At 42.5% G+C, this 72,089-nt stretch overlaps 1 protein-coding gene across 2 annotated transcripts; it reads left to right on the plus strand.

The window, feature by feature from the left end:
- The first annotated feature begins 7,553 nt into the window (after positions 1–7,553).
- On the plus strand, positions 7,554–32,195 carry HTR1B (5-hydroxytryptamine receptor 1B). 2 transcript variants are annotated; one of them, XM_068408686.1, is made up of 2 exons: positions 7,554–8,756; positions 32,135–32,195. In XM_068408686.1, the coding sequence occupies exon 1, from the start codon at positions 7,554–7,556 to the stop codon at positions 8,691–8,693; it is 1,140 nt and encodes a 379-aa protein (XP_068264787.1). In that variant the 3' UTR covers positions 8,694–8,756; positions 32,135–32,195. The 2 variants fall into 2 exon arrangements, with proteins under 2 accessions (XP_068264787.1, XP_068264778.1); XM_068408677.1 differs by lacking the exon at positions 32,135–32,195 and adding an exon at positions 9,779–10,294.
- The last annotated feature ends 39,894 nt before the right edge of the window (positions 32,196–72,089 follow it).

Raw genomic sequence — 72,089 nt, forward strand, 5'->3', positions numbered from 1 at the left:
AGCGCTAGCAGAATCACACAGGTGGGAGAACATCAGCAAACAAAATACTACCAGGAAGAATAATGGGTAGCAGTCATAGCTTAATCAACAGCCTGACTCTTGTCAAGTGTGTTTTGTAGGCATCACAGGAAAGGAGGATTTTTAGGTAAGATAATGAGGATATCTGTGCCTGTTACAGGAAGCTTCTCTCGAGCCTGGGAAGGCATGAAGATGTCTGACTGAAATCAAATAAGGCTCTGGGAGGGGCCAGCATCAGAGGCTAGTGGGAGACAATAGTTGACCTGAATACGTGATGAGAAGAGGATACCAACTACCAGAGGCTTTGAAAGTCATGTAAAGAAAATTTGCTTGTTAGTGAGATATTAGTGGAGGAGTGAGATAAGGGAAGAGATGCACAAAGAATGGATGAAGAGAGAAGGGGTTCATGGCCACGACAGCAGGCTATGGAAATGTGTGGATATGTAGCATTTGGGTACATTGGTGCAGCTTCCAAGGCTAGAAAAAAGTAAATTAAACATGATAGAAAACAGGCCAGTAGTTTTAGCTACTAAGCCTCCCTAGCTTCACTCTTAAGCAGAGGCAGCTTGGGCAGTGAGATAATTTCACCTGAGGTTTTTCCAGCATCTTACATGGGGCTTAGGATTTTGGAGTATAGAAATCCCCCATGATTTAGTGCTCTGTTTTAAACATGAGAGAGGCTGTGAGTCTTGGAGATATATGCAAAGATGGTGTCCCACCCCCTTCCCAGTGACAGGAGTGTAAGCAGGGTGAGGGAACAGAAGGTTGGGCTCCCGTGCAGAGGTGTGCCCAGCTGCAGAAGCAAGAAGTGGAGAAGGCAGCTTGGAAGTGAGGGGGAGAAAGTTCATGACTAGGATGAAAAGTCATGAACTAAGGGGATGTGGGGACAGACCTGGGCCAAGTCCAGGGAATGCTCAAGAGTGATGAGAAAGCCAGGGAAAACCCAGAGAGAGTTGCAGGTTGCTCCTTTTTTTTAAAAAAAAAAAAAATAGATGCATATTTTTCTTGTTCTTAGTAAGAACAACACTGCTTGGGTTTAGAAGCCTTGGCTTGCTCTTAAAAAGGTAAACTGTACATTCAATGTGCCTTTGCAGACCTCCTGGAGTGTAAAGACAGAACTACGAGGAGAGCAAGGATTGAGGAAGGGGAGTAATGATTTTCCCAAGGCAGGAAAGGGAAACCCATGAAATTCACAATTGAAATATAAAAGCTACAAAATAAAATGGTCTGATTCTGCTTCTATAAATACAGACATGACCTTGCAAATGAGGACAAGACCACATCTCAATTTTTTAAAGGCTACACCCAGAAGCGAGGTATTTTTAAGATAAGCTCAAAACCTCTGCCTGGGCAAGCTCTACCTGAGACCTGAATCCTTTAAGACTGACTTCTTCTTATAATGAAAAATAAATTGTACTTTTCTAAATAGACATCACATCTATGTTTTACAGTTAAGTATTCCCTTCCCCAATAAACACACATATACACTAGACATAAAGAAATACAGTTTTATAGGCTTTAATAGACCTGTCAATTAAACAATCTTTGGATAATGAAAAGATTGGAAAATACTAACAGGCCACATCTTTCATGGCATTGGCTACAGCTTCCTTAAATCATTGGGTCGATGCTGATCTGACTCTGTAGTTTTACTTGGTTACTTTTTTCAAAGTCAGATGAGATACAGTTCTGCTTCCAGCCAGTGGGACGTACCACTGGCTCGTATTTGGCAGAAGCTTGAAGTGACACAATTTTATTTATTTACCTCTTCTAAGCCTTTTGCTTCTCAGAGTCGTTGTTTTCTTCATCAAAGAGCGAGCTACACATAGAGAAGTGGTAATATTGATGGCCTTTGCTGGCTGGATTATTCTTTGGTAGAGTGGATTTCACACTTTGCAGCATCTAGACCAACAGTTTCATAACAGCCTCACTCCAAGACTAGGTTATATTGGATTTAATTATTTTACAGAAACTCTCTTTTGTCATCCGAATGAGATCTTCAGCTGTGTTCTACCTTGCAAAGTGCTGTTGAGAGTAACTGCACATATCCCGAATCCCTCAAAGGGCCCCCTGACCTTGCAAAGCTCAGGCTTTTGGACGATGCCGTAGCCATTTGCTACTGCTTTAGTCTTGCTGCCCCACTCTGCTGATGACAGCAGGCCTACAAGATCTTTGTGGTCTTCAAAATTTCTTCCTTTCCTGAATGTCAGCATGTTGCTAAGTGTCTCTCTCTAAGCCTCTTCCTAAGCAGAACAGACAACTAAATTTTGCAATTAAGTCTCATACTGCAGAGGAAACTGTCGACTAGTAAACACTGACATCCTAAAAGGGCTCAAATTAATGTATAATGCGTTTTGTTAAATTAGCAGCCCAAATCTGCATGCCAGCAAAAGCTCCTAGCTCCTAGTTCCCTCCGGGAACAAAGACGACTAGAGCATTCTTATAAATAGTGGCAGTGGGCTTAGCACACATTACCTTCTTTCCTAGATAAATATTAATTAGCCATGCAGAAGAACCAGATCCTTAGTAGGAAGAAATCTTTGTAGCTCCCCTTAAATCAATGTCGACATGCTGATTTCACAAGGAAAAAATTTGATTCTTTATTTTCAGCAATTTTACTTCTTTGCTGTGATCCGCTGCATTGCACAAGTTTCCACCAAGCTTTCTGCATTAGTAGCTTGTTGCTTTAAAATGCGTGCAGGCTTTTTTTTTTAAACACAGAATTCAATGTTTCATTTCTGAAAACCTGGTATTTGGGACCCATTTGAAATCAACTCTGGGTCCTGAAATGAAACCCTTACAGATTTCAACCTCTCAGGCAGAAAGATCTGAATGTACTGAAGTAGGCCAAAGCTTTAAACCTGATATAGGTCTATATCTGAAAGTGGAGGAGTTACCTTCTGCCATGTCTGAGTACAGAACATGAGACTTTTTTCATTTGAATCCCTACAGTCTAAACGCAGGGTCCTTTGCCTTCATGCTGAACAGGTGCTCTTCTTTTTTTTTTTTTCTTACATGACAGGCAGGAGTTAAAGGTTATACCATCAACTTTCAGTCATGGTAGAGAGATGTACCTTTATGTCATACTGTCACAGCTATTTCCCACGGTTCATTCCCCAGTGGATCTGCATGTATTTCATTGCAGACAGATCCCAGTGGATTAAAATCCCTTCAGGTGTACAACTGGAGGCAGCCTGAACTGTAGTGATGATTGTTCAGCCAGATCCTCTGGCAGCAAAACAGGCATTCGCACTGATTTGACTTTGAATTAGAGGCTCCAATAGCCTCAGATGGAAACCACAATAATAAGGAGGCAACATCCGTTTTCACACAAGCAGTTGTTTCTTCTGCTTTGTAATGAAGCAGAAGAATAACGGGCAGCATGGAAGGAGAGAAGATGGGGCAGGATTGAAGTGGTCTCCTGTGGAGCATCTCCAGGAACATCATTAAAGAGCAAACCCCTTGCAGATGAATGAGGAACAGTCACCAACCTCAGCTGCTGCCTCCATGAACTGAAATGTGTCAGGATAGGTGCAGTGTCTGCAGATGAAATGGAAGAGACAGTATAAGGAAAGACTGGAGTTTCTTTTTGCTTGACCTCAGTTGCCTACTTAAAGAGTAGTTGAATATGAATACTCTTCAGAAGGTATTTGAGTGCATTTTTCAGCAACTGTACCTGACCAGTATGAAGAATAAGGAGATAACTTGATCTGGCTTTATTCCCTTGGGTCAAGAAACTCTGTGTATACGTGTGCCTGTTAAGGCCATGTGCTTGTTTCTTTTTCTGGGTCCTTAGAGTCAAAATCAATACCAGGCCCAGCTGCTCCTTATAATTAAATTCCAGTAATTCAAGCTGGGTGTTTTTACTCTGACTAGTGACTTAAAAGTGTTGGCATTTAAATGGCCTCAGCTATATTTCAAAGTTAACATTGAGAAACTTCACACATTTATTAGCGTTATTTGTCTGTTGGCAAACTCAACAAAATACACTGAGTTGATTTACATAGTGAAGGTTATCTTTGCTAACAGAAGGACTCAGAATTTCATTACTTAAGATATGAGGATGAATCTCATCACAGTGCAGGAAGCTACAGATGGCATTGCACACAACCTGCCACCTGAGTCAAGGGCAGAGGTGAAGTTTATATAGCGCACTGAGCCCTGTGTTCAAATGTACGTAAAAGATCCAAAAGCCAAAACCCACACATTATCTGCGGCCAGGATAGACATGACTGTAGGATGAGGACTTTTCCTTTCCAGTACTTAGGTTTGGTTTTATGTGTCTGTCTTCTCTGTCTAATTTATTTATAAGTCATTGATGGCATTTATGCCATACATGGGCAGTCTGTGATGCAATACACTAGTAATAGGCTCAGTTTTCATTGGAGTTCCTGTATTTGGGTATTTTAGTACATGAAAAGCTGGATATAAGAAGTAGTAACAGTCTTATGACAGCACAAAGAAATTAATTTTATGCCTGCCTCTGCACAGAAGCCAAAAGCTTCAGGAAATAGGATCTCTTCTCATAAGCATCCTTTCAGATCCAGTTAGGAGAGGGGAAGGTAAACAATGACATGCAAGCACAGCAGTGAGATATGATCATTCATGTGATAATACATATGATTCACAATATGTTTCTGACTGGTACTTCAAGACTCCAGTACTTGTCTGCGTTACATGACATAGCTGATGGTAGCGGCTAGGGCTAGAACATTACCCTTGGAGGCTCTATAATTTCATCACAAAAGCCTTACCACAAGCGGAAAGCTGTTTCAAAGCTGAATGAAGTGACTAGGTTTTGCTCTTGTTATTATTGGGGTTTTCTTTAAATTAAATCAGTCTCAGATACATAGCCCTATTTGGGAAGAATGTTGAGCTACGGAGGCTCAAGGGCAGCTGCCAACTTAAGCACAACTAAATTCAGCCAGAATTGTTGAGCAGAAGTGGAAGCATAGCACACTATATTAGAAACAAGGATTATAAAATCTCTGCCTATCAAAGAGACCAGAAGAATGTAGATAGCTCTATATTATTATTTTAAATGTAGTAAAGCTTAGAGGCTCCAACCAATTACCAGGCTCCGCTGAGCACAAGGAGGCACAACAAAATAAAAACATGGAAAGAGACCAAACCCTATCCCAAGCCCTTTTGGGAAAACAGAAAGACTTATTGACATTTTATCTTCCTATCAGTTCTGTGAATGTAGGCAAACCTTGACCACCATGCTTTGATTAATCCAAGGCAACCCTCTTGCTACCTCACTTCTTGAGAGAACCTAACTAAAGAGCTGATCTGGGACTGATTTTACAAACTCTCAAGCACCGTCACTGTGGGGGCTTAGCGCATCCCAAGATCAGGGCACCTTCCACAGTACTGAAATAGGGAGGAAAAGCGTTGTCCTTTCCTAGGCTATCCTAGGTTGTTCTAGGCTCTGGCTTTCCCACACTGCTTTTTAGCCCTGGTTCTACCTCAGTTCAATGCTTCTCTTCCTAGAGTTTCCTCACCCCTCTGGGCCACGATGGATCCTCTCCAGCCTCCTCTTGTTGTCCTTGCTTAACCTGCATCCTCTCAAGTGTGCCACCTCTCAACGGGGTGCTGAGGTTTTTCACTCTGCCCATAAACTCAATGTCCCAGGCAGTACAATGCAGTGCCTATCCCTACGTGATGCTGAGCATGGCCCAGGAAGGACAGGGACACAGGGGAACAGTTTGCCTTCCCACCACCGAGGAACACAGCCAGGAGGAGACATCTGAGAGGGGAGCGCTGAGAATTTGCAGGGAGCTTAGGCAGGTATCAGCATGTGTAGGTGTGCACAAACATACCTGCAGCCTTAAACCCTTGCCTCCTCTTTACTGAGTTTGTCGTGGCATCTGTGGGACATTTACTCGAGGGCTGGAGCACAGACATTTCACTAAGCTTGGAATTACCCTCACCCAGCAAAAAGCAAGCTTGCACATCCCTTTGCGTGCAAAACTTCCCTGCGGTTGCAGAGAACAAATGCCGGCAGGAGCTGCGGGACCTGGGCAAATGTGTGCTCCCGGTGCACCTCTTGCCCCCCCAGCACTGAAGGATCCTGCAGGGCACGTCAGGGCTGTTCAATCACGGATGTGCATTTCCAAGCACACCAGAAGAAAAAAGAAAGAAAAAGACATAAAAGGAAAAAAAAAGGGTAAGAAAGCCTGAGCCCAGGAGGCGCTGGATTGCTAAAAGCTTAAGTGTAAAGCAGGCGATGTGCCCCGGTGGGACGTGCAGCCCCCGCAGCTGTGGGACCCGCCGCGCTGCGCTGCAGAGCCCCTTGCCCGCCGAGCAGGGCGGGCGGACCCGAGCTGCCCGCCCGCTCCGGCTGCGCCCCTGCCCTTCCCCGCACGCTGAGCTCCGGCACCGAGCGGCACCTGCAACGCCGGCGTCGGAGAGGGCGGCGGGGCAGCCACCCCCGCACGGCCGGAGGGCTCCGTGGGGAGCCAGGCATCGCCCAGCCCCGCGGCGCGGCGGGCACGGTGGAAGGAGGGATGGGTCCAGACGAAGGGCCAGGAGGGATCCGCATCCCCCAGCGCCGTGGCACCGCCCGTCGGGCTGCGGAGGGGTGACTGCTCTCCAGCTGCGCTGCGGCGGGGCTGGGGCGAGCCCACGCTCCCCCCGACGGCTGCGGGGGCAGGGGCGGGGGGACGGCGGTAGGGCGGTGCGCGGGGCCAGGGCGAGCCGAGCCACCCCCGTCGGACGGCGGGGGGTGCGGGAGGGAGGGCGGAGGGAAGGAGGCGGCTCCTCCTCCGCGGGCAGGCGGGCAGCCCGCCCGGGAGCGGCACCGGTTGCTTGGTGCCGGCGGAGCCGCGCCGCGCCGCGTCGCCCGCTATATAAGGGGCGGCGGCTGCTCGCGGTTCCTTCACACCGGCCGCTGCTCGCGGCTGCCGGCGCTGGGCCGAGGCCGGGCCCCGACAGCATGGCCCGCGGCGGGGCGCCATGGGAGGTGGTCTCTCCCCCTGCCTCCCGCGGACCCTCCTCTTCCTCATCTTCCTCCTGCTCCTCCCGCACCCGCGGTGGCAAACTTGCTGCGGCGGGCCGCGTGTGAAGGCAGGGTCCGGCGGGGCGGCTCCGCTGCCCTCGCAGCCCCCGCGGTCGCGCCGTCGCGCCCGTAGGCCCGGGGGCAAGGCAGCCGCCCGTGGGCATGCGGCGCCGCCGCTGCCGCTGCGCCCGTCGAGACGCGGTGCGGAGCCGCGGGCGGCGGGGCTGCGCCTAGGGGCGGCCGGGGCGGGAGCCCCATGCCCGGGGCTCGCCGTGCTCCGCGGGGAGGCGGCGGGGCAATGAGCTGGCGGGGCGAGAGGGCACGGCTGGCCCCCAGTTTGCCCTGCTCCCTCGCCCGCGGGGAGTGAGGCTCCGCGGAGCCCGCTCGGTGCTCCCGGAAGGGCGGGCGGGAGGGAGGTGGTGCCGGCGCGGGGATGCTGCAGCCCTCCCCCGGCGCCGACGGGCTCCTGCCGGGGTAGCGGCCCCGCCGCGCCGCGCCGAGCCCCGCCGTCTTCAGGGGCGGCGGCCGCGGAGGGATGGAGCCGGCCGGCCCCTGCCAGGTGCCGCTGCTCCCCGCCAACGACTCTTACCACGGCCGAAACTGCACCGCCGAGGAAGTGATCTACCAAGATTCCACCCCCCTCTCCTGGAAGATCGTGCTCGCCGTCGTCCTGGCGCTCGTCACCCTGGCCACGGTGCTCTCTAACGCCTTTGTCATCGCCACGGTCTACCAGACAAGGAAACTCCACACGCCGGCTAACTATCTCATCGCCTCGCTGGCCGTCACCGACCTCCTCGTCTCCATCCTCGTCATGCCCATCAGCACCATGTACACTGTGACCGGCAAGTGGACGCTGGGCCAGATCGTCTGCGATATCTGGCTGTCCTCGGACATCACCTGTTGCACGGCGTCCATCCTGCACCTCTGTGTCATCGCTCTGGACCGCTACTGGGCAATCACCGACGCCGTCGAGTACTCCACGAAACGGACTCCCAAGCGGGCAGCGGGCATGATCGCTCTGGTGTGGGTCTTCTCCATCTGCATCTCCATGCCCCCTTTGTTTTGGCGGCAGGCGAAGGCCGAGGAAGCCTCTCACTGTGTGGTGAACACGGACCACGTCCTTTACACCGTGTACTCCACGGTGGGAGCCTTCTACTTCCCCACTCTGCTGCTGATAGCCCTCTACGGGAGGATCTACGTGGAAGCCAGATCGCGGATTTTGAAGCAGACGCCAAAGAAAGCAGGTAAAAGACTAACGCGGGCTCAGTTAATCACAGATTCCCCGGGGTCGTCCTCCTCCGTCACGTCCATAAACTCCAAGGCCCCGGAGGGATCCAGCGAAACGGGCTCTCCAGTGTACATGAACCAGGTGAAGGTGAAGGTTTCGGATGCCCTGCTGGAAAAAAAGAAGCTTACGGCCGCTAGAGAGCGGAAAGCTACAAAGACTTTAGGGATTATTTTAGGAGCCTTCATCGTCTGTTGGCTGCCGTTTTTCATCATCAGCCTGGTGTTGCCGATTTGCAAGGACGCTTGCTGGTTCCACATGGCCATCTTTGACTTTTTCACGTGGCTTGGATATCTCAACTCCCTCATCAACCCCATCATCTATACTATGTCTAACGAAGACTTCAAACAAGCTTTCCACAAACTCATACGTTTCCGATGCACAAGCTGAAAATTTTGAAGGCGATGTGTTCTCCGGGGCTGCCCCCATGCACGCCCCAGCCCGACGCCACAGGTAGGTGCGCTCCCCGCGCCCCCGCCACGGCGAGCGGCGATGCTCGGGGCGGGAAGGCCGGGGCTAGGGGGGACATCGGGAACGGGGGGAGGAGATACGGCCCCACAAATAGCTTTTCCATCCCGTCTCGGGAAGGACCGGCTGGTTTTCAGCCCGCTCGGAGGAGTGGGGGCGAGCCCCGCGGGCGGGAGGCGGGAGCGCCGTGCAAGGCTCCGTGCCGAGCCGTGCCATGCCGAGACGAGCCGTGGGTCGGGACGGCACGGCGCTGCCCTGGCTGGTGTTCAGCCCCTTTGCAAGCGGCGGCGCACGGCGGCGGTGCTGCGCGCTCCTGACATTTCCCTGTGTGTGTGTGTGTGTGTGTGTGTGTCACCCCCCGGCCCCCCCCCCAGCTCGCAGGGAGTGACTCACGGCAATCTACTCTTTATTTCACCGATTAAACCAATCTGCCGCCATTTCGTATGCTAATGCCTGTGTTGAGATCAATTAGTGCTAAACGGCATTTGCTTGCCAACCCGGCTGTCGAGCTCCCCGGGGAGCGGCAGGGCTGGGCAACCCCCCCCCCCCCCGCCCCCTTCTCCCCCCGGTTCCCTGGTGCCGCCTCCCGGCCCCCGCCTGCAGCTGGAGGCATCTCTAGGCAGCCGGGGATGCAACCCCGCTGGCAGGGAGTCGGATACAGTCCCGGTGCCAGCGTCGGGCTGTGTTTTTTGGAAAGCAAGGAAGATAGGACAGGCCCCAGAGTAAGGCTGCTTGTAAAGTTCAGCCTACTTTCTGGCCTCCTTACGGCTCCGGCTGCTCCTGCTGGGAGTGGAGCCGGCTGGGAGTAGGAAGGAAACCTGCCTTTTAGCCCCTGTGAAAGGCTCGACACCTTTATGGTTCTCTTCACACGCGGGAAACCTGTGCCTTGCTGTGCCTCTGACCAAAGTGGCTGCCAGCTGAAGTCAGCGCCACGTTCTGCAGAATACACACTTGCCTTTATTGTGATGCTTTAATAATTCTGCCAATCTTTTGCTTTTTGTCTGCAGAATCAAGTTGCTATTGTAAAGACCCACTGCTTGAAACTTCCCCAAGCCCAGTTGCCAGACTCATGATGCTGCAAAAACGTCAATACATACTGCCACCAAACTGCTCAGCTCTGCGTTTCAGTGTAATGACTCTGGCAGAGATGCTGTTCCAATAGTCACGCAGATCAGTTGCAAAAAAAAAAAAAAAAAAAAAAGGAGGGTAGCCTCGAATCAAGGTCTATAATTCATCTGGACTGAAGAAAAAGTTTGAGAGTAAACTCCATTTATTTTGCAGGCTTAACTTCTTAATTTGTTCTCCGGCCGGTTGTAAGGGTGTGCACAAGAGCACAGTTGTCTCTGTCTGTGTTGGTAGCATAGTTGTACTTCTGCACACCTGTAATTTCTTTCTTTCAGTGGAAAGAGTTGCTCCCTTCACTTGTGAGGCCAAGAGGACAAAAAAAGCAGCATTTAAAATAGGAGCATCGCAGTAAATTCTGTAAATGACTCCTTCAGCTGAACATGTGTGAGAAGTGACAGTGTGCAAAAGTTGTATTTGTATTTCAAAACAATAGCAAATGCAAATGCTGTAGAAACAAGAGTTGTAGACCTGTTCAACTGCACTGCATGTCCATAGTCTGTCCTCATAGTTGCCTTTATAAAGTAAATACTTCTTGCTTCTACTCTATAACTCAAGAGCAGAAAACAAGAAGTCCAACGACCTTTTCCATAAACCAGATAGGAATAGAAGTAGCAGTTTGATGTTGTAACCATGTTTTCCATTTTGTGTCAGTTGCACACCCTTACCGCATGAACCACTGTGAAATTTAGAGTTCTCTAAGTAATTACATTATTTAGTGTATTTTGTAAAGAAGTGAAGCAGTTTGCTCTTTCAGAAGAGCTATATCACCTGCAAAATAAATACCCATGAATCATGAATTAACTGATGTTAGTGAAATTACTCTCCTCCCTACTTACCCCCTATTTTTTCTTTTATTTTCCTGATCAGACCTTAAGACAGGTCTACACATACTCAGCAGTCAAAGTTAAGAGTTTCAGGATATGGTCCACCTGCTGTGATAGAACTGCATTGATTGTTCCTTCTATGTGTAAATGAAAATGAGCATAAACAATAAAATGCTTTACTGTGTTCTCAAGTATTCTTTGGTAGCAATTGTGCGACTGAAAGGAGCATTTATTGGTTTACCTGGTTTCTCAATATTGACTTTTTAGGTAATGCTGATTTGATGAGTCACTCAAGAAATCAATTGATGAAGGCTGAAATTGTAAGCTTCTATCAGTGGTCAGATTTTTAACAGGCAGCTTTGCTTTCCTCCTAACTAATACTGTTAGGTATAATTCTTACTGTTTTCATATAATCCCAGATTAAAATTTTAGGTGTTTTTTTTACAAATATTTTTCTTCCATTAAAAGCAAACAAAACTTATTTTAGCACTTGGTGGATACTGTAATCAGTGTTCTTTTAAAACTGTATGTATGTATTCTAGATGGGGGCTGTTAAAAATCTTACATGATTTATCTACCTGTTGTTCTTCAGAGAGTCATTCAGGTAATAAGGATTTATTTACCTAATTGAAGAGTAAAGAAAGAACCTGACTCTGTGCCTTTGAAACTCCCATTAACTGTAAAGAGGAAGATGTGGTCATGGGCAGGAAAGGAGTATACAAGATACAAATGAAAGTGGAAAAATAAACATTTTCAGTAATTTGAAGAAATCCAGAAGACTTGCCTCAGAATTGCATACCTCTAAAAAAGAGAACTACTATACTATGCTTCTAGAAAGTACCCTTTTAAATTATTAAAGACAAATGTGATTAGAGGAATGTTCTAAAACACTAGCTTTTTTGATTGAAGTGCTTCTATTACTTTTAAATTTAATTTTTTTGCATACATGGGGTGAAAAAAAGCAAGCAGAATAGCATCAAACAATTCTTAACCTATTCTCATTTGTCATTTTCCAATCTTGTAGAACGAATTTTGTTTACCCCAACTTCTCAGTGAAATCACTAGGCTTCTTACATGTCTAAAAAATGGAAAATGAGACTGTAAAATTAATATTTTCAGCATTTCCACAGAGAGTTGAGTCTTCTGTCAGTTTTACGAAGTTACGTGACTTGGAGAGCACGAGGTTCAGCAGTTGGACTTTCCCGGTTCTCACACTGCTGGAGTATACCTCCATCTTCAGCAACTGGCAGCAAATACTCCTGGCTCCCTGTTGTGATGTGAGGGTTTTGCTGAGAAGCAGTGAAGCTAATTCATCAAGAAATTATCCTTCCAAGTTTATGCTGAGGTTCTGAACTTTATGCACGAGCAAGCATTTCAGATAACCACAGTCGCTGTTGGGAAGACAGTCAATGTGAAAGCTGTGCTTTTGGGGCCAAAGGAGAAGCAGCTGACTGGAGCCCTGCTGAGATACCTGCTAGTTAAAGGTCTTGCACTAGCTGAGCAGCCTCATCCAGTTCAGAAAACCGTTCCCGGGTTGAGTGAGGACACGCATCTGTTTGCAGTGAAAGAGAAGAAATGCAGGGCAAACATCACTCAGTGCTGGGAAATACAAATACGTAAAACATTCCAAGATTGATGTAGTGTGTTTTAGGACAGGAAGGGTGGCCTGTGTGAGCTATTTCCTTCTTTATGACTGGTGGAGAGTGTCCTGGATGAACCTAGCTTTTAAAAGATGTTAGGGTTCAGGGATGCAGCAGTAAAATTTTGACTCTGGAGAGGTCTGAGGATGTTGCTCTCCTGCCTCTCCACTCCCTTGCTGTGCCTGGTCACTTGCGCTCTGCCTCTGGAAGGATGCAGCATCTGAAATTTTCATTAGGAGAGGCTGTCCTTTCTATACACCCCATGTCTGTACTCCTGTGGAAGGGGCTCAGAGGACCCTGCCTCTTAGCATTATTTTGTCCTGGGAACCTCTTCAGGACCCTGCAGGTAAACTCCAAAGGTGTTTAAGCCCATGCTGATTCAGTCTTTCATTACAAAAGCAGCATGCCTTTCTCTTATCTATTTATCTATCATCTGTTGCATTGGGTTCAAACATTGTCAAATGATGTTGTTGAGACAAATCTCTGCTGGGCACTGAGGTTTGAAGTTGATCACACATTTGCAAACCTCATGCTTCCCACGTTTCATGGTAAGGGATATGCCCTTGCTTATATGTTCAAGAAAAGCTGCAGTTGTAGGAGCAGCTGTTTGCAGCCCCATAGCTGCACTATTTTCCTAGTATTCCTCATTTTTTCTTAAGAGGCATTTCTTAGTCTTCCAATTAATAAAACACAGATGCAGAATATAGAAATTAAGAGGGGAAATCCCTTGCAATGAACCTTCATACAGCTGCCTACAAAGTTCCATCTCTTCTGCATGCATAAGGAAAAGAAACTGCCTTGACTAATATGCCAAGGGTCCATGGGACAAAAGGGATTTCAACTGATTCTCTGGACATTTACACCATATTCACTACCACAGCATTTGAGGAAGCTGGCCTGGCCTTCAGCCTCCAGGAGAGCCACGTAGAGTAGAGATGACAGTCAATACTGCATTTGGAGCAGCCGATTTCCAACCTCCTCTGTCCCTGCCTGCAAAAAAACCAATCTGCCTTCAATTAGCAGAGCACTCCCATGGCTTTCTGATTCACAGCTGGTGCTCCCATGCTGTCTTGGTCAAGGACTGGATATTGTCAGAAGTAAGCACTTTTACCTGAAAATCCAGGTCAGTCTAAAGCTATTATTTTAGGGAATAAAGTGAAAAAAAACAAGTAGTAGTAACACTGGAGAATCTGGGGATTCAACCCAGAGTAATGAAGGAACTGGCAAATGAACTTGCCAAACCACTCTGTAATATGTAACGTCAGTCCTGGTTAACTGGAGAAGTTCCAGCTGACTGGAAATTAGCAAATGTAACGCCCATCTACAAGAAGGGTCGGAAGGATGATCCAGGGAACTATAGGCCTGTCAGCCTGACCTCGGTGCCAGGCAAGGTGATGGAACAGATCATCCTGAGTGCCATTACATGGCACATGCAGGACAATCGGGGCATCGGGGCCAGCCAACATGGATTCATGAAAGGCAGGTCCTGCTTGACCAACGCGATCTCCTTCTATGACAAAGTGATCCGCTTAGTAGATGAGGGCAGGGCAATGGATGTAGTCTATCTAGACTTCAGTAAGGCATTCGACACTGTCTCCCACAGCATCCTCCTAGACAAACTGGCTGCCCAGCGCTACAGGCTGGGGGAAGAGTGGTTAAAAAGCGGCCCGGCGGAAAGAGACCTGGGGGTGCTGATCGACAGCCAGCTAAACATGAGCCAGTAGTGTGCCCAGGTGGCCAAGAAGGCCAATGGCATCCTGACCTCTATTAGGAATAGTGTAGCGAGCCGGTCTAGGGAAGTGATCGTCCCTCTGTACTCGGCACTGGTGAGGCCGCACCTTGAATACTGTGTCCAGTTCTGGGCCCCGCACTTCAAGAAAGATGTTGAGGTGTTGGAGTGAGTCCAGAGGAGGGCGAGCAAGCTGGTGGAGGGTCTGGAGGGTCTGACCTATGAGGAACGGCTGAAGGAGCTGGGGTTGTTTAGTCTGGAGAAGAGGAGGCTCAGAGGTGACCTTATTGCAGTCTACAACTACGTGAAGGGAGGTTGTAGCGGAGTGGGAGTCGGCCTCTTCTCCCAGGCAACTAGCGATAGGACAAGAGGACACAGCCTCAAGCTTCGCCAGGGGAGGTTCAGGTTGGACATTAGGAAGCATTTCTTCTCAGAAAGGGTCATTAGACATTGGAAGGGGCTGCCCAGGGAGGTGGTGGAGTCACCATATCTGGATGTGTTTAAGAAAAGAATGGACATGGCACTTAGTGCCATAGTCTAGTTGACATGGTGGTGTCAGGGCAATGGTTGGACTCGATGATCCCAGAGGTCTCTTCCAACCTGATTGATACTGTGATTCTGTGATTCTGTGATTTGCAGCAGCAAATAAGGCTGAGCAGTGTGGCTGAGAGCAAGTCTGTATTCTCCCACAGCATCCTCGCAGCTAAACTGAGGAAGTGTGGTCTGGATGATCGGGTAGTGAGGTGGATTGTGAACTGGCTGAAGGAAAGAAGCCAGAGAGTGGTGGTGAATGGGACAGAGTCCAGTTGGAGGCCTGTGTCTAGCGGAGTCCCTCAAGGGTCGGTACTGGGACCAGTTCTATTCAATATATTCATTAATGACTTGGATGAGGGAATAGAGTGCACTGTCAGCAAGTTCGCTGATGACACAAAACTGGGAGGAGTGGCTGACACAACAGAAGGCTGCGCAGCCATTCAGAGAGACCTGGACAGGCTAGAGAGTTGGGCGGGGAGAAATTTAATGAAATATAACAAGGGCAAGTGTAGAGTCCTGCATCGGGGCAAGAACAACCCCATGTACCAGTACAAGTTGGGGGCAGACCTGTTGGAGACCAGCGTAGGGGAAAGGGACCTGGGGGTCCTAGTGGGCAACAGGATGACCATGAGCCAGCAGTGTGCCCTTGTGGCCAAGAAGGCCAATGGCATCCTGGGTTGTATTAGAAGGGGTGTGGTTAGCAGGTCAAGAGAGGTTCTCCTCCCCCTCTACTCTGCCCTGGTGAGGCCGCATCTGGAATATTGTGTCCAGTTCTGGGCCCCTCAGTTCAAGAAGGACAGGGAACTGCTAGAGAGAGTCCAGCGCAGAGCCACGAAGATGATTAAGGGAGTGGAACATCTCCCTTATGAGGAGAGGCTGAGGGAGCTGGGTCTCTTTAGCTTAGAGAAGAGGAGACTGAGGGGTGACCTCATTAATGTTTATAACTATGTAAAGGGCAAGTGTCATGAGGATGAAGCCAGGCTCTTCTCAGTGACATCCCTTGACAGGACAAGGGGCAATGGGTGCAAGCTGGAACACAGGAGGTTCCACATAAATATGAGGAAAAACTTCTTTACGGTGAGGGTGACCGAACACTGGAACAGGCTGCCCAGAGAGGTTGTGGAGTCTCCTTCTCTGGAGACATTCAAAACCCTCCTGGACGCGTTCCTGTGTGATAAGGTCTAGGGAATCCTGCTCCGGCAGGGGGATTGGACTAGATGATCTTTCGAGGTCCCTTCCAATCCCTAACATTCTGTGATTCTGTGATTCAAATGGTGATATCCCATTCAAATTGACATGTAGCAGAGATTGAAGAAAAGGTTTCTCCACCAAAGAGAGCCTGTAGCAAAGAAAGAGGACAAGGAAGTTGTCCAAAATCTCCAAGCCTTGACCTGGGTGTAAGGAAAAAAAACCAAGGCTACTACTCCTGGGACTTGGGACCCCAGCAGGCAGGTGAGCAAACAGCTTCAGGGAGAAGAATCATACCCAGAGACATGTAGAAAAATTACAGGTGCGTGTTTATTCAATAAAGTAGATTGTAACTTCGTTTTGTGTGTTAGCAACCTTTTTGTCTTTAGGGACACCACACATATTTGAAATATATCCTTAAAAACCTCTCTACATCAGGCCAGAAAGGTTTGTAGTTCATATTAAGAGTTTTTTTACATATTCCAATATTTAGTATCTAAACCGAAACACAGACGCAGTTTAAGTGAACTCACCTACAGCAATGAGTCTGGCTGATAAAAATAATGAGCATGAAATATTTAAGCTTAGAATGATCATATAGAAAAGCAAGCAGAAAATGAAGCTTTTTAGTCAATCACATATTAAGCTTGAAAGATGTAATATAACAGGCAACTCAGTTGGTGAGGCGAAGAGGAGATCCACAGGATATCAAAGTTACGATATAGAGATCAAAATCTCTTACTGAGTCATTTTCAAGAGCTGGAGAAAGAAAATCTTTGCTGTTCTTCTCAGAGATCACATGCCTTGCAGTCATCGTTATAAAGGAGCAAGACTTTTTTTATTGTCTTTATACAAATAATACTTTGAAGGCTACAAAAACAGACAGAGTTCGTGGCTGCAGGGCTTTCACTGAGTAGTCATATGTTCTGTCTTTTGGGCTGAATGGTCATAGAAAAATAGGAAAGATGGGAACAGGGAATGATTATGTAAAGTAACCCCTTTTCGGCATTTCTTTCCTTATACAGAATCGATGCAAAAACTAGAATAACAGGAAAAAACAAGATCTGGAAATTTTCAGCATTAATGAGGTTACATTAGATTTCAGGAACATGTTTAGGGTAGAATGGGGCAAAAATAACAAATACATTTCCAGAATTCAGAGAACTGGAAATTAAATTAATTATTTCTTTCTGTCCAGATACCTCAGGGGTCCCACCATCCTAATATTAGTTTTGTAATATAATTTCTAAAAATCTTGATATTCCCAGATATGATCACATTAACATTTATTAATACTTTCATACCTGCTTTTATATTAAGGCACACACTTTCCAAATTAATTCTCTCTTTTTTTTCCTGTAGATTTCAAATTTCAATTACTTTGTGCTCTTTTCTACCTGCACGTTCTGTTTAGAATATGAATCTCATTTGGACCCAGCCCTCTAAAATCCGGTCCCTGAAATGATGAGAAACATCGCTTTCAAAAGGAATATTAGGCTCAGTACATTTAAGAGAATTAGTGCAAAAGCAGGCAAGGTTCCTGTTTCCTATCTACAGGAGAAGGCTGTCCTTCCCTGAACTCGGTTCCTAGAAAAATCTTCTGTGTAATTGAAGGACACAGATATGACATAAGCTGGACCATAAACCAGCGCAGACATACAAAGCAGCCAGGTATTTGGCAGCAGAAGGAAAGCATCAGTGTTAAGGTTGTACTGGGATGGGTCTCTCTAACCCACAAGGCACATACCAAAAATCTGCATTTAGTTGAGTCCAGAAAGATTCAAAGGATCTGACAAAGAGTGAAGAGCTGGGAGAGCTTCAGGAACAGTTTATAGGTAAGAGATGGTGAAGGAACCTGCATGCCCAGTGGCCCCATGGGCCCCCATGGGCCCCCATGGGCCACTGCGGCTGGGTGGCCCTGGCTCAGGGCAGCTCTGGCACAGCACAGCCATGTGGCTGTGGATCCAGCTACTGGGAGGACTGTGTTAGGGGAGCTGAATCCAGTAGCCTGGTAGAGGTGAGGCTGCACAGCACCGTGCCCCAGGTCCAACCAGTAGTGAGGCTTAGCATGTATTCCCAGGTCCATGCATAGACATGTGCAACACATATATACATATTGCCAGCCACACAGATCAACACAGAGAGACACACTCAGTGCTCACACCAACACAAACAGCACCAAAGGTCTCATAGTGCTCACCCCTCTGGCTAATCAGGATGGAGGTCCACTAGTAAGAAAATATATATATATATATATATACACACATATATACATATAATGTACAAGGTGGATCCCTCCAGCAGCTGGGCTCAGACACTGGATCCCAGTGTCCACAGTTGCTGGCACCTGAACATATGAGCCCCCCAGTGCTGTAGCCCCACTCCAGCTGCTGGTACAGACCATCAAGTGCACACACACACACGCACACACATATTCACACACACATGCACGCACATATACCCATTAAGGATGCCACACTAGCTGGCCTTGGATGCCCAGTCCATCCAGCAGCTCACTCTGGATTCTTGCTCTTCCATGATGCCTCACTCCTAGACACATACACACACACAGAGCTCTCTGGCAGCTGGCTGGGACTCCCCATGTGCCTCTGGTAGCCAGCTCCTCCTGTGGTCTCACCTTCAGAGGCACACGCGTGCACACACACACAGCTCCCAGGGCGCTTCCCCTACTTTCCGGCTACTCTGGCTTAATCTTTGCGAGTGATCACGCACTCACTCATGCTGGTCTGTCCAGTTTTTGCACTACATACACACAGCCCCTCCCACCCACAATCCCACTGCAGTTGCTGGCTCTTAGACCTCCAGCTGCACGCGTGCACACAAAATAGAGACCCTCACCCAGGAAAAGAGTTAGAAACAGTGTTTAATAAGAAGACTCAATAGACTGCACTGATCAGGCACAGGGTATGGCTAGGCAACCATACCAGCCAGCCCCTGTTTACACAGGGCCAGCCCCTTTTATCCCTTTATCACTCCATCAAGTCATTTGTTCCTAAACTTGTTCCTCAAATGACCTCCAGCCCTCCCTTTCCCCACCTTTGGTTCCTCCACTAAACATCCCAATGTAAGTCTTGTGCTACCCCCAAATGCTCTTCCCTTGCATCTCATAATGTGTCCCATACCCCTAGGCAGTAATCTCCCCCAGTCTGAAGGTGCTCCTGTTGACTCATCGTGATGGGTTTCATGCCTGGACACAGGGGCTGAGGCTTCCCTGGAATAACTCTGGGAAGGACCCAAACAGGCTGTACTTTCCTCTGAGTCCTTAATTTGTGTCCCCTAGACCTGTTGTTGTGCCCCTGTGCTCTTCTGGGCTTGTGGAGATGGGCCTTTTATGGCCCTTTGGCCCCTCCATGATGGGTCTGGGAGGAGCTGAGAGAGGGTATTATTTGGCTTCCCCCACCTGCCATTGTGTCTGTGCTCCTTTGTAGGGGTGCAGATGAGCTTTTTAACATGTAACCAAACTTTTCATCTCTTTCAAGAAAAAATGAGAAGGGAAATAGCTGGCAGCCACTGTTCCAGATGTCAGAAGACTAAGTGTCTAATATTGGCTGAACTAATTAGAATGTCAGAAACTACCTACCGAAATATAGCAAGAGCATAAAAAAAAATCCCTTATGAAGTCTTCATGCTGGATGAATGTGTAGACACCACAGGCAACGCATGATTATTTAGATGGCCACTAAGCAATCTTCAACAGCTCACAAACGAGTATTTCAGAGCTATTCTCTGTTTTGGGACCTTCAAGAATAATGGTCCTTGCATGTCAGGTCAGTGCTAGATCTTGCATATCCCAAGTTTAAGTCTTACATATCACACAACTAGATCTGAAGTGGCTTTGTGCAATCTTTCTGCACTTTGATGAATTCAACACTAAAGGAAAAGATGATTGAAGGACTCATCATGATAAGTTAATCGGTCTCTTTCATTTATATGCTTGTCCTTTGGCTAAAATTTTAGCAGGAGCTGCCATTAGTTCCTTGTGAGATTACCAGTAAGGCACTGAACAGGTATTGGTGCCTGGGCAATGTACTCACATGCTTAAATACACTTCTAAGCAGTGTATTTACATACAACTAAACCCAGAGACCGATAACTTCCTTGTCTTCAAATAAAAGTAAGAGGTGATCTCTAAAGTCTGTGATTCGGAGCCTCACAGAAACCTTGGGGAGAGGCACCGTACTCCTCTTGGACAACAGCCAAGTCCCAGAGATGTGTATGAGACATACACTATTCAACATTTCACTAGAGAGGCTGGACACTCAGTGAGCAAAGAGGAGTGGTGCTGAGAAGGGCAAAAGAATGCAACACAGCAAAAAATAATCCCGCCTATGAATGCACAATAAAATCACAAAAATACTTCTTTTAGACACATTGGGGACACTGTTCTGTGAAAACAACCACAGTCAAAAGAGCAGACAAAAGACTGCATGTAGAAAACAAGGCAGAAGACAGCATAGTTTCACCTTGTAAATTCCTGTGTCCTGTATCCTGCATACTATGAGAAGGTCAAACCTGCCTCCGAAGTTATATAGTAGAACTAGAAAATATTCATGAAAACAAAGAGTACCATCACGGTGTGTCTGAAGCCTCTTTTGGACACAAACAATCCTCCACTCTAACTACCAAGATAGCTGAGATGATGGTTGAGTCTTCCTCTTTGTACCATACAAGGACAACTCAACAGCAAGGCAAGGGAAAGCAGGCACATCCAAAGTACATCTGTTATTACAGGAAACAACACATTTCTAAAAGCAGTTTTGCTCCGTCTGATTGCATTTTGCCTGAAAATCCTGTGGAAGCATTTCTGACACTTTTCTTGTCTCTAGTGGTACTGAGGAATGCTGATTCCCCAGCCCACCCTGCCCTGCTTCTGCATTAGGCGGAGAGGAATTAAGACCCTTGGCTATTTTGCCAGTTTCCAGGCCATGACTCCTCTATTAGGTGTTAAGTTGCAGCTAAAAATGGACACCGAATAGTACAATAAAGACTGTATTCAAAGGAAGCATCACCTTGGGTCTTTCAGAGTGGGCATCCAATGAAAGAGATTTCTGGAGCTGGTAGACTGCTTTGAAAACTGAGGGCCCAGTTCCTGATGCTCTGGCTTATTAAGTGGGTCTTTACATGTACAGAAGAACTGAATATTTGAAAAAATAATCATCCTGCAGTTTCCCAGATCTGGAGACTCCAGGGTATTATAAAGAAAGAAGGCTCATGCACACTTCTCTCTATTCTTCCTCATCTATACACAATTAGAGGGCATTAGCTTTCATTTATGAAGGAAGGATTTTATGTCTTCTGTCTTTAATTAAATCACAGACCTTCTCACTAGTTCATGAATTGGCACTGCTATAACTCAGCTCCCACAGAAAACAGTTGGATGTCAACAACCTGTAAGATACTCTTGCCCAACTAGTCTTTTAAACTGCAGTTTTTATTTCAATTAAATAAGAGCTAGTAGTACTGGGAGTTTTACATTTTGCTTTAGGAACAGTAAATTGATTTCTGCCTGACTGACAGGTTTCAGTCACACTTCAGTTGCAGTGCACAAAGTATTCTCAGAGTTTTGTCAGCAGATATAATTCAGTTCCTTTAATCAGGCTGGAGGTAAGGTCCTAAAGGGATTCCACCAGTCTTTTTTCCAAGCTACATGGTTACTAGTTCATTTAATAGAATGAGGTTCTTCACAGTCTTTCAACTTGCTTTACATAGGGGATTTTTGTCTGAGTAATGTACGTGGATTAAATCCTTGAATTGGCTAGAGACAATACACCTGCTTAAAAGATAAGAATTAAAACCCATCATTTAAAAAGATAGTAGAAAGAGTGACACAGTGTTTCCCATTGCATTTAATGGAGCAGTTGTTCCTAAGCAGAGGAGGAACACTGGGGTTTGTATAGCTGAAGATTAGTTTGAGAAGAAAAAAGTGGAGATTTTTAATCCTTTTAAAACATTCCTAAGTGTTCTCTTCAGTTGTTTGAAAAGTTTGTTTTCAAACCCACTTTTTTCAAACCTAAGCTTCGTGCTCTTCCCTTTCCAAATATCTCACGTATTCCTATAAAAATGACTTACAAAACTGAAAATTCTGAGAAAGGAATAGCAAAAAGGAGCAACGATATTGGCAAGGAAAATGATATCTTCTCTAAAAGATTGCCTGAATGTGGCAGCAGCTCTTTATCTGAGGAACCTGCCTTTATCAACAGGAGCTCTTCTAAGTCACAAGGAAAACTTTCAGGGCTAGAAGAGTCATTTAGCTCAAGACTTCACTTTCTCTTATCCACTAGATTAGCAAAAAAGTACAGGTTTTCAGTACTGTTGTGCAGTTCATGTTGGCAAGTATTGATTTCCTTTAATATCTGAGATTACTGCAATTTTACTTTCATGTAATGCATGAAAGGCTGCTGGAGGCGGTGAAGGCAATACAACTCCCTTTGACTGAGGGAACATGTGCTCCATTAGTGACCAAGATTCACTATTTGGGGATGATTTTAGAGCCCTGGCTGCCGGTAGACAGTGATATTACAGCCGTAAGTCAGTCAGCTCTCTGGCCAGAAAGCTGTGGACTTTCAGGAGTGAACTCCATGTCAATCAGCTGTGCTTGGGCTACACATTGCACACCATGGAGGGGATGACATGACTCCTCGGCCAGCCAGCTCACTTTGCTAAGTCCACACGGCCTTGGGCAGCACTGCTGGAGTTCAGGATCTGGCCCATAGAGCCAGGCAGCCCCACGCAAGGCTAGGAAAGCCCTGTGAACGCTGATGGGGGCAGGATAGGGGACAGGGGGGGTTGCTCTCCTGCCCCCCGCCATGGCAGCCCATCTCAGGTCAGCAGGGGTGCCTGAGGTGGCTCACATTGCTGCTGGGGAAGAGGTGCGACCCGTTCCCATTTCCCAAGAGAGAGGCACAGGGATTTGGGAAAGGACTTGGCGAGAAGCCCAGGAATAAGGAAGGTAGAAAAAAATGCTTTTTCCTTCATTTAGTCAGCATCTGGCAGAGGCAGGGCAGGGTGCCCATCTGAAGGACAGCTTGAGTTAAGTGCCAGCCATGTGTTTGAGCCTCTGGACTCTTATTTCATGATGTTTTGATCAAAAGAAACAATAGATAGACAAATACATTTTTATTGCCTGACTTCTGTGAACAGCTTAACAGCTTGTTTTCCCATCCTCACTGCATATTAGAAGAAGTTTCATGAATTTAATTTTTTCCTTGAAATGCTGAAATTCAGTGTGAGGCAATCTCTCAACATTGGATTGTGAACTGGCTGAAGGAAAGAAGCCAGAGAGTAGTGGTGAATGGGACAGAGTCCAGTTGGAGGTCTGTGTCTAGCGGAGTCTCGCAAGGGTCGGTTCTGGGACCAGTTCTATTCAATATATTCATTAATGACTTGGATGAGGGATTAGAGTGCACTGTCAGCAAGTTCACTGATGACACAAAACTGGGAGGAGTGGCTGACGCACCGGAAGGCTGCGCAGCCATTCAGAGAGACCTGGACAGGCTGGAGAGTTGGGCGGGGAGAAATTTAATGAAATATAACAAGGGCAAGTGTAGAGTCCTGCATCGGGGCAAGAACAACCCCATGTACCAGTACAAGTTGGGGGCAGACCTGTTGGAGACCAGCGTAGGGGAAAGGGACCTGGGGGTCCTAGTGGACAACAGGATGACCATGAGCCAGCAGTGTGCCCTTGTGGCCAAGAAGGCCAATGGCATCGTGGGGTGTATTAGAAGGGGTGTGGTTAGCAGGTCGAGAGAGGTTCTCCTCCCCCTCTACTCTGCCCTGGTGAGGCCGCATCTGGAATATTGTGTCCAGTTCTGGGCCCCTCAGTTCAAGAAGGACAGGGAACTGCTAGAGAGAGTCCAGCGCAGAGCCACGAAGATGATTAAGAGAGTGGAACATCTCCCTTATGAGGAGAGGCTGAGGGAGCTGGGTCTCTTTAGCTTGGAGAAGAGGAGACTGAGGGGTGACCTCATTAATGTTTATAAATATGTAAAGGGCAAGTGTCATGAGGATGGAGCCAGGCTCTTCTCAGTGACATCCCTTGACAGGACAAGGGGCAATGGGTGCAAGCTGGAGCACAGGAGGTTCCACTTAAATTTGAGGAAAAACTTCTTTACGGTGAGGGTGACCGAACACTGGAACAGGCTGCCCAGAGAGGTTGTGGAGTCTCCTTCTCTGGAGACATTCAAAACCCTCCTGGACGCGTTCCTGTGTGATATGGTCTAGGGAATCCTGCCCCGGCAGGGGGATTGGACTAGATGATCTTTCGAGGTCCCTTCCAATCCCTAACATTCTGTGATTCTGTGATTCTGTGATTCTGTGATAACTGCTGAGACCTCCTGCCCCAGGGAAAATAATTTTCATTCTTCTCCCCATGTTTTACCACCTTCACAAGGAGACTTGAGGCTTTGCTAGCCCCAGTGGTTGCCCAAGCTGTATTTCCCAGTGCTCCTTCCCTGCACCAAGTCCACGTCACCTGCCACAGCACCCTTCTCATGGGCACTGCCCCACGCCTCGGATGCTCTGGGCCCCTGTAGCAGCATGCTGCCCAAGAGGGACTCTCAAGTGGATGTGGGAGCAGAAGAAAGACTGGGTTGGTTTTGACCTGCTAAGTGTCCCTGAGTAACTCTGTGCCTTAGATCCCCTCTGTTAAGGAAGACAATGACACCAGTCTTCTTCCTTTGGGGAAATAAGAATTATTATCATCCTATACTTTTCAGAACATGTTAGTGTCAGTCCTAGGAGAACCAATTTCCAAGGGAGTAGGAATTCATCAGAGTACTCACATGATTTGGCCCTTAGTGTTTCAGAAGCAAAAATGATGACAACTGCAGCCTCCCACCCCATCCACAGTTGCAGAAAATGTGATAGACGATGTCAAACAGGATTTTTAATACTTTTGGTTTTCAGGTGCTGTTATTGTTTTCTGGACTGTTGAAGGACAGACCTAAAAATTCAGGAACCGCAGTGCTCTTTTCAGTTCCCATCACATCCCTCTTCTGTGTGCCTCAAAGTGAATTCTCTGCCATGAACTGCCTTTTTCCGTGTTTCAGGATACAGTGCAAAATGATGCTGAGAGCAGCTCATGATTTACCTACAGTCTGACAGAGAAACAGCAAAATACAGGTGATATCAGAATCCAAACCTGTGCAGAAATCCGTATCTTTACTGCACAACATGATGGAAAGTTCGGGACTGCTTCATTACCAGGCAGAGCAGTCCACTAGTCCTCTAGCTCACAACTGCATAGCACTGCTACTGATCTTGAGGTGTGAGTGCCACGTGCTGTCTCAGGACTCCAGGGGTCTGTGCATGCTCTCTTCTACCTTGTTGTATGCTACAGGGCTTTCTTAACTACGTTTTTTTCATTACCAGCTCTCAAACCATCCCTAAAGTTCTCTGGAATCCTGATTTTGAGGAATGTCAAAGCTGGAGGGAAAAATGTGTTGCCATTAAAGAGTTACCTTTAAAACCCTTTAAGTCAAGTTAAAATAAACAGAGATATTTTTATACATATGTCAACATTAGACAACAGAGTGGAAGAAGCTTTACAAAAATGCATGTGTACAAAAGTTCAAGGAAATAGCTCCTTACTTACCTGAATAGAATAGAATAGAATAGAATAGAATAGAGTAGAATAGAATAGAACAGAATAGAATAGAATATTTCAGTTGGAAGGGACATACAACAATCATCTAGTTCAACTGCCTGACTGCTTCAGGGCCAAAAGTTAAAGCATTGTATTAAGGGCATTGTCCAAATGCCTCTTAAACACTGTCAGGCTTGGGGCATCAACCACCACTCTAGGATGCCCGTTCCAGTATTTGACCTGTCAGTTCGATTAACTTTAACACTCTTCCTTACCCTGCACGTTTCAGCCAGGAGACTCACAACCAGCCTTGCTGAGGGCTGGGATCTACTTGCCTTTTGTCAAACCCCAGAAGTCTCAGGTCCCACTTCTTCTTTGTATTCCAGGCGTGGATCTGGACTTTGCAATCAGGTCTAACTCTTTGGAGTTAGACAAGCGCCTGTCATTCCCATCAATTGCTTCATCCCAAACTCAGCCAGGAAAGAGTCCTGACTCCCTTCTTACTTCCTGGCAAAACTGTTATCTGTTTCCTCTAGCTTTGGAAATGATACTCTCCTTTGGGGGCTTGAGCTGGTGTAGTTCTTCGCTTGGTCTAGACAGTAAGTAAAGATATTTCACCAGGATTTCTGTGTTTGACTAAACCATTAGGGAATCATGAAACCACTGAGAGTACTCCTATTCAATAGGGTAGTCTAGAGAAGGAAGCCTTTTCACCCATTGATCCTTCTTTTTCATGCATATACATTAACCATCATACTGTACACAGCAATGCTAATAAAACTTGATATGCCAGAAGAAAATCCATGAAAACAAAAGCATGCAGCTGGATCTGCATTACTTCAATTGTTACTTATTTTTATTCATACAGAATAAGACTAATAGATCTAAAAAGAAAATGTACCTATAATATTTCCTGTATTCATTTGTTTACATATGTATTTTAAGATGTTTTTTAAACAGGCAGGCTGGATGCGTTAATTGAGAGATACAGTGGCAATCTTTATCATGGAATCTTAGGGAGTAGAGGTGGGGAGAGAGTAAAATAATTCATTGTTCCTCACTATTGTGTGGCATCTCTCACAAGCAATGAGGAGGAAAGCTTTCTGCCAGAGATGAGATGTTCTATATTGAGATGAGTTAGAAAGGGTTTCTCAGCTTTTGTTCTGTGCTCTTTCATGCCCAATTGGGTGTGAGTGTGGGGAAGGAAGGCCTGTGGCAGACGCAGAAGCCATCTTGACAAAATCCTCCCGTCTTAACCCAATAGTGGCAGGTAGGTTTCCAACTAAATCTAAGAGAAAACGAGGTAGAGCACAGATGCTGTTTGAATTCAGTCAGGGAGAACATGTATTGTTAAGTGCAATCTTAATGATACCATTGTCATTCTGTCTTTTGTAACTTTATTCCATGACTGAAACCCTATGTTTCTCAAGTACCTTTCTTTTAATCTGTAATTTTATTTAGCAATACATCTGACATATAGCAAAGCATTCCTTACCCCAGTTTGTTACAAATCTTAAAACTGGGGCACTGGACACCTTGAAAAAGTGCTGAGTTATCCAGTACATTATGTTTCTGTTATCTAAAGAGCAGTAGGATAAATCCCCGTAGATGTTGCATGGCAGTCTACCATGAGATTAAGGAGAATAAGAAAAGTCGTCTTGGGGCCAGTGATGGCTAGTGAAATTCTCTGACCAGCAGTAAAAAGCTGGGAGTATAACTGGGGGCTCCTTATTGGCATTTAACTGAGACCAGACATGATAGTAACCTGTGACTTTGGGGTAATGATGCATTTGGGCTTAACTGTGCACCTGATCTCATCTTTGAGGAATACTCTAAAAGTCATAATGTCACCTTTGATCTCTGTGTGTCTTATTTCTCTCCAACACTCTATTTATTATGACTGCAAAATCTTTTGATGTGTCCAGTCCTCTTCTGTACATTATCACAGAGATCAGCCCAGCTGGGGACCAAATTTCAAGCGAAGATTTTAAGTGCCACAGTATTATAAGGTCAATCGCCCATCCATTGAAAAGTTGTTGATCTGGTGTGCCAGTTTTTGTAATCAGTAGTGACGACAGAGTGCTATGCCAGAATCATGTTTAGATCCCCCTGACTGTACAATCTTCATGGCCACACACCTGTTGTCAACTGGGTGCACAGTGTGCATTCTTAGGAAGAGCCAAACTCATGAATCCTGAGCCACAGAAAGAAGCCAAAAGGGCTTTCCCTTCTAACTGATAGAAGAGAAGTGTTAGTAACAATCTGGGCAGAGTATGAGGGTTGAGAGAAATAAAAAAGAAGATATTTTCTATCTTTTGGTAAAGAAAAAATAATAAATGACAGTTTAAAGAGTCATTCAGGATGTTATCTGAAAATAATTACTTGAACAACAACATGTTGCAGCCAGACTACAGACACACACCAAAACCAAAAGAGGAAATATTTTATCAGTGAGTAAAACATCTTGCTTTGGAATGAGTTTATAGCATTCAGATTTTGCTAGCTGCTACACTGGCCCTCAAAAACTACGATAGAAAATCTATGAAAGATAAAAAAATCTACAGTGAAGAATTCATGTTCTAGAAGAGCATGATACAGACAGGAAAGGTGACAGCATTTGCCTCAATGCACCTCTGCCCATGAATCAAACTCTGAGTAGGTGCAAGCAAGAGATGGCTTATGCAATTTTGTTTGTTTTTTTTTTAGCATCAATACTTATAGTTTATTTTTTTCCTATCTCTCTTTGATTGCATTTAGCCCTGGCTGGTCCTTTCTTTCTATCTTTGTACAGTCCTTAAATTAAAACTTCCTTACTTTATTTTTATTTAAAACTATGCCTATTAATAAGGAAACCTCTTTCAGCTGAGCTCTTGCTTTTCTTATTTTTTTCCATCTAATGTAAGATTATTTTAACTTTTTTTTTTGCATTCACCATTTGGTTTTGTAATTATCAGCTAGAGAAACAGCTCATCCCACTGAGTTAATGGAAAGCTTGATTTGTATCACTGGAAAAACGCCATGTGCTTAAACCAGGGAAAATATTGAAGACTGATAGCTGAAGGAGGGAAATGGAGTTCTGATGACTGGGATGAATTTTTTCCAACGAAGACAAAATATAAGAGAAGACTTAAAGTGTGGGACAATCTGATGGTTATTGGCCCTGAGAGAGGTCTGGACCTCTATACCCCAAGGAGTTGAATGTGATGGCTATTACATGTAATACAATAGAAAATGTCAGTAAAAGTGTCATCAAGAGAAGACTTGTCACTGTCAGGAAGTCCTGATTCCAGCAGAAAGACTGCCTCTTCTTTCACAGTGTTCTAGGGTATAGATTTTAATTCTAAACCAAGTTTTAAATGTATAAATCCGTTGTCGTCCTATTGAGGTCAATGGTGAAACTCTCACTCACTCACACGGTACAAAGTAGGCTCCTCAGGTAAGAATATGTCTGACTCATCTTTGGACAACAACAAGAAAATATGTACCACAGCTGGAAATATCAGGACTATGTTGTTTTTTTTGAGATTAGATCAGCAAGTTCATACTATTGACTGGCCTACTGAAGCATTCATATCATTCAATAATAATCCTCATCACAGCCTTTGGCTTGGCCAGTCTGCTATCACATGGCTTGTAGTTGAGGTGGAAAAGATGATTCCACACTTCGGTCTGCAGAAAAGACCAAGCAAGCAAGCTGGGTTTTGATGTTCAGTTGCTAGCAATCTGGCTGCAGATATTGCTGGATATTTGAAATGAATATATATAGGTGGGGAATCTGAGGTAAGGTTGTTTACTTGACCTTTAAGTGTGAAAATACACTAAATGAGAGAGGATAGATCAGCCACAAACCCTTGAAAGCACTCTGAGTAGCTTTTGTTTGTTGTTACGGAATAGAAGGAGAAGAATGGCATAGTCAAAACAATGAGTTAAGAAAACTAACTTTGCATCTGGCAGGCTAGAAGTCACGCAAGATGGTATTTGTCAAAGCCAGAGAAAAGAATGTTGTGGGAATCAAGTAATGAGATAGTGAGTGATGGGGTTATAAGTTTCAGCTGTGAAGAAGTGTTATGCAGAGAGAACTGCAAGGTAGACAAGTATAAAGAGGTCAAATCTAAGGTGATTCCTAATCATAAGTCTTTGTGGCACTTCCTACAGTGCTAAAGCTAAAGGTAATGGGAAGAAAGGCAGGATTTTGCTATGGACATGTTGCACTTAAGCTTAAAGTCTTAAAGTACTAAGAGGAAATGTCAGTGCAACAGACTATTAATTTAGTTCGAGTTAAATGAGAGACATCTATGGATGGGTAATAAATCTGTTGGTCACTGACCTAGAGACAGTAGATGATTTTTTATTTACCAATATGGCTTATTTACAGGCAAAAAGCATAAAGCGAATAAGACTGCAAAGTTTCTGCTGAGTGCTGGGTCATGGAGAAGATGAATAAGCACCTTCAGAGCTCTGCTACAGGAGCAATTGTGGAGGGAGGAGGTTAACTGGGAGAAGATCAATCTACAGACACCAAGTGAGAGTACTGCTGCTTAAGAGAAGACAATAATAGGATGAGTTAAATACTAGTTTTGCCATTTGATAAAGAAAATGATTAGAGATTGTCTTGAGAGGATTTTGAGGGGAGCACAAAAGGCACAAATTAACTTGCAGAGAAGAGGAATCTCAGCTATTGTGGACAGCACTGAAAGATGGACCACTACTGATGAAAATGTTGGAGTGAACAGTGAGTTTCACTAAAATGAAAGAGTCTAAACCATGGAGGCAACAGCACTTTTATCTACCTTGTCTTTGTTGCACATATGCTTGCTTGGCAAATGTTTCTTTCCTTATGCATGTATGTCTCTTAAATGGAGATCTTAGATAGTGCTCTAATACACCTAATAGTAACGCTACTGAAAATCTGTTTCATACCTCAAGAAACTATTTACCTTATATCCATACGTGCTGTCTTCTCACAGAGTAGCCTCAAAATTAAAAAATGACAAAGATATTTCACTATTTTTTCAAAACAAATATTTAATCCCTCAAGTTCTGTTCTATGATTTCACCAGTGACATCTTCTACATGTGGCCTTAGTGATGGGTGACGGACATATCGTAGTAGCACCGTGGTATCAAAGGTATGGAACTTCAAATGATACCAGAGCTGTGAGGTTTTGGTATCTGCAAAGACAGCCTTATGCCTATTCTCCACAGACTTTTTCCTGTCTTTGCCACTCTCCTACCCTGTCAGAGATAGGTCAGCAGTATCTACAAGGCCTCTCTGCTCCACAAGGTTCTGAGCAAGGGCTGCAAACTGACCATGCTTCCCTTGTTCTCTGCCTGACAATGCCTCTACCTCTCCTCTGCAGAGAGCCAGAGCCATTGCAGAGGAGCAGAGCACAGAAGGGGAGCAGCTTGGGCTGGGACAGGGAATCCTGTGGGGGTGGGAAAAGCAGATTCAGTTCCTCTGCTTGTGACCTTCAGTGTAGGGTCAAAGGCCTGTGGGAACAGCAGTTCTTCCTCCTTCCCCAGCAAGATCAGATTGGCAGGGAAGCTGTCTGAAACCCTATTGATCGCTAGTTCAGAAAGTTCAATAGTGTCAGGAAAGTTGCAGTACCTTTTTCTTCTCTTTGCATTCAAGTAATGAAAGAATGAAATGCTTTTCTGCCCTGAGAGGAGTCCCAGCTCAGTGATTCTCAGCTGTTTTTTTTTTTTTTGAGTGGATACGCTACATATTTTCTAGTTTGTGTATAATGAGTTGAAACCTATTGGCAACAAGCTTTCCTTTCTTAGGTATTTTTATGTGAAACCCTTAGAAGTAATCGACACAGCTACAGGGATCCACAGTTTGAAGGCTGAACAGCACTAGCCTATACAAAAAGGTGGTGTTCCTTTTGCAGCTCCTGCCTACGGAGGAGCATACTGTTATGCTTTCTCTTCGGGGATGACATGCATTGCCTGCCAACTGCATCTACTGGGACTGGCAACACAAAGCTACAGCATGATCTCCTGGACCGCATCAGGGGGCTCAAGAAAGGTGAAAAGGGCATCACATGCTGCCTATTCCTGTGAAGTCTCTGGGGAGGACTGCAACCTGGACTGCTGCTGTGGCTGACTGTTCGCAGGGGTGAGAGCGGGATTCCTTACACACCCTCTTCACCATCATTTCTAAACATAGTCTGGCATCCTATCTGACATCCAAGTGTGCCGCGAGTGCATAAGGAGCAACAATGAAGTGAATTGGAAACTGGACATCAGCCCCATATGCTACATTAACTCTGACCCAAACTCAACTAGAAAGAACAACTGGCATCCTAAATCAATCTGTTTACCTTTTAATAACCAATTCCCTGTGCATCTCTCCAGAAGCAGTTCTACAGAGATACAAATGGCCCAATACTGTTTCTGATTTAAATGAACAGGGGATTTTGTGTGTCTGTTCCACCAGAACAAACAAAGTTTATAGCTTAAGTTGACAAAATTTAAAGCATCATTAACAAAGACAGTAGTTCTATAAACCAGATTTAGAGGGATTAAAATACTGGTTTTGAGGAACCCATCTTTCAGGCCAAATATTTTACAAGTACGGATTTTGAATTATTGGATTGTCTGATCCTCTGTGTGCTTCTGGCCCTCAGGTCCTGTGCTTCTGGATCTAGACACAAGGCTTTTCACTGGGGAATTTTTTGTTTGATTTTTTTTTTAAACTGTGATTTTTCATTTAAACAGTGGCTGATTGTGAAGAAAACTGTGATTTGTGTCAGAGCACGCAGTGAGACATTTCTCTTGGGGACCTTTGAAGCACTGTAGAAAGTACTGCCCTCAGGTAAAGCTTACTCCCTTAAAGTCAAGATGCCACAATGGATGATGTGAGTGCCTGTTTCAGCAGAAAGCCATCTAGGTCAGCTTAAATCACCAAGGAAGGTTATTCTTAAACCAGTTCTATAGGAGGACACCTGCCCAGGCCCCAGGGGTATGTGCTCAGGCTCATTTTTAATTTAAATTGTTTTGAAGGAGAGCTAATGAGAATCTGAAAATATTTGATGGCGATTAAATTTAGAATTCATGGATAATTAGCCTGGGGAAAAAAAAAAAAGCTATTTTCAGATGCTGAATTCAGCATGTGTCAGTAGAGCTCCAAAGGCAAGTCCTTCCTATAGTCTTCAGAGCTGCTTTTCTGGGATTGTCATGCAGTGTTTTGGGAAGACAGTGCCAGAGCGTAAAGTACGGTAAGTAAAGATAAGACAGAACACCAGGGCTCTCCTTAGAGATATCTTTTGTTCCTCTGACCTTGAGAAGCCACCTTTACAGAGCTATTCAACTTTTCAGAAATCCATTCCCAGGTAGAAAAGAGCAGTTCCTACTGGGAGTTTTGCTGTGCTCCGAGAAACTTTTGTCGAGTTCCTGAATAGTGGGAATGTTCCTAATTGCTTTCAACCATCTCTGTCCTCCCCCCTGCTTTGTTACCTTTTCTCTGTTTTTGACTCCTGAGATATTCTGAAAAGCCTCTCACCTCTCAGAGGAGGCACTGGAGCTGGTACAAAGATCTCCACAGACAGCACTATTTTCAGTGTATGTGATTTATTGATTTTAACCCAAAGAACCAAGCTACATATTCTCAGGCTCTGCCTCCTGGTATCTTATCTCTTAGCTATTTATATAACTGCGAACAAAGAGAATTCCTCTCACAGTTCCTGTTTTTGCCCCCACTATAGATGGTTGTATTTTTATTTGGATGGGATGCAATTCTGACCATACTGTAGCCAGCAAGCAGCACTACAGCACCTGAACTGCTGTTCTAATGGACTCTGTAGGCATAGGTATTGTGGAGCTAACCAGCCCCACTTTGAAGCTGCAGAGCTTTTACACTGTTTTGGTCTTCCTTCTGCAAGCTGCTGCTTTGTCTCCCTGGTGGAAGGGATCGGCAGACAAGAACTGCATAAATGGTTTGAGATTTGCAAAAGCAGGCTTTTTAATGAGAAACTAGGGATGCTTGATACACTTTCAATCACCAGCTCAAGGCTCATTAGTCAAGTAGGCAGACGTTGATTTTGACATCCCAAGGCTGAGCGAGTGAAGCCTATTTCTTCCACTGTGGAAGTCAGGTGGAGCATGAGCAGCAATAGCAAGACAGCTCTGGGGTTTGGGCGTGCTCCTCCTCCTGCTCCTGGGGGACAGGAGGAATGGGGCTGATGACTGATGCTCCAGAAAGGGGCTTTTTCTCACCCCAGCAGTATTTGTTATCCCACAAATGATTCCTTTTCTCAGGAGAGGCAGAAACATTGGGGTTTTACATCGTCCTAGACATGTAAATGCTAATGCTTGTGATGCTATAGCCTTTTCAGTTATCTTCTCTGTGTTGTCCTCAGAAACTACTTAATCTGTCTGAGTCTAAGGGGACATGCCCACAGCTCCAAAGTGGACCAGGGTTGTACCTAGGTTTCCCAACATAAAGCTGGAACATGGCCAGGGCATACCCAGCAGAGCAGGCCTGCAGCATGCCCTGAGGAGTGAGTTAGTCCTACGGCATACCCTTATTTTTTCCTCCCTTGGGACAAAGTTTTCTCTCTTACAAGAAAGTACTTCTTTGAAATATTCTAGGGAGCCTAGACAGATCTAATCTTTCTTCCTGAAACTTATTCTTTTGCTTCTTTATCTAAGAGATCATCTGATCATTCTTCTCAATTAAAATAAGTGTTTTTACTTCAGCTCCTTGAAGATGCTTATGTCTCTTGCTAGAGCAAAGTCCTTGACTAGCTAATTAATAACTCCTTGCCTCTATGAGTGGGGAAAGCTCTCCCTATTCCTCTTCCCTTTTTGACTCTGACATGGTGAAACGTATCTTAAACTTACTTTATATTCTCTAACACTAGGTATATGACAAACGTGTCCAATACAACTACCTAACCATGATAAATAGGGTCTTAACTGAAAGCAGACACAGTGGTGATTAATCACTTCAGGGTGATGGGACCCCAACAAGCTTCTACTACTCATGTGTAGCAGTCTCCCATTGCACAGTTACATCCAAGGAGGATAGAGAGCGGTAATGGACTCAAGAGATTTTGATATTTCAGTTACTCTGTGAAGACAGAGAATTAGCTATTGTTTTGGCACCATAAACAGAGTGAAAAATTCAGAAATAAGGTTATATCATTATGTAAACCATAACTGGTCTCAGCAAACAGCATTATCACAGAATCACAGAATCACAGAATGTTAGGGATTGGAAGGGACCTCGAAAGATCATCTAGTCCAATCCCCCTGCCAGAGTAGGATTGCCTAGACCATATCACACAGGAACGCATCCAGCCGGGTTTTGAATGTCTCCAGAGAAGGAGACTCCACAACCTCTCTGGGCAGCCTGTTCCAGTGTTCGGTCACCCTTACAGTAAAGAAGTTTTTCCTCAAATTTAAGTGGAACCTCCTGTGCTCCAGCTTGCACCCATTGCCCCTTGTCCTGTCAAGGGATGTCACTGAGAAGAGCCTGGCTCCATCCTCTTGACACTTGCCCTTTACATATTTATAAACATTAATGAGGTCACCCCTCAGTCTCCTCTTCTCTAAGCTAAAGAGACTCAGCTCCCTCAGCCTCTCCTCATAAGGAAGATGTTCCACTCCCTTAATCATCTTCGTGGCTCTGCGCTGGACTCTCTCTAGCAGTTCCCTGTCCTTCTTGAACTGAGGGGCCCAGAACTGGACACAATACTCCAGATGCGGCCTTATAGCATTCTACCAAGGTTTGTTAGCTGAGACAATTCCAGGCGAGTATAGAAGCAGCTACTCCTCTGTAAAAAGCTTTGGTGTAAACTGTGTACTTCATGTCATGTCTTTTATTCTTGTCTCATATGGAGGTGTTTTTCAGAATTAGCAGACATGCAATTCAGTAAATGTGTTACTGGAACTATCACACTGAATAGTGTTTACTGTTAATAGAGTTGCTGGGGTTTTTTTGTGCTGGGAGTTTAGTGACATTGTTAAGAGCTTTGTACCATCATCTATGTGCTGTTTCTGTCTGCATGGTATTGTCATAGGGAAGTTCAGGTTATTAAAGGAATATTAAGGTTCTGGGTTTTTTCTCCAGATTTTTTTCTAACATCAATGGACAAAATAGACCTTGTCTTAACAAATTATATACCCTAGCACATCAGTATTCACCCGTGCTGTTTTTGAATAACAAATTACCATCACCTCAGCTTTCTCTGGTTCTTTCCTGAGCTGAAGCTTCTTAGCTTATTTCTTTATAGTCTTACCAACTTCTGAAATGTAAGCAGCACAACATTAGAAATCTTATAGAAAGTGAAATATTTGTCTTTGTTCTTCACAAAGTACTGAAACAGTTTCTGTATGAACTAGCAGAACCATGCAGCAAGCTACCTGGAGTCCCCATTTGGTAGCAGGGACCACTCCGACTATGGGCAGAGCAGGCCGTGCAAGGGTAGCCAAACAGCCATGGTCCATCTGCCCCTTTCACCTATCCTTAAGCTTTGCAAAACCAACTGACTGCTGCCACCAGGAAAGGGCTGTTGGTGACTTCATGGGACCTCCTTCCTGAAGCAGCAGTTACTCTCCTGTGACACCAAGCCTGGCTCCTCTCTCTCTCTGCTTCTTGCAGCGAGGGCAGCCCCATGCCCCAGCTTCAAAGGGATCAAGTTCTGGATACTGAGAAAGTAGAGAAGACACACAAAAAAATCATACACACAGAGATCAACTTTAAACCCATTCGTGCATGTCAGCATACAAACAACTTATAAAAGTATGATATAGCTGCCTAATTATTAAACAAGATGCATATTTTAAAAGCTGAATCTTGTGGAGGTATAAAAGACCCATTGACATTTTTTGTCCTTTTTCCTTTTTTTTAAAGAACAGCTAAATTCTGTTTGACCTTTTTAAATGATTGAATTAAAAAGTTTTAAAGCCCCAGAATTTGTTTTTTAAAGTCAATCAAAATTTTGGCATTTCAGTATATCTGGCATTTCAGTATCCTAATTTTCATCACCATAAAGATCAATACCGTCCATCTCTGTTTATGGTATTTTATTTCCTCCAGAAGCTGACTTGAGTGTCAAAGAACTGTAGATCTCTGTCAAGCAAGATTTCAATAAGAAACAGTGGAAAATATTTGTTGTGACTGATTATTTGATATCACTGACTTTGGTGCGACATCCTGCCTTCATTTCTCTCAAACCTTTCACAGCAATAGGTATGGGAGCTCACAGGCCTAACAGCAAACATAAATCCTGTAGCAGACAAGTTACCTCAGTTACTGAGTTTTTAGATGACATAATTCTGAGAGATGGTTTTCTGAAATAAAATGCCATCTGCTTCTACTTACTTTTCCTTGTTTCCTTCTCTAAGAAAACACTGAGAAAACATGCTTGTTCTGAAAGGTAGTTCCTTTGAGGCCTGTTATTTTCCTCCATCTCTCTAAAAAGACAAGACGTGAATTTGTTAGTGAGTTGCCAGACAATTCAACATACAGCACATCCAAGGATCCAAATAAATGCAGTCAGATTTACCAGAAGGCGTCTGGGGGCACAGCCAGGAGCAGCTAATAGTTGTAGTCTCAAACTGTCTTCCCTGTTTTCTCCAAGGCAGATGTATACACATTTCGTAACATTACAATGTGCATTGCAGCCCCCTCATTAGTGTGATAATATACTCTAGATAGAGGGTGAGACATGTCCTGGACAAAGCTTTCAAACTTTTCCATCTTCACACCAGAACGGGATCATTTCACAGCATTTCGACAATATGGGCTGGCAGCCAAAAGATACAAACATCAAATCAGCACCAGGGCTTTAAGAGCTCATAATATTTTAATGTTTTTTAATATTTTAGATTATTATAAGGGTACTATAATATACCAACATTGTTCTCAATTAATGTGTAAGAAAGATATTCCCTACAATTTCCCTCTTTCCATAGTCAGTGGAATTTTCCAGACTCTACCTTACTCTGAGGGGAAGATTTGATTTTCAAAGGGCCTTTGCTATGTGTGCTTTTGTTTGAAAGAGAGCTGTAGTATCTGCTCAGAGATCAATAGCTGTGGGGCAATATTATCACACAAATACAAAGGCATCTGGTTAGACAAGGGTTGCCTAATCTGTGGTGTAGTTCAAACTGCAACTAACATTATAGATGGTTGCAATTTAAAAGATTTCGATTCTATATTAGGTTTGGACAACCATGAGAAAGCTAGTAAATTGAGACTGGTTATTCATCTCAACTTACCTCTTGATTGCTGATTATTATTATTTAAAATAATATCAATATCAATATTACTATTAATATTAATAGTAATAGTATTATTATTAATAATAATCTAATTTAAATTTGGAGTTTTTCCCAAGGACTGAAGGGTTTGCCTTTTAAAAATCTCATTATAAAATTGAAATGAGGTCCATTATTTCAGAATTCAGAGCACAATGACAGCAAATTTCTATATTCCATAAAGTTGTTAAGGTCCTTTGATATTCTAATTCAAGTTTATTACAATCATAATTAAGGGGTAGACTGTGTGTAAAATGCTAGTAATGTTCTCCTAAGTGTGGGTATGAATTTCATGTCCCTTATAACTGAGATGCATGAGGTGCAGGCTTCAAATTATAGGAGAATGTGCCTGGGAAGAAAGGTAGAGTAAGATACTCCACACTTGCTGAGATAAACTTACTTTAGTGAAGGCCTCTACTTAGCAGGACGTTATGAGGCACCCTGTGTGACTGCAGACTTTGTAAGTCCTTGGTTGCAAAGAGTTTGCCCCATGCCAGGCATCCCTTTTGCCTTCGTCTCTCTCACAGTCAGAAGGAGCTGAAACTGGGAGCACAATGGACATGCTGGGGTGAGAAACCCAGGTGTTGCAAGGAGCCCCGTGGCTGCAGAAGTTGTCAGATTTAGGAAGTGGAGGGTCAGGGTGAGAAAGGGCACACTTCAGGGTTGTGAGTGTGTGCACCCCCACAGGCAAGTGGGGTTGCCCAGGGATGCTGGTGGCTGGGCAGTTGATGTCTCCAGACCTGGCTTGGTGGAGTCATTCCTTTTCTTAAAAACAACCAGCACCTACTTGATGTGTCAAAGGACTCTCTACAGTCTAGCCACTCAGATGGCGTGTGAGAACTCAAGATCCAAGCCCACAATGGTAAAAATTTAATATCCACCACCATGGTAAAAATTTAATATCCACCACCATATTTTGAAACTAATTCAAGCCCTTGTTGCCAGGCTCAGCAGAAAGGCTGACAGCAGAATGGACATGGAAAAGGAAGTGTCCTCTCATGTCTACAGATGGTCTGACCAGTTCAAGGGCAAAGAACTTTGATAGGGCTGAAAAGTTTATGCTTTCTCTGCATCTACTGTGGATGTTTTGCAGATAGATAAAGAGTCCAGAATCCAGTTACTGTCAACAGATTTTTCTAAGTACTATATCTACAGTGCTACACTTGGGAAAGTGCATTTATCATAGACAAAATTGAGTTTCTGAAAAGCATTTATTAAAATAGACTGACTACAGCTTTCAATAGCCTTGACAAGATTTCATATTTCGCTTTTCATCTTTACCAAGTGCATTAATAGCTCTTAAGACTAAATGACATGAGTGCTAGATATCTCAGTAGTGCACTAGAGATGGAGAAAACAGAATTTTGTGGCTTTGTGTACATGCCTGGTGATCAGGAGAAAAAGCACAGTGAATAGGACTATTTGAAAAATCAGGAGTTTCCCCCCAATCCAAACAGATTCATAAAGAAGTTTGTGATTAAACAATTGAAATTCAAATTAAATTTGCATTGCCCAGCTGATATTTCTCACTATATCATAAATATTTGAATGGCTGAGTGTTCCTGAAAATATCTTCAAATCCAAAAAACCCAAGAAACCAATTCTCAGCTTGTATTAGTTAGTATATGCATTTGTCACTACAACTTTCACCAGTTCACCATCTTTGCTGTTTAGGATTTTGCTTGCCTGATCAGACACCAGAAACATACCATGTGGGCAAATACCCAGTAGTGAGCTGCAAAAGTGAACAATCTGTGAAAAACTCAGGCTCTGAAAAATCATTTGTTCTCACTGGCTTATCAACATTTACAAATAGCAAAACTGAACTTGAATTACTAGATCCAAACCCCTCAAAAGCCAAAAACACTGACAACACATCAAAGCAGTGAAGCAAGTGGCAAAAAAATACAATCTTTCCTAAAATATTTTCCAAATGCAATCACTATTCAAAATTTATTAATGTTTCTATTAGGTGAATTTACCTAATTCTAAGCAGCCACTCATGTCTTTGTGCTGTGACTGTATGATACAGTATGGCTGGTTGCCTAACACAACTAAGAGAAATAAGAATAGCTTCAAGTAAAATACTTTTTCTCATCTGAGCCTCACATGAGCTCTGGCTGATCTTACTTTCACTCAAGTTAAGATAGTAATTTTCATACACGTTACATTTTTTCATTCAGATGCAACAGACTCTTTAAATGAGTTCACCGAGGTGCAACATCTTTACTTTGAAGCAAACTAAGCCACCTTCTGTAACAAGATGTAGGGTTGTTTGTGTGTGTGTGTGTTTTTACTTGATTACCATCATCACACCATTTAGTGTACTCATCCTACTACGGGCTATTATTCCAGGCCTTGCACGAACATGTACAGGCCAGCAAGGGTGACTCGCTTGCTGTGGAGGCTGAGAACATGGGAATGTGCCTGTCTTTCCGTATCATCCAGTTTAGGGCCAAGGAGCAGGAATTCTGGGCTGAGCATAGGGTCTCCATACACAGGAGATGAGGCACTTTTGGGAGTTGGGCAGCAGAGCTGATGTTCCAAGCTGAGTACAAGAAGGTTGTTTCTGGGAGGGTGAGCAAGGCATGTGAGTGAGACGACTTCCAGGGAAGGAGGTAGCTGCTTCCTGGAGCAAGTTGCACCCGAGGTGAGTTATAGTGAATTATTTTAGCAGTTTGATCGACTGAACCAGAGCAGATTGCCTCTGGCATAGTCTTTAAGTGCTAACTGACAGCCATTTGGTTGCGTGTTCTTTAGACCAAGCATACCACCCCTGCAGGGAGGCAGGACTTCTCACCGCTTGGGACTAAGGTCTGCTTTTGTCTGCTCTCTATAGGAATAAGGAAAATTTGCATCTGATTTTGACAGTGAGCTCTGCCTAAAGCATATGCATAAAGATTTTTGTGTTTTCATCAGTGTGCTCAAAGTGGATAAATGAGCATGTTCTCCACTGTGTCAGATCTGGTCTCAAACAGGGATAAACGGAGTTTGGTGGACATTTCCCGTAGGGCACACATTCAACTTTGTAGTGACATAATCATCAATCTCAGCCCACCAGTCACCTGGTGAGTTGTTCAGAGAAAGAACACAAAGGCATTTGCTGAACAGGACTAGAAATTGTTTGCACTGTAAGAGACTGAAGTGACCAGTAAGGTTGTACTTGCATATTCCAAACACCCCTCCCTGCCTACCAGATACGATGCATTATGTCATTCCTTTGTTCTCAATAATATACTGAACGGCAGATTTTGAGAAGGCAGGCACTTTAGAGAAGCTTTGCAGATGTTTTTCCTTCCTTAAATCTTGCTGAGATAGATTAGGAATACTCTCACGTATGAGCAACTCCCTAAAATGCAGGCCAAGCCAGCAGAAACTATTATGAAATTAACCTTATCCCTCTCTGTGGAGCCCTTCATTCTGACCAGTTGAGTGCATTTTATTTCTATTATATTAGAATCTGCTGTAAAGAGTTATGTTAGAGTGATTTCGTTTTTTCAACAAACCTACTCACCATCTGCATTTGGCAAAACTCGTTGACATCTGTCTTTGTTGCTTAGCAATAAATACTTGTGCTGACTCTAGTCACAAAGAGTGTTCATTAGTTTGTCATTCAGACATTTTACTCAGCCTTTACGGCCTCAGAAATCATTTATTTACTCTGGCCTTCTCGGAAGAGAAGGGGAAGAGCTGAAAAACAAATGTGTAGAATGAGAGGAAAGGCACACAGATCTTGAAAGGGGTTTCACACAAATAGCAAAGAACCTGTAGTAGATCCACAAGCTCAATAAAGAGGAGAAAAATACCTAAAAGAAATCAATGCAATACTATTAGTATAAAATATTAAAGCAGTTATAGAGCTTGCCAGACATCAACAATCTTGAACACTATTAAAGTGTATGTTTTGTAATGGCATCAATAATCACATCCATTGATATGTGCTAATCAAATGTACTAATCAGCAAGAATATCTGATATAAGAATCTGCTTTGTGCTTATATTCTGTGTCTCTATGTAATCAGAAGGTGTTCTAATTTGAGCAAAATACTTGAAAAATTTACATTTCTATAGGGTTCTATGGTAATTGTCTTGTTACTCATAACTTCGGAATTATTTGAATTTGGAAATAACTTATAGTTAGTATTAGCTCAGAATTGAGCTGTGTTGAAACCTTTGAGGAAAGTTTTTATTTATGGAAAGTTTTTATTTATAGAAAGTTAGCAGAAGAAATGCTTAAAGTTGCACAATTATAATTGCTTTGCTCATTTAGCAGTCACTATGACCCTGTTCTGTTTAGATGTCTAATTGTAAGATATTAACCTTTGTCACTCAGACTGGGAAAAAATTGGACTAGGAGGCTCCGAAAAGGCAAAATTAGAATTGAAAATGAAATGGGTCACTTGTTATAGAGCATGTTACATTTAATAGATGAACAAGATAACGAATATGACAATGAGTCATCTGAAGTCAGAAAACAGCATACTGTTGGAATGTCAGATGATTTACAAAACGCTTAGTTTTTGCTTTTATTTATGGACACCTTATGCAAAATAAGTTGATCATTTTATATGGGTAGCAGCAAAAATAAAGAAAAAATCAGAATACGTGATAACAAATCTGTCACGGACAGAGTGTCCGCTGCAAAACATACAAAATACTTGACATATTTTTCAGGAAATGGCAAAGAAAACTTTTCAAAGCAGAACTTCATTCAGGCATTGAATTTGGGACTCAAAATGTCTTTTTGTTTTAAAGGTGATGACTTTGATTCTGATCTGCCAATAGAATTTTTCACTTTCAGTCTTAAGCAAAATAATAATAAAAGCAGTCAAGAACTATGAACTGGGCATTTAGAGTTAGGCTGCTGGTGAAGTACAGTGACCTTAACAGATACTCCAGTCACATATAAGAGAGATTGTGCCTAAACAGCTGATCAGGCATGTTTAAAGCTGCTGTGCAACCTTCAAGACCAGAATGAGAGACTGGAAAGTGAACATTGTTACAAAAGTCACACTCTTTCAAAATGTGCAGCAAGCTGAGAAGGAAAAGTGCCTCTTCCATGTCAGCCTTAAGTCAAGACATAATTCAAGTTCCTTACTTGGAAGGGACAATGCTGCCTCATCAGTGCAATACTGACCCGAATTGCCTTAGTAGGGACAAGATCATGTTGCCCAGACACTCTGACAGAGAAATCCTGATTTTGAGTCTCAAATGGCTGCTCCTGCTCACCAGGATTTGCTCGGGGAATCTGTAAGGCAGCAATGCATTGTGTGGCCATGCTCAGCCTGCTGAAGTGCTGTGAAACAGGGAGCCTTTATAGCTGTCTGAATGTATGTTCAGTTCAAACATATGCAGCCATTAAGTGCTGCAAACTTGAAAGTCTGACCCTCAGCCCTTTTGGAAATGTGTCTTATTAAATACAACACACTGCTGAAATAGAAAGTGAAACATGAAGGGAGCTGTGCTGAAACAACAAGAGAAAAATTTTTCCTTCAATATGAAGGAGAAAAATGTAAAAGCAACTAGACAGAAGGGGAAAAAACCCTAATCAAAAAGCCACATTCTGACAAAACAATGATTTGAAAGATGACAGATGACACTCTTGAGGAGTCAAAGGCTGGGAATAACAAGAAACCTAAGGCTCCTTTTCGCAAGGCTAGTATTGTTCAATACCCAAGAGGATCTGCAAAAGTTTTCTCAAGGAAAATGCTGACTTTTCTGAAAGTGCGGTCAATGTGGGAGGAACAGTGTATTCTCAGTGAATGATGGGTTAGGCTCTGCGCTCCTGAGAAATCCAAGATCAAGTTGAATGACCAATTGCCCTGATACAGGCTTGGAACCACTCCATCTCTGCAGTGCTGATTATATTGACATTTCCCTTTCCTCTTCTTCCCTCTCTCGCTCTCCAGGATGTGTTTTTCTCTTTGCTTATTTCTAGTTACTTTTTCTCTATTTTTCTGGGTTAAAGGAAGGCTCAAACAGAAATATTGAACACTCTTCCAAGGAAGAAATAAACGCCATGTCAAATTCTGAATCCTGTATCTCTTAGCTCTGAAATCAGGTAGAAAAATACCACACAGCTCAGTCTGAGGTGGGCCAAACCCCTTTTTTTTTGGTTCAATAGCTTGGGAAAGATCAAATTGGATAATCTAATGGCCTGGTCTGGTTTTCAAGGCTGCAAATAAGATTAATGAAATGCTAGTGGTACCCCAGGTTGCAGTGACAGAGCTAGCACAACCTCTTTTCAGTCATGTGGAGGAAGGGGTACTATGCAGGTCTAAGAGGAGGTCAGGGAGTCAATGGTGCAATTTGGTATTCACCTTTCCCTGGTTCTCTGGAAAACACCAGCTGCAGTGGTCCCTTTCCCTCACCAGGACACTAGGGAGCAGATTGGTTCCTGATGTCCCCTCTTTCGGCCATAAATTTGTCATCAGCAGGCCCACAGTTGAGCTCCTTGAGTAGGAAGCACTACCTTACAGTAGTAAGGTGCTGTAGGGAATTCAAGTAATGGCAAGAAAAACATGTAAGAGGCATCTTTACATGCAAGTTGTGCTAGCAGGGAACTGTGCCTATAGCTTTTTTATGGTTTCAAAAGATAAAGTATTCAGGAAATGTTTGCAGCACTCAGTGGAATGAGTCTGTGAAATCAAGAGACCATATACTACCTTTAGTAATAGCGCCAAATCAGGTACCACAAAGATAACGTAAAAGGGGCTATCAGGAAAATGGAGTTAATTAATTGTCATTGCTTGACTATTTCTTTTCCATTATGTTTTTAAATTAATAATTTTGATAGTGGTTCACATGGTCAGGTACAGCAATAGAGCTGCGGGAAAAGAATTTTGCCTCATCTGAGGGCAAATCTCCGAATTCAACAGTTTATTTCCTCCTTGAGGGATACTTTTTCCATACTTTTATCAACAAAATGGTTCAATGACTCGTTGCTTGCCAATACAACTCACACTATGTTTGCTCATTTCCCTAGGACTGAGACACTCAAAATAAAAATAAATGTCTGTTCCCATCACTTCCTGTCCCGCTCTGAAAAAGAATTGTTTTGGGGATTTAATTTCTCATCCCTGGCTTTCCCAGTCTTTCTCTGTTAATTGATGGGAGTGCCCTGTGACAGGAAATGGCCCTGTCATGTGAGCTGCAGTGTGCTAAGGACTTCTTCCAGCTAAAAATAGGTACCAGAGCTATCTCCTACTTTGGTTCGTGTTGTTTTGTATTAAATTCCAAATGTCAAATATAATATAAAGCTTAGAATGAACTCAACCTTTTATGCCATTTAAATGCAACAAATTGCATCTAACAGGGGGCTTTGCAAATGTACTTGAAACCCTATTAAGTGTTTGCCACATGGTTCATGATGTGTCCACGCTTCAGAAAGAATTGGTACATGATGCATCTGCTGACTTGTTTTAGAGATTAATATTTGCATTACAGAAGCACTTGTGTGAAAATCAAGAATGAGGCCACACTAGGATTAGTGTATGTACTCATTGCCTTAGGTCTTCAGAAGAGCAATACCTTTGAGTTAATGGTTCACTGTCCCAAAACCTCAGTGGGTTAATGGAAAACATTGTACGTCATTAGTGTTGTTACCAGAGAAGTCCAAATCTAAAATTGTTCATTGAACCACTGTTAATCACCATAACATACATCATGTATCTGGGTTCAGATAGTACTGATAGTTCATCCTGTGCTGAAAAATATGGTCTAAGCTGCTTCTAATAGGGATGTAAGATATGCCAACAGAGCACAATGCTTGCATTTATTGTGTAAAATATTATGTAATTAGACAACCCATGATAGTGAATGGCTTGGGAAAAAGACTCAGAACTAAGAAAGTCATAGATTCTGATTTCAGCAGTGTCTAATTTTGTTTGGACATAGTTGTTACTTGTCCTGTCTTCTCTGTACATTAGTCAGTATAACTGGAAAACCCATGAAAAGCAAAGCTCTTCAGAATGGTTTGTTCAACTCGAAGATAAAAAGTTCTGGTTAAACACATCCAAGTGTGACATTGTGAAAACAGTCACTCTCTCTTCTTTCTGGCAGTTCCTTAGTCATCAGAACTAAAACTGTGAAAAAAATAATGCATGACACCAATGCCTTTTTTAAAAAAATACCTAGTAATAATTGCAGCTTTAATGAATGGTGTGCTGAACATTTCAAATCCAAGCTCAGTGGAGCAGCACTAACAATTTACTCCTCCCACCACCACTCTTAGCAGGTCAAGGCTGCAGAGAGGGAGAAAGGTTGAATTTTTGGAAGTGAGTGGGAGCGGAGGTTCTGACTGCGTGGTCCTGCTTACCTGACACTCTCAAGTTTTTGCTGAGAGTGTAACTGAGGAGGAGGAGGACCTGTTTCAGAGGATGACTGTGACAGTGATGAAAAGTAAAAGGAACACTTAAGGGAGAAGGGAAGGTAAATTTGACAGACAGAATGGGCCACCTTTGCCAGTTTCAACATCTGCCATGGCCAATGAGCATCAGCTGGCCAATATGACAGAAACTTCTACGGCAGCATCTCAGTTCAAGCCATTCATTACCAGTACAGCTGCTGGGGTTGGCTTTGGAAAGAACAGCATGTTGAGCATGTCAATTTTGACAGGATTTTACTGGAAGATTTCCTTTTAACTTTTGATCTACGGCAGGTGAGCTCTGTGAATTTTTTATGACAATGTGTCTAAGTCTGCACCTCCCCATGTTGACGATCCTCCCAATGTGCCCTCCAAACCATCTCTTTGCATCCTGCTTGTATTCTTGCCTTTCTTTTATCTGCCCAACCCTTATTTTTGGAACTGCTTATTCAACTTTGCATGTCAGATATCCATATCTTTCATTCAACTTTTTCTTACAGTTCACTTCTGTCAAAAGCCTATAAATCTAACAAAGACAGGAGACTATTATCCATTTTTTACTTCTAATTTTAATTTTTACTTTGGTGTGATTTTGATAGTCCTACATGTAAGCTGCAAAAATCAAACTGGAAGTAAGTTAAAAAATAGGATTTGCTAAATCATAATGAGCACATTTTAATTTGCAAGATCAGGAAAGTGATCTGAAGCTATATTACAGTTTCCAGCCAATGTCAATCAAATTGCTTAATGCCTTGCTTCTAGGAATATACAAGTTTTATTCATTAATGGAGGATTTTCACCTTCTTGACTTCATGAATAGGCTGATATAGACACAAGTACGTTTCAGTCCGAAGATAATCAAATGTGTGGTGGGGTGAAATTCGCTTAGCTCCTGCTATGTTAAACCTAGCGATGTTAAATTCAAAATTAAGATGCATGTCTGCACAGCTCACTTGCAGATAAGAATGTTTTCTTTCCTTGAATGCTAAAATGGTTCTGTGGCATGAGATAGAAAATTTGTGGTACAAAAGATCTCAAGAAAATAATTGACTCAGTGAATAATTTATTGAATTTACTGAAAATATTGACCTAGATTTAATGTTTCCACATTCAGAACACGGAAAATGAGTTAAATTGGTATGTTGAGTTAGCCTAGAGTGAGACTGTTGCAGCATGATTAATTTACAAGTGTGAGTTGTTACTCAAGAAAAGCCATTTAGCTATTAAATTGTCTGCTTGGGTTATGCTGACATTTTCTTCACACTCAGTTGATGACCTGTGGTCTGATCTTGCCAAACATTAGCGAAGACAAGAGCAGTGAAAAAAGAAATAGGGAGTGATTAGCAGGCTTGAGGATAGGTAAGGATTGCAATTCTGGATCTTCTGACTCTTCACTTTTTCTCCATCACCGTTGAACAGATCTGATACCAGGTCCCAGCAGCCTGGTATCTTGTCTTAACCACTTCTGTATTCAAACTGCAGAGGCCATTAGAGAGTCTGGTGCACTGAAGTTTAAAGTAGCTTAATTTGCTTCTCAGAAGAGTGGCTGCTAGACCTGATTATGCTTTTGACAAAAAAGCATCCAATAGCACAGAAAGTTCAGAATGGAAAATCTTATTGAATGTCCAGCAAGGAAAGCAAGAGCTGGAGGTGGACAATGGGAGAGTTAGGTAATACACAAAAAATAAGAAATAAAAATGATACTAAGATGAATGTAGTTTTCTATTAATTGTGTAGATTGATGTAGTTTCTTTTGTCAGAAACCCCTTCCTTTAGTGGGCATCAGATAGTCAAGCTAATATGATATCAGGCCTTCCTGAGAAGCAGAATATATCAGATAGAGTACACAGCTTCCAGACTAGAGACGTACTGCACCTGTAGGCATCTGCCTTTCTAGACATACCCTTCCTCACCAGAAAGCATTTTGCCCTGCCTGATTTACATGAAGTGGGCAGTTCTTGGGTTTGTACAGCAGTCATTGAGCCAGCCTTGCTCAGCCCCAGGCACTTGATCATGACTCTTGGCAAAAATCTCCAGAGAAAGAAGCTACTTGCTGCAATCTGTCAGCTGGTTGAAGCTTTTAACAAATATTACTTTGCAGAAATGTTCTCTGCAGGAAGAAGTTCACAAAGAGGTCACACTATTTTCAAGAAAAGGAAAAATTGCATCAGCAAATGCTGGCTACAAGGGAAGGATCTTAAGGCATAGGGTATTCGAAGATAGATTGTGGTACTCATGAAGGAAGAAGTTAAAGGGAGATAGCACAAAAGCGGTTGAGGAAGCAGTGAGGACCTCCAGGAATGTAGAGGGATGGGAGGCCAGGCATGGATACTTGCTGAAAAGGGGTCTGATTGGAGTTCAGGCTACCATACCACTGTGTTTTCAGTCACCCTTTAAACTGCTACTTGCAACACACAAGTCTGTAAGCAGACAAGGAAAAAAAGCTCTGTATGTGCTACTATCTTCAAATTATAATAATTTAAAGAGAGGATGGTAGAAAGGGTTATGTGTTGTAACAAAATTGTGGGAAAGACAAAGGAAAAGGCATTTTTGTGTTCTTTTCTTCATAAAGAAGTGACCACGAGCGGGAAAAAGAATTTAGAAATCCCACAGTGTCCCCTACTTTGCACAATAGTACCCCAAGCACTCATGTACAGCTCCATTAACTCCTACAAAAGCAGGTCCCTTTTAGGGCAATGATAACAGGAGATTCAGGGAAGGGTTCCATTTGCAACTGAAGACAACCAGTCCTATTTATCTACTTACAGGTGCTATTATTTCAGAGGCATGTCTCTGAGCTCTCTTCAGAGTTAGTGGAGAGAGCCCAGGGAGTAAGTCTCTGCCTCAGTCTGAGCTGAGTCACTTACTAGACTTGTTGGTTTTCTAGGTTGGGTCTCATTGACTATTACGGGAGGCTGGACACCTAATTTTCGAGGAGACATAAATTAAAGATCTTAATAATTCTCAATGTCAAAAATGTATTATCAAGTTAGACTCAACATATCTATTTCTCAGGGGATGTTGAAATCTGTTAGAACAATGTCTGCAAAATTATCAAAAGCAGGAAAGCAAGAGTCAAGGTAGTCCAAGGTCCTTTAACTCTGCTTTCTTTGTGCAATGCTGCCACGCACCAGCAACCTGCGCATTTTGTGTCTGAACTCTTCTGAATGGGAACTACCACCTATAGGTAAATACAATCTCCTCCATAGACAGAATACCAACCTCTGCTGCAGAACTGCAGACCGTATTTCACCCTTACCTCTGACTAAACCTGTCACAAGCTGAACATACTCAAGGAGACAGTCCCCACTCTCAGACTCTTGGACCTTGTAACCAGCAAGAGCTGCAAAAAGTAGTACTGGAAATAAGTCTACTGGATCCTTTCAATGTGTAAGAATATCTTCTCTTTGATTGTATGTAGGGCAGTCAGCCTGCGAGGATCCTCACAAACCAAAGGGAATGGCGTGCCCAGATGGATCATTTCCATAACCAGACCTCTGACACTTGGCCGTCTTTTGTACCACAGAACTGCTGCTGGCCTGTCAGACAGGTTGCAACACTGGCAAAATTTCAGGAATGACTGAGGAACCTATCAATGAGCACCAGCCACTGAATCTTTTGGAAAGCACATCCTTTTTAGTTCACAGGTGGCATGAGGAGAAAGAATTTACTTGAAAATTACAGCAGTTCTGCAATTTCTTCAAATTGACATAAATCAAGGAATGACTTAAAATAACCGACTCCTTATTCCGGTACATGATCAGAGCTAGAAAACGACGTTGAAGCTGGAGAGATGAAGAGATGTTTGTATATGCTGCGATCACAGTTTTCAACTGTAAGCATGAGAGTGCACACTCTGAGAATGCAGCAGATGCTTCCAATTATCTGCAATAAGGAGAAGAAGGGACATTTGAATACGTAGCTGGTATTAGGTAGCTGTCAGAAGACTCTTGGATAAGGAAGAAAAGCATGCAAAGTGTAACAAAGTAATTTTACTTTCATAGCACATTAATTTTAAGACACTGCTCTGCAAGTTGAAAAACTCATGTGTATTCTGGTGATTGAAAGCAAAATAATCAAACTGCAAATCTTATTGTAGAGTTTTTTCCTATTTTAAACCATGACAAACTTTACTCATTAAATATTATTTCCTTTGATGTTCTAAAATGTTATTCAAATTTAAATAGATTTACATGCTTAACTGTGGCTACTGCTTGCTCATATAGTGCTTGTATATGAACTGAAAATAAGATTCCCATAGAAAGGGACAGAGCCATACAATGTAGAAAAGAAGACACACAAATGTAGTCCTTTTATTCAGCCTTTTGTAATTACTTCATGCCACATCCAGGGGCATGTTTCCCACTTGCTATGTGCTTAGCAGGGTGATGTTCAGGAAGTCTGAATGGCCTGCGTGTGCTGACTGGCAAATTCATATCTTGTCACTTGTTTCTTAGTCTATACTAGCTCAGGCTGCCTGCACTCTCTGCTGATGGCATGCCGTTTTTTTTCTCCTGAGCCTTGTGAAGAAGACAAGAACCATAGAAAATCTTTCTCTCCAGTGAGCTAACTTGAGTTAAGTGTGTGTTCCAGTCAGACCTTCACACTTATCCACCACTCTGCTAGTTTGGCTATTGTGAGCTTGTCCACGTGACACACAGATGTGTGAAGTGCTATCAGAGGACACAATGGTAAATGCAGACACACAAGTTTTGGATAAGGATGCCCTGTACAACACAGCACTGAGCTCAGGATCTGTCCACATCCACCCGTGTAGCCAGGCACTTTGACCATATCAACATCGTGTGCCAAATGAGCCAACAATGAAGCCATAGTTGTGAGTTCATTCTTCTAGGCAATCTCAAATGCACTTTCATCTCTTCAGTTCCAGCACTCTTTGCTTCTTTGATTGTCTAGGAAAAAAAAATGCAAGCAAGTAGCTAGATGTGAAAGCAGCAAGCTACATCTAATTTCCTGGGAGTGGCTCACTGTTACCTGCAACACATTGCAGCTTATCTGTATTTGTACTTATTTTGCTACATCTGGCACATCTGGAAATGCATAACGGTGAATAAAACAGAAACAAGATTTCAGCAGAAGTTTCATGCTCTTAACCTTGTTTCTATTTAAAATGGATCCATCTTGGCTGTACGGAAGGAACCCATATTTCAATTTTCCTCTGCAAAAAGTATGAGAAAAATACATCAAAGATAAAATTATTAGTAAAAATATGTACTTATTGACAATTGAGATGGTAACACTTTCCTGACAAAAAAAAATCACTTTTTGAAAAGTCCTCTTTCCCTCCACTGCTTTGAGATGTGGTTGCTAATTTATATGCAGTGCCTGCACACACTAGAGCTTATCCACACTTCAGGGACAACTTAAGAATCCAGTAGGAAAATGCTCTTTTCTTGGCAGTTTGTGCAAAACCTCAAATACTAATGACTGAAATTAATTTGAAAATCATTCTTTTGTGACTATATGCACTGAGTAGTACTACCTAAAATTCTGTCTACGGACAGGAGTGTTGAAATTGATTTAAGGTAATAGCTTCTTCATTCAGCAAACTTCTTACTCATTACTCCAAGTCAGATAATTGTTCTTACTCTTGGTGTTCTTTTGAGTTCTCCAGATGATTTGACATTGGCCTTTCCTGGCTAATTTGTGGTGGCCTGTAGAAAGAGTGGACAATGAATTCTACACTGCAATTAGATGCCTCATTTCATTCTTCCTCATGAACCACATGAAGCTGCTCAAAAATGATAGGGAACTAAAGGAATTCTGAGCAGCTGGGTATCACCTCTTCCTCCAAACACTGATCCGTTATGGACAAATCAAGGAAAGGTAACTGCTTGCTAATTTGGATAGATGGACAGAAGTCTTGGAGCTTATTATTAATACTTCACTGTTCGGTAACAATGTCATTTTATAAAGAAAGTGAGTCCAATTCAGTAGATTTGGTACACCATAAACTAGTAAGATCCTATGTCCTCATTTACCTGCTTGGGGAAAAAAGGCAAGCAGTTCATTTCAAGGAAGCAAATCTGAAAGAATATGATTGAAAATGTGTAAATCTTCTTGAAAAACTTTGCAACAGGCATTTTAAAATACATGCTGATTTCTGAAGTTTGTTGAACAAAACAAAGTTCAACAATGGCTACTGCAAGAGGCTAGGAATTCAAATGCATGGTCTGCTGAAAGTGCTGCCAGTATTACACCCTGGCTCTGTGGACTTCATGCACCAGTCTCTTCTGCCTCACCAGTGTACACAATGTACACATTAATGGTTTTTTATTTTTTCCTAAAGTACTGTCTCTCAAGAAGCTTAAAAAAACAAAATATCATCAAAAAATGAAGACAAAAATTAAAATATAACCAATTACATTATTTTAACTTATATTTCAGTTAAAACTTAATTTTGTTGTAGTATAATATCAAGAGTATAAGGATCACTTGGAGTTGAATTCATAGGCATTTAGTGGCATTTTAGACATCCTGGAGTATCTGAGACACCTGCACATGGTTTACCAGATAATATAGGACCTATGGGAGAGTTCTGTCCTTCTGGAGCAAGGAGGTACGAAGGATGACCTAGGATTTCTAAAGTAATGCTAAATATGATTTTGGCTGGTAAATCTCACCCCTTTTGTCTAGGATTACCTTTGAAAGGCAACTTCAAATAGAACTCTTCTGCATATCTGTTCATGTCTGTTTTCTACTATACGTAGATGCTAGGTAGCTTTACTAATATAGATTAACAAAACAGTGGAAACAGAAGTATCGAATTTTCTTTTCATTTTCAGAATTGGCAGGAGGTACGTTATCTTCTGAAATTCTGCATAGGTATATTGCATAGTTAATATTCTTTAATGACAATTCTGCATGTTAAATAGAGGTGCAGAGTGATTCACTGTATAAGTAAAGGTAATTTTAATCTCAGCTGGGCACCATCCACATCTACTCTCATGTGACAGACAAAAGGAAAGGTCTAGGGAGGATCCAGCTGGGACTCCTCAACAAAAATGCCAGTTATGTGGAGACTGTAACCTTCTTGTCCTTTCAGGCAAAGCTAAAATAAATCAGGAGAATAAAAAAGTAACATTAGTGATATATACATTTGGCACACAAATTAAGGGAGTTCTCTGCTAATATGCATGTGCTTTCTTTAAAATGACATCATGAGTATGCCCCAGGTAGAGGGATATGGGAAAGAGCACCTTATAGTATATTTGCATATTTTGGAGAACATCAGCATTTTAAAGACCATTCCAATCTAGTGCACGTGTTTCATTGTGGTTTGTCAATATGTTTGCATCAAATATGTATCAAGCAATTTGTTAAGAGAAAAGTTATTCTACTACAGAGCTGGCCACAATGAAGATATCATAAATCCGTATCCAAGCTAAGAAGTAAAGATTCAAATTTAGATAGGATTATCAAAAGCAAGAAATAATAGCAAAGTACAAATTAGCAACTGAGTATACTTCCTCTGACTGGAGTACAAGTGGGACACAGTACAAGCTGACAGTACCTGATTTTTGAACATGATACCTGGTTGCTCTGTTCAGTCACTCAAACAAAGGAAGTGTTGAGACCCATTTTCCTACTTTGTGGTTTGACTACTAACTACTGCTAACTTTCTGAATCAGATGTTCATATTCAGGTGGACAGATCATTTCTATCACACAGGAATCCAGGTAAGGAGCAGTAAATACTGTTAAGCAGAGACCATAACACAGCTTGCTAGATAAAATTGTCGAACTCAATAGATATTAGACACACACATAGTACTATCCAAATTCAAGATTTACAAAAAAAAAAAAAAAGAGTCTTCTAGAGCCTTCCAGAAGACAGAGACTGACTTCTGGCTGTGCCTGAAGGACCAAGATATATTTTGGATCAGATATGAAGAAACTAAAAGTAGTATGAGAGGATCAACAGACAAACTGGAAACTAATGAGATGAAAATTTCCGTTGTGACAGCAGCCATTTGTATTAACCATTTTGTTAGTCTGCATACATCTTCAGCATGCAGATTAATATCCTGGGTGGAGAATCTGGCCATCCCAGAAACTTCCCAGGTGGTTCAAGATAAGATACTTGACAACAGTCAGTAGAAACTGTTTCTTCAGGTGTTGAAATGTTGTGTAGGACAATCTTACGTACATAGATAAGATAGTCAGGGTATGCTTTTTGTTTAGTTTAAGGTATTCAATAGTGACGGATCACGCATATGCTGGAGCAGTAACTCAGGACCATGGTTCAACTGCTATAAGAACTGAACAGAACAGCAGTTTGGGGAGTGTCTCCTGATCCAGTTGAAGGTGCTGCTGGAAGGACTCTTGCAACAGAGACTCTCATTACCACCCAGACTGCAAATGGCATGCTTGTTAGTGAAATTTGTTTTTCTCATCTATTTACCCTATACCAAAGGTTTTTCAACGCTCAGCCCATGAGTGCCTGTGCCACCCTGCACTTGTTCTCTGACAGCAAGACAAAGTCAGTCTAAGCCTAGATTGTGTAATATATCATCTATATATGAACAGGCTATCTCAGGCACTGGAGAAGTACAGTTGTATTAATAGGGTGCATTCCCTGGGCTAATGGTACTCCTCAGCTAGATGAATAGACCTAGGGGAGTACCACGTTAACACAAAGCAATTCTAGCATCCTGTGCTGACTGCTTAGAGGTAGCCTGAGAATTTCTTTGAATGAATATACTCTCTAGGAGACACTAGAGAAGGTGGGCTACATTTTTTTCCTTTGCAGATATATTTTCTTTTCTTTTGTGTGTAGATTTTTATTGCTTTGGCTTCAAAAAAGAGGGCAGGACTACAAGAACAAAAGATGACAGCAGCTTTTTAAAATTAGCTTTATTCTTTTTTCTCCATAAAAGGGCAATTATTATCTTCCTAACACTATCTGAAAACCACCAAATAGTTTCTCTTGATAAACCATAAAAGCATAAAGGCAGAGGGAATTAGCAGTATTGGTGAAGTGAAAGCCTTACATTTCAAATATTTTGATTGATATGTTTCTTCTAATTCTATATCTTGAACTACACGTTACTCCTGCTAGTAGCTTGCCAAAGGAAGAAGGAGGTGAAGATCTCAGAGCTTACAGCCAGGAATCTTGCTTAATTTAGTGCAATGATAGGTTCACATAAGCACTGTTTATTCTTTAGAGATATCATCTTCTTCCATGAAAATTAAGACTGCAGTGTGCCATGGTAGGAGTTGGTTTTAAGGACCACTGTGAACATCTTTCTGTGATGTTATCATTAATGTCAGTGCTGTGTTTAACTACCATATAAACTTGCAATGAGTGAGAAGGGACAATCTTATTTTACACTTTTTGTAGTATAAAAAGCGATGAAACCCTAACCTTAGTTGGAATCTCCAGATACTATTGTAATAGCCATAAAAAAATAAGGATGGTAAAACTACAATAGTAATCAGGTCAAGTTAATGTGCCACACTTTAGGAAATCTTAGATCCCTGACTCTTTTACAGCATCTCTTTTCTGTTATGTTGCCTACGTTACGCTATTTATCAAACATGTTTTTTTTAACAAAGGGGAAAAAAGATCCACATGATACAACTATATTCTAAGTGATCTCCAATTCCACTCCAGTGCTTTCTCATGTAAGACAGTAATTTTTGGTCTGGATTCATGCAAGAAGAACAAAACAGCCTGCCCATTTCCTATCTGTAGGCAGATTTTCCAAAAATAGACTCGAGTTAGTTAGGCCAGAGTTTCTACCCTGCCTTTCTTACTAAACAAAGAGCATGAAACAAAAGGCAATGGCAAAAGACACGCTGGCCTTATGGGAGAAAAAGCAGTTTTGCTATCAGGTGACAAAGTTGCTTCATCCGATTGGAAAGATGTGACCCAAAAGGAGAATTGGAATTGGGGTGAAAGATATTGAAAGGTGAGTCCTTGCCCTCAAGGAGCTGGTCCATATGGAAAAGCCTAACAGTGGGGGATCTTTTCCTAAGAAATTTAGCCTTATGCAATCTTTATGCAAAAGGAAAAACCTCAAAAGGTTTCCCCAAAAAAAGACAGCACAAACCAGAAGCAGCTAATGGGTTCATGAATCAGAAACTTTATACTGAGGTAAGTATCACGCAGAGAAGGTGGGTGTTGAGGAGCTCCATTTATCCACGGTTTTGGGGACCCTCTAACTCTTTGTAAGACCATGACGGGTACATAGAGAGAGGGTGGTGTGGAGCTCCCTTTGTCTGGGGTTGCAAGTACTCTCTAGGTGACTGTAGGACCGTGATAGTGTACAGACTGGGGCTGTGTGTGTTTTTGTATCCTTAGGTCAATGTCCTGCAGAAAGTTGCAACATTCTCCATCTGAATGGCGGAGGAGGGAGAGGACAGGAGCATGCGATCTGGTCACATTCCCATCCAGGTTTCCAGCTGTAACAGGAGAAGCAGCCAACCCTCATTGCCATGGGCAGCAGCCCCTGCCCTCTCCTCCCTGCCCTCTCCTCTCAGCCCTTGCTCATCTGGATGTTTGCCTGTCAGCTTGGACTGTTGCAGCCCTTTTTATACCCATCCTGGGCTTCCCATGTCACCAACCCCCCTGTGACATGGACACCACTGGCGTTCTACCTGCGGTGACACAGCCATGATATCACAAGGGCTGGTGCCTGGAGTTAGTACTGTGTCATTGTGACATGGATATTATCTTCCGCTATTCAAGCAAAAAGAAAAAATTGATGAATAATAATTATAATAAAACCTGAACAACTGGTAATGCTGGGGAGGAAAATTAAGTGCTGTAGCAGCAATTTAAAGGACAGAAGCTCAGCAAAGGTTGAAAGAGAATTAAAGCAGCAGGTTCTACCTACTGCCCAGTTTTAAAGATTTATGTGGTACTTGCTGCTGAGATTTGTGGGTTCAAAGGCTGAACGCTGGAAGACAGATGTTTGTTGAGCTGACTGAAGGTAATATTTCACACTTTTCAAGTCTAAGACATGTCCAATGCCAAACCCTGCATCCATGAGTGGCTGACAGTGCTGAGGAGGTTTCACCGTGCAATTTCATTTTTTTCCCAGAAATGAACCAGAGATTTTGCCAGAGATTCTCATGTGCTATGTACTTCAGTTGAACACTAGAATGAAATACATGAAGTAGCTTCCATCTACTTGGTTCACTGCAACCTATTACATCCTCTTTAATCGATGGGACAAGAGGCAATGGGCACAAACTGAAACACAGGAGATTTCATCTAAACTTCAGGAAACACTTCTTCACTGTGAGGGTGATTGAGCACTGGCACAGGCTGCCCAGGGAGGTTGTGGAGTCTCCATCCTTGGAAATATTCAAAGCCATTTGGACACGATCCTGTGTAACCTGCTGTAAGTGATCCTGCTCGAGCAGGCGGTTGGACCAGATGACCTTCAGAGGTCCTTTCCGACCTTAACCATTCAGTGATTCTGTGATCTTTGATGCATGAAAGTCATTGCTTCCCTATATTTAATTTCTCATTAATTATTTAAGTTTGGCAGGTGTTAAAGTAAAAATGGAAGCAAGGAAGACTTATTATGTGCAGAAGAGAGGTGATCTTTAAATAATCAAGTGCAACTACAAATGATAATAAAATGCTTCCAGTGAATTCTTGCAGATCCTTTAAATGCTTCAAATGCTGTGTGTCAACTTTGCCTACTGTTGACATTCAGAGACAGGCAAGCAGGGAAGTGGTTGGAAATTACAGGATCCTGTTGGTTAGAGATAGGGTAGAAGAGTATTTAAAACGTGCCTCAGGACTTCCCCCAGGAAGCAGTATCCAGCTCACTCAACTGCCATGTAGAAGATTGCTAGCTGGTCTCTATTCCCTTCCCTGCTGTGTTTAACATTGACCTGAGAGGAGACACTGGGTGGCAAGGTCATTCCAGCTTCTCCTTTCATCATTCTTTTTCTTCCTTTGCTTCTAGGATGCCTTGTCCAATGATGTCCAAACAATTACTAGGTTTCAAGAAGCTCCAGATATTTTGCCTGCTATCAACTGCACTGTAATTTGTACGCTGTACACTAGACAAGGCAAAAAAGCATTAAGAAAATCACTTGTTGCTGTTGGCTACCACGTAATGGTTTCACAGTAGATCCAGGGAGCTCATGTGATCAGGTGATGAGGGGTGGTGCTTCACTTCCAATAACTGTAATCATCTTGTGATGATCACTGTCTCCTCAGCCCATTGTCAGAGGCAGTATACAATAATCAGGTGATTTATCTCCCAGAAAGTATCATACACTTTCATTTTCTGTTTTAGCGGCCTCTCTTTTTTTTTGTCGGGAGGGGATAGGACAACTTTTTAAAAAATGAGAAAAAATATAAATGAGAGAGCAAGCACAATCCAGTGCATTACCGCATTCCTTAGCTACCTCAGTTGCTAAACAAGTTAACTTTATCTGCTGCTGGCATATGCAAACAGTCTCGGGAAATGTGGTTACTGTTCAGGAAGCAAGGGTTGTGTAAAAATAGTCACTGTAGTAATAAAGTATGGTAGATGTCTTCCAAGAAAGAGAGAAACATGTATCTGCTACCCAGAGAAACCTATGGTCCTACACAGTGGATCCTTGCGGACTTGTATTAATTTGAGAGAATTTTAAAACTCTCTTATCAGCGTACCAAAAAAAGAGAGAAATAATAATGTCTCCAGAAGGGCAAGGGTGGGACAGGATATAAACAAGAACAAAACAAAACAGAAACCACAGAAACATACTGAACAAACTATGGGTCTGTTTTGTTTCTTTTGGCTTTAATCAGATTCTCATTTTCCTCCCCATTTATGGATGATTTGTCTCTTAGGGCAGTTTGAGAGGACTGGCATGGTGATGTCACCAAAGGCTGTGACCTACTTCAGTCCTCCTTCCTGTCTTTTCAGGAACTGGTATTCTTTCAAAAGGAAATGAGAGAAATGGGCCTGTCAAGATTTAATAATGCAGAAAACAATAAGGAAAACATGTTTTAATGTGATAGTCTTTGTATTTTACACAGGAAATACAAAAAAGCAAAAAGGGATTTAAAAGATCACCTTTAAGGCATTCAATTCTAAGGTTTCAATAAACAAGTACACTGCTCACTGAAAAACAAGCTCTTTGATTATTTTTCTGGCCCCTAGAGAAGCAGCAGTAAAATCATGACAAACATTATAAGATGTGAGTAAGAAGCAGCACCCAAGGAAATGAAAAAAATATTAGAATTGTTATTATCTATGCTTACAATAGAAGTATTGCATAGTAGATAAGAACACTGGAAGGATGCTTTTTTCCTATCTTGCATTATATCTTTCTGAACAAAACCCCCGTGTAGAAAACAGAAGCTTGTTCTAATAACAAAAATGTTGCCTGAAATGAAATTCTTGACATACCAATCATTCTCAGTAGCAAAGCCATTTTTCATATAAAACATGTTATGGAGTAGGCTTTAATGAATGTCTCAAACCAACTCATCTAGCTTATTTTCTCAAGAATGGGAGTATTTAAATAAATTTAATAGAAAATCTACCACAGAGACACCACAAATGTGCCCTGCCAAATAAGATTATGTATTTTTAAAGGACAAAGGGTGCATGCTTTCTTCAAAACTACTTGAATGCACGTATTTCTTGGCTAAAATGGATGATGGTTTTGATTAAAATTAATTGCCCATTGTGAAAACTCCCACTGCAACACAACCAAGGAGAGAGTTTCCAAAGTAAACATGCTTCAGACTAAATGCTGTGAAAGGAGAAACTTTTTTCTGCTATAGCTACAGCTTCTCTCTCACTCTGAAGGAACCCTTATAGACTAATATAATGGAGTTGAATAACTCCTTATGTAATCTGTTATCTCAGTCTGTGAATTCATTTGCTGTTATAAATTAATGGAAAATTTAAAGTGATAACTTAGGAGTGAATTTACTAAGGTCTGTGGTGGTCTTCATTTTAGCATCGCTAAAAGTGAGTTTGGTGTATGTTCTGTGATACATTCCCAGGGTACTGCTTTGCGAGTGCATAGTCTGCTTATCTGTGTTGTAGTTAAACCAAACCTTGTAACCCAGTAGCAGACAGCAAGGGTTAAAGATCATGTTAAGGATCTTGTCTTAAGGTGAAAAATCATCATCAGATGACAATGATTGAGTTTCCACTTCTGTAAGTTCTATTTTAGATGCACACACACACACACACACATGCATGCATGCGTGTACACACACACATACACACACACACATATCTATTTATTTGTTGCTCAACAGTGCTGTTACTCACTCCACCCCAAAATGGTCCCTTCTGTGTTACCAGAATTGTATACAACAATGCTTTTTCCATAATTTATTCTGAAAGAAAGAAAAAAACCTGAACACATTAAAAAACCTAGTTTGATTTTTACATGGGTAAGCAGAATGCCAGATTATACCTCAGCTAGCTCCTAAAAATTCACAAGAAAAATATATGGGTATTTCATCTCACCAGAAAAGATAACCTCTATATACCAACCAGCCTGTAACAAACAAGCGGTAAAGAGTGATCTTCAGGTTCAGCTTCATTTTCTGTCAGTGTGTGCTTCATGAAACGTTTGAAAACAGGAAAAGGAAATAGAAGTGGAAGGCTTTCTGACTTTTCAGCTAGCTCAGTGGTTTTCAGAAGGATAGAATTGAATTCCATTCATCTCATATTAAAAAGGGAATCATATTTCCTATATTCCTTAAAAAAGAAATAAGAATTTTAGCTTGTGAGCTTTGTTGCACTGTGTGTGTCTCAGACAAATGAATGCCTCCACACTGTCTTTCTTGACACTTCAGCATTCCTCAGGAGGGTGAGAAATCAGCAAAGATATAAAGAAAACTGCCCTATGACTTGAGGGTAGCAGAAAGCACCGGGAGACAGCACTGACAATACACGCAGCGGTAGCTACAGCCTCCTGACTCCACAGCATTCAAATGGCCGTATTTGGCTCATAAAGCAACATTTAACGTGAACTGTCCATGGCCTGTGTTGAATTATAAAAGCACCATTAAGGCAAAGTAGTGGGCCTTTTAAAGGCAATGAATCTATGCCAAATATAGTGATCAAACCAGCCTGACTAGTAGATTGGAGGCAAATAGGAAGGACAGCAGAAAAGGGTGGCAGAAGCAGCAGAGGTTTCTAGAGTAGAGATCCAAAAAAAAAGGAACCTAAAAATTGTAAGCAATTTAAAAGGGGAAATTGCTTTGTGTCACATTTCACGTACATTTTATGCTGGAAAATAAAACAGGTCCCTGAAACACAACAGCTAGCTGTAGCAGCAAGTTCTTCCTGAGCTGAGGAAAAGCCAGATGTCTTACAGACAAGCAAGCAGCTGCTTTCCAGCCATTTAATTGCTATTTTATATTGGTATCTAGCTCAAATGTGCCACACAGCTATGATTTATTTATGTCACATGGCTCTTACTTACAAGTTGGAATCTGACTTATAAGTTTTTGTTACAAATTTGTGTTCAAGCGTCTTTCACCTACCCTGTTTTACACTCCATCTGTCCTCCTAAACCAGAGAACAAAACAATTACGCTTCCCTATTTAATAAAATGTGTAACTCAAGTTCTTATTCATCTTTATCTAAAGGACAAAAATAGTCAGACCTCCCTTGACAAATGAAATTGTTACTATAACTTTCATCCTCACTGGTATAACAACATATTACTTTTTGCTGGTTTTGCTATTGGGAACCTGTCTCAAAAATATAAAAGTATCTCAGTGTAGTTAGTAACTTCCTTAAGCAAGTGAATTCAGTCCTGTGCACCATATCCAATTATTAATTATCCTTCTAGCTGCAGATATGCACAGAAACACACTGGGAAAAAAATGGAAGGAAGATTCAAGCCTGTTGCACAAATCTTTATGTTGGCCCTAGGTGTCAGGTTCATTACAAAGACTCCACTTCAGAGTGACCAGTGACCTGGCAGCTTACAGATTCTTAGAAGTCAGGAAAGTTTTGGTGGGTGTTCTGCTTCCAAGCTCCTGCTGAAACAATGCATAAATTTTCACAGTTGTGACAAATTGATAAAGTTCCTTTAAGACTTTCATAGAGTTACTGAATGCTTTTGATTCCCTCTCTACAAACAGAACATCAAAACCAGGAAGAAAATGGTATTACATCATCTACTTCCTTTAGAAATACTGGTTTATAAATGTCTTTTAGATATGCCAACTACACAATTTGACATTACTTTAGATTTCAGAGTCACATGACAACAATTCATGATAGCACTTGATCTCATCTGCCCACTAATCCTTCATCTCTGATTAATTTAACATCCCAGGCTCTTAAGCAACTTCCAAATGCTTCCAAGTTTAAAATGATAATAATAAGACAAATGTAGAAGAGTAGTTTGCCAGAAAATGTATTTCTCATTTTCTTATCAAATATACATTTTTTCCCTAAAACATGACATCAGCTTGAGGACTTAAAATTGAGGATTTAATGTGATTTACTCATGCAAAATCCATTTGTCAGGCCTTAGCTCCTCAGTATTAGAAGTCAGATCCATTTCTACAGTAGGCCTTAACCCTGGCTATTAAGGTCAGGTTATGCTTTAGGTAATGCATTATACAGTGACTTGGTCACCTATCAGAAGTGCTTTCTATCATTACGACATTTCCATATTTCCCCTTCAGAGACTGACTTGCTTAGCTGTGCTGCAACTAAACCATCTTTTTGAGAGAAGGAAAGGAAATCCAAAATAATTCCAATGTAATTCATAAATACCTTTAAAATTTTCCTGAAAACATTTCCTGCACATTGTACTTCAGAAACAGAACATGTGCCAGTCTGGTGTGGTGCAGTAATCCTCCAGATATCAGCAGTACTGTGAAAGCTTATCTCACTTCTGTTACTATGATATAGATGGGAATTGACAGTGGCAGAATCCTTCAAAATGTCTCATATTTTTTAAGTGTATCTACCTGGTGAAAGGCTTTGCTGGAGTTTGGAGCAGTCTGCCCCAGTGACAGCTCGGCTATCTGTTATTGAATTGCCCTGTAACACTATTATCAGTTCTTCCACCCTCTCCCTGAAAATAACATTCAGCCACAGTGACATTTTGGGGACTGAAATACCTGAAACAGTCTTCGAGCCAGGAACTGCTTCCAGAAAATACCTAATGGGCAGTATAAAGAATATAGCTGTGGGGGATGAGGGTAATCAACTGCTCAAGGACAGGTCTTAAACAGAAAAAAGAGTAAGCTCCCTGTGAAATGTTTTAGGTCGTTCTAAAAGTGAAATTATACAATTTTTGCAAAATGCTGTATGCTTTTCAGCAAATCTGTATCCAGTCCTAAAGTCCTCTTTGTCACACAGATATTTTGTCACACACACACTAGTGGTGTTGCTACTCAGTAGGACAGTTACAGAATGTTATCACTCCTAGGCAGGAATAAGTTACTGCATAAATATAGGATGGCATATTTTCTATTGAGTTTTTAAGTAAAACATACAGGCCTTTAGTAGACTAGAAGCAAAAGAAACTAAATGTACAGGTCGCTTACAAGGATACCTACACTCTGAGGTGTCACAGGAGCTCACCAATGCTCAATATCAAACTGCAAGGGAGAGTGAGAGATTGGGTTGTACCAGGGCAGGCAGGTAGCCCAGGAAGCTGGAAACTGATCTCCTTTCCTCCGGGATTATCACCACAATGCATGACGGCACGTGCTTTTTCACAGTTGCATGGTCTTACCAACTCCTGTTCACCTCACGATTTTCTATAATCTTCTCACTCGTTTTCCAAAAAAAACCAGTTATGTGGGCACTCTTGCACCTGTGCTTGGGTAAGTAGTTACTGTTGCCTAATTAGAGAGCCACACACTTTTTCTTATTGAATTACATTCAGATTTGTCTCAGATCTTTTAGCTAAATTATCGTGAGTATTTTGAGTTTTAATCCTCTACCTGCATTTCCACCTAACCAGGTATCATTTGCAAATATAATAAGGACCCTCCCTTTTCCATCAGCCAAGTCATTGAAGAAAATATCAACTAATTCTGGAACAGGGACATACTCCTGAAAAAACCCACTCAACTTATTGCCGTATTTTGATTTTTTTTCCCTTGCAGCATTTTCATACAGACCATATGTTCCTAGCTTACTTATACGAGTATTCTAGGAGACCATGTCCAGAGCCTCACTAAAATCAAGATGTGACATCAACTGCCTTTCTGTAGCCACATGAAGTGTTATCCCGTGACAGAATGGAATTATTTTGGCTTGACATATTTTTTATTGACCATGCTGTTCTCGTTATATACTGTTCTCTAAATGTTCACAACCAGGATATTAGCTATTTTCCCCACTATTTCTACAGGAATTGAAATTAACTGTCTGATTTATAATTTTAATCCCATCTTCTATTTATTTTTAAAGATAGGCACTCTTTCTACCCTTTTCTAGACTTTTGGAATGTCATCTTGGACTAGCTGATGAGAAAATATCTCATTTACTTGCATTACTTTGAATGTCTTCTTTCCCCTTTAAAGGGATTTCTTGCCCTTTTTGTCATGGGTGCCAGTTTTGTGATACCATCTAGTCACAATTGACCTTTTGAGTGAAACAAAAATAGAACTAAACCTACCAGCTTTCCAGGCATTGTTTGCCAATAGCCTTTGTTCTGCAAAGAAGTGGAGCAGATCTTCCCTTAGCTTCTTCTACCTGGTATTGCACTAGCGTACTGAGAAGGAAACATCACCTATGTATCACATGCTTACACACTCTTCTTCTGGCTTTCTCTTTTTGGCCTCAAATGTTCATCCATTCATCTTTCTTAAAAATCTTTTCTTTGGTGAGTGATCTACAGCTCCTATCCTTCCTCCGCACTGTCATAACTTGCAATTTTGCATAGTTTCTTTTGCATAATTTTGCATAAACTTACATTTAATATAGTTTCTTTAAAGAACTGCCTACTGTGCTTAACTTTCTCTCTTAGAATTTTCTCCCACTGGATCTCACTAGTTCTCTAAATTTCTATAATCTGCTCTGCTGAAGCACATTGTGGCTTTTCCTGTTTTTCATGAATTCTGCTGCTTCATGATCACTCATGAAGTGCCTGAGTTGTTTTTAACTGTTACTTTTTCCTTTAGGTTTTACCAAATTATGAGGATCAAATCTGGAAAATGTCATGTCTCTTTCCTTTCTCCAACTTCTATATAAAAAATTTCTGCTAAAACTTTTCAAAACTTAGCCAGACTGCCTGAGGGAAGCTGTATTCCTTCCTCAACATGGAAATTTTTGTAATCAAAGTATGCTGATGACACTGAGTTCTGGGGTTTTGAAAATTCTGCTCACAAAAGACTCAACACATGATTTCCTTGATAGGTGGCCCACTATGGACTCCCATCAGAATGTCAGCACTTTTTCTTCTTTAAATGTAACTCAGGAACTATGAGACAGCCTATGTCCCTCTTTATTCTTAACCTCAGAGCAAGTGACACCTGCATGTAATGTGACACATAAGGTAATACCAACGTCCTTTTCTGTTGTCTACCTGTCCTGAACAAGTTATACTGTTTATGTTAATGTTCCTAGTAGATGAATCATCTCTTCAGGTCTTTATTAGGTTTATTAAGTCCTAACTTTGAAATATATTTATACTGCTACTTCCTCTTGCTTGTTCCCCATGCAACTAGTGTTCAGACATCCCAGGGACAGAAAAATGAACCTGATTACAGAAGACAGACTGAGACTCCTAAAGAATAGCAGACATCCCTCTCTAAGAGACACACAGAAGAGTAAGAATGTCTGATAGGACTCCCTTGTATTAAATATATGTGGAATAAACCACCATTCAGGCTTCTGGACAGTCTCGACCCATTCAGACTAAGCAGAACTCAGCCTGGCTGCAGCCAAGCTGCAACACCGGAAGCAGAACCTGTTACAACCAGCTCCACATACAGATTCAATCCTTATGCCTAGTTTTGATGCCTGTTCAGATTGTCAGCAGTGACCGAAAGCCCTGTATTAAATTCTTCTCCACCTGAGAATGATGTAGTATTTTATGACAAGAAAAATATGAAACATCTTCTGGAGATAAACGTTATAAAACTAGCCCCAAATCCCAGAAAGTGTTGGACCATCCAGTAACCTAAAAAGATCTCTGGCGCTAATTTATAATAAATCCTAGAATATCTGATGAATCTCAAAGATTCAAAAAGTATTAATATTGTGCAAGAAAGATTAACAACGATACTTACAGGTTAGCAGTTTGCAACTGATATAAGCATAATAATGGAAAAGAAGCAGGATTAAAAAAATGGACAGAAAATCAGCTACAGCACTGACTGTTACATATCTCTCATATGTACATGTATCAAAAAGGTACATTAACGACCAGAACACTCTTGTAAATCAAAAGAGGGTTATACTGGATCAATCCTAGATTCACAGCACGATCACTGTGAGCAGAAGCTGAGCAATCGGTTGATTTCACTGGCATAATCTGGTGTAATCTGGGAGTCATTCCAGTGACATCAAGAGAGTGGAGATCCAACAGCACAAAGCCACAGTGAGACTCAAATCAGATCTAGACTGTGCAAATCAGACTTGCAGATCAGTATATCTTGCAGTTAGAGCGCTTAGTGTCACATGATGATCCTCAGCACTGAGGGAGAGGGAGGTTATTGGCTTGACAAACAACCAGTGACTCAGAGAGACTTGAGAGATTTCATTTCCCTTCAAGGCTTTTTGGAGAGGAATCTCTCTGCAAAGCCCAGCCTCTAACAAATGAGAAGGGAGTTGCCTTCTTTTCTGGAGTACTGGAGTATCACCAATCTGTGTACCAGAAGAAATGTGTTATATCTTTTTCCAAATATTGAGTTTACTTACATGTTTGTCAGATTTTACATACTTTCTTAGAAATAACATTATTTTAAATATTGTGTGTGAGAAACTGCTATTAATCACTTTCTTTTAAAGGTAAATTTGAGAATTCTTTTTATTCCTAAAGACATAAAGATGTGTACACAGAAAACTTGCATTGTGCCTTCCAGTGACAGTTTTTCAAATTCTTCAGTGTTTTGGAAAGCAAAGCAATGATGTTCTACATTCTTTGACAGCACTGATTTTAATATAATTTTTTAAAAATCTACAATGCTGTGACATTGATAATAATTCAATACTTATACCTGGCAAAATGTAAATATAGTATTTTATAAGCCAATAATTTTTCATAGCTTGAAATTGCTGCTCATGAATCTTATTGTAGTTTTCCAAATTATCTACCAGAAACAACCCAAAACCTAGTATACTCTATTGAAACATAAATATTGTTGAAATAGCCTCAGAAGATTCAATGCACATTTTATACACTGGATACTAACAATTACATAAAAAATATAGTAAGCAGAAAGAAATTAAATGTCTTGGAAGCAAACCGTATCTTTCCAGGCTCAAGACACTTGAAGTACTTAATTAGTTATAAAAGGCTTCCTGTGAAGCCAAGTTTCAGAGTGTGCTGTGGCTGCTCACTGTAATTTATAAGTTACAATTCATCACCTTCCTTGCACTCTGCTACTTGTGTTGGACAGTTAGTGAGCAGAGCAAACATACCAAACAGGTCTGTGCTGCTGCCAGTTTCTCCCAGGAATTTGCTCCCAGCTTGTGGAGGTGGCCACACTCTTTGGATGCCTCTGAACGCAGTGTCTCTGATGCTTCTGTAGCAAAGGTACCAAAAATATGCCACCTTCCATCTTACGCAAAACAGAAAATAATGCTTTGTCCTATAAGACCTGGCCACAGCTGTTATGCTTATGTGATTTCTATACATGTATTTTTCGTGTATGTATCTTAATTTAGTATGTCTTCAGTAACCTGTTCACACACACACAATTCACACAGGCAGAAGGATACAAATCAACATTAAAACATCACAACTTCATGAAACAACACTTGTCATCTTTTTATATGCAAATAAAATCAGCATTTTGCAGGCAAAGATAAAAGTACGTAGGGTTTTGCACAACCCAGCAGATGCTATGCCAATTTGAGTAGTGTTGTCCTTCTCAATAGCTGAAGCACAGCAATACAAAGAACTTTGTTCGATAAACAGCTTGTAACACATGCTCATGAATAGGTGAATGTACTGGAAGATTTATTTCTATCCATCAATCACATTTGCAATTGGTGTAAGTAACAGAATAGGCTCTTTTTGGAAAGCTGTATGAAATTAATTTATAATCTCCTTTCTTAGTAGATGCAAATTAAAGCCATTAAGATACTCAGCACCAGAAGACATCTGAACTTGTCTAATAAGGCAGTAATTCAATGAAAGCAATAGAAAGGGAATTTATCTCTGGGGCACTGCAAAGGAGTCTGAATGACCACATTCCAGACATAATTTTTCTTTGAGTAGTCAAACATGTCAATCTGGATTTCATTCTGGCATAATGCACAAGCACGTACTTCACTATCATGAAGAGTTCAAGATTTATTCCATTACAGAAGCTCATGCCGCTCTGGCATTCAATTTTGATCACTAGCAAACATTTAAACATATTAAGTCTTAGATAAACCTATAAACTCTTGAAGTGCTCTGATCTCTCTCACTAAACCCCCTAAGTGTTTGTTGGAGCAAAGATTTCAAGATACCATTTATAGACTGGTATTTCCACAGACTTCATAGTAATTTATAGTAATATGCAGTAATATTATAATAAGGATATAAATTTAAACTTGAAAAGACAACCTTTGGAGCAAAAGACACATTTGAAACTGGCCACAATCTTGATCAAACCTTTTTTACCCCTAAGCTGTCATGATCATTTGATATCTGTGAAGTACATTAGGTTTTGAAAAATGATCCAACACAGCACTATCCTGTTGATAGATTGCATGTGGGTTGGTGATTCACATATATTTGTATATCACCTTGCTTTTAGAAGGTATTTGCCAATTATCACCATATATTCCAGCAGATATACAGCAGAAGCTGAGAAAGAAAATGCAGCAGTCATCTGACACTTTAAATGTCATTAACACTTCACAAAATCTATCATTCCCAGTAAAAAGAAGAAAACTTCTGAACATTTGGAGCCTACGTACTTTTCTCAGGTTTCTTGAACTGCCATCTAAGGTTTGAACACTGTTTTTTGAATCGTAAGCCTATGCCTAATCCACTGAATCTCAGTGCAGAAGTGATTTATCCAGCCCAAACCTGAATATACCCACTGCCTTAGCTGCCCTCTTTGCTGTCTGTAGTTCTGCTGTTTCTAGGCATCTGCTCCACTTGGCTAGGTCTGTACCAGTGTAACGGCATGTAATTATTGCCGTTATGCCTGTACAATAATGCCTGTACACCTGTACACCAATGCACGCAGCATGGGGAATAAACAGGAGGAGTTGGAAATCCGTGTTCGGTCGGGGGGCTATGATCTAGTGGCAATTACAGAGACTTGGTGGGACGCCTCGCATGACTGGAATGTGGTCATGGATGGCTATGTCCTGTTCAGGAAAGACAGGCCACTAAGGAGAGGTGGTGGAGTTGCTCTTTATGTGAGTGAGCAGCTAGAATGTATTGAGTTCTGTCCAGGGGTGGATCAGAAGCGAGTTGAGAGTTTGTGGGTGCGAATTAAGGGACAGGCTGGCAGGGGTGATACTGTTGTGGGTGTCTATTACAGGCCACCAGATCAGGATGAGGAGGATGATGAGGCCTTCTACAGGCAGCTGAGAGCAGTCTCTCAATTACAGGGCCTGGTTGTTGTGGGGGATTTCAACTACCCTGATATTTGCTGGGAGGCCTACTCAGCCAGCCATCCTCAGTCCAGGAGGTTCCTCCAGTGCATTGATGATAACTTTCTGATGCAAATGGTGGATGAGCCAACTAGGAGAGGAGCGCTGCTGGATCTTATCCTCACTAACAAGGAGGGTCTGGTTGAAGAAGTGAAGGTTGAGGGCAGCCTTGGTTGTAGTGACCATGAGATGGTAGAGTTCAGGATCTCATGTGGCAGGAACAGAATAGCTAGCAGAATCACAACCCTGAACTTCAGGAGGGCCAACTTTGGCCTTTTCAAGCAATTGCTAGGGGAAATCCCATGGGACAGGGTACTAGAAGGTAAGGGGGCCCAAGAGAGTTGGTTAGCATTCAAGGACTGCTTCTTCCGAGCTCAAGATCAGAGCATCCCAGCAGGTAGGAAGTCAAGGAAGGGTACCAGGAGACCTGCATGGTTAAACAGGGAACTGCTGGGCAAACTCAAGTGGAAGAAGAGGGTGTACAGATCGTGGAAGGAGGGGCTGGCCACTTGGGAGGAATAGAAGTCTGTTGTCAGAGGATGTAGGGAGGCAACTAGGAAAGCTAAGGCCTCCTTAGAATTAAACCTTGCAAGAGAGGTCAAGGACAACAGAAAGGGCTTCTTCAAATACATTGCAGGTAAAGTCAACACTAGAGGCAATGTAGGCCCACTGATGAATGAGGTGGGGGCCCTGGAGACAGAGGATAAAAAGAAGGCGGAGTTACTGAATGCCTTCTTTGCCTCTGTCTATACTGTTGGAGGCTGTCCTGAGGAGCCCCGGACCCCTGAGGCCTCAGAAGAAGTCAGGATAGAGGAGGAATCTGTCTTGGTTGATGAGGGCTGGGTCAGGGACCAATTAAGCAACCTGGATGTCCATAAATCCATGGGCCCTGATGAGATGCACCCGCGGGTGCTGAGGGAGCTGGCGGAAGTCATTGCTAGGCCACTCTCCATCATCTTTGCTAAGTCGTGGGCAACGGGAGAGGTGCCTGAGGACTGGAGGAAAGCGAATGTCACTCCAGTCTTCAAAAAAGGCAAGAAGGAGAACCCGGGTAACTATAGACCGGTCAGCCTCACCTCCATCCCCGGAAAGGTGATGGAACAACTTGTTCTTGGTGCTGTCTCTAGGCACATCAAGGATAGGGGGATCATTAGGGGCACTCAGCATGGCTTCACCAACGGGAAGTCATGCTCAACCAACTTGATAGCCTTTTATGAGGACGTTACCCGGTGGATAGATGATGGTAAAGCTGTGGATGTGGTCTGTCTCGATTTCAGTAAAGCGTTTGACACGGTCTCCCACAGCATGCTCACAGCTAAACTGGGGAAGTGTGGTCTGGATGATCGGGTAGTGAGGTGGATTGTGAACTGGCTGAAGGAAAGAAGCCAGAGAGTGGTGGTCAATGGGACAGAGTCCAGTTGGAGGTCTGTGTCTAGCGGAGTCCCGCAAGGGTCGGTTCTGGGACCAGTTGTATTCAATATATTCATTAATGACTTGGATGAGGGATTAGAGTGCGCTGTCAGCAAGTTCGCTGATGACACAAAACTGGGAGGAGTGGCTGACGCGCCGGAAAGCTGCGCAGCCATTCAGAGAGACCTGGACAGGCTGGAGAGTTGGGCGGGGAGAAATTTAATGAAATATAACAAGGGCAAGTGTAGAGTCCTGCATCTGGGTAAGAACAACCCCATGTACCAGTACAAGTTGGGGACAGACCTGTTGGAGAGCAGCGTAGGGGAAAGGGACCTGGGGGTCCTAGTGGACAACAGGATGACCATGAGCCAGTAATGTGCTCTTGTGGCCAAGAAGGCCAATGGCATCGTGGGGTGTATTAGAAGGGGTGTGGTTAGCAGGTCGAGAGAGGTTCTCCTCCTCCTCTACTCTGCCCTGGTGAGGCCGCATCTGGAGTATTGTGTCCAGTTCTGGGCCCCTCAGTTCAAGAAGGACAGGGAACTGCTAGAGAGAGTCCAGCGCAGAGCCACGAAGATGATTAAGGGAGTGGAACATCTCCCTTATGAGGAGAGGCTGAGGGAGCTGGGTCTCTTTAGCTTGGAGAAGAGGAGACTGAGGGGTGACCTCATTAATGTTTCTAAATATGTAAAGGGCAAGTGTCATGAGGATGGAGCCAGGCTCTTCTCAGTGACATCCCTTGACAGGACAAGGGGCAATGGGTGCAAGCTGGAACACAGGAGGTTCCACTTAAATTTGAGGAAAAACTTCTTTACGGTGAAGGTGACCGAACACTGGAACAGGCTGCCCAGAGAGGTTGTGGAGTCTCCTTCTCTGGAGACATTCAAAAC

The sequence above is a fragment of the Nyctibius grandis genome, chromosome 1 (genome assembly GCF_013368605.1).
Source record: "Nyctibius grandis isolate bNycGra1 chromosome 1, bNycGra1.pri, whole genome shotgun sequence".
NCBI lineage: Eukaryota > Metazoa > Chordata > Aves > Nyctibiiformes > Nyctibiidae > Nyctibius > Nyctibius grandis.

Coding starts and splice junctions, on each gene's coding strand:
- HTR1B (XM_068408686.1), top strand. CDS start 7,554: ATGGAGCCGGCCGGCCCCTGCCAGGTGCCGCTGCTCCCCGCCAACGAC.